Raw genomic sequence first — 72,089 nt, 5'->3', positions numbered from 1 at the left:
ATATATTTTTTATCAAAATGACAAAGCGAAGACCACTGCAGAAAATAAGGTACTTTATTGAACATGGCAATGTTGAAAGCTTAAAATGCTAAAAGCATGGATGGTCATCATTAAGACCTGGCCTCCCTAAGGGGTGCGGACTGGATGGTATTGGTTGGCAGTGGGTACACTGGCACTTGAATAATAAAGGCCTATATCATATTGGTATTGAATAACATATCTTACTTTACGGCTGATGTAGGAATAAATAAATGTAGGAATAAATAAATAAAACTGACACAGAATACGTCTCCCTGCACTGTCCCTGCACTCTCCCTGCAGTCTCCGTGCATTCTTCCTGCACACCCACTCTCCAATATTCTTCTATTAATAATTTTCAGCAACACTGATTCTAACACATGAATGCTTGCCACGTCTCTCTCTATGCTCAGCTCACAAAACAATGTCGGAGACCGCGCAGGATGAAGGTTTAATAGGGCTGTGACATCACAGGGTATGGCAGATCTGTGGATTGGCTGGCTGCACGGCATTATGGGTGATCTTGCATTACCGACCTTATCTCCTCTACACTTAGTTTCGCTTTGTAACATATGTAGCCGCCATTTATTGAAAACCTGATTCTTTATCGGGGAAGTTCCGATTCGATGCAAATTGAAATTTTCCTAAACTTCGGACCGAATTCCTCTTCGCATCGCTCAACTCTGGTCACCACCAGTGTTAAACACTCAGACAACCCCTGACTTTCTTTTTAGGCACCCTAAAATCTATTATTGTGAACACATCAGCTCCTTCACACACTCTTATAAGACTTCAGCCATGTTGATTTTTTAAGTGTGTAGATGACAGCTATGAAAGCTCCTCAAATAAGCAAAATTAAAAAGAAAAATGTTTTTTCTCCTAATCCTGTATAATTAGTTCCTACTGTAAGTGTTAAGATGACAGATTTACCCTGATTTAACATTACAACCATATGGGTGGCCTCGTCCATGACAGTAATGGCCAAGTCAAAACCATTTTAATCAAGAGCTCACATGCCAATGAATCAAACAACACCACACAAGTAATCGCTAAGTGATTAAAAAACATTGCACAAGATGTATTGCCCAAATTACTCTTCTAAATAGAACAGTGATTTTGTTTCAACTAAAAACATGCCTTATCATTATCTTTTAATCTGTCTCAGCATTACTTTCTCAGCTTATCACAAATCATTTTAGAATTATAAAAAAGTAATTGCTGGAGATAAAGAAAAATGCAGATATGATGGTTTTTCTTCATCCTTTGTGCAATAAACAGAATTTCCGATATAATAGCGGGGGTAATGTGAAGGAGGAGCCATTTAAATAAAATAATGCATCTGTTTACACAACATGTTCCATCTAATCAGCGAGGATGGCATCATTCATTTCGGAAGTTTAGCTAGAGATGACTGATTAGAAAGCATGTGTCAAACAGAGGTGGAATGTTGGGGCTTGGAATAAAAATTCTCTAGTTTCGTAGTAGACTTATTTTTACTCCGGATTGCATGATTGTAGCACAGAATGCAGTATTTTAGGAGTAACGTCAAAATCACAGGTACGTTGTTGTGCAATTTTCCACTGTATTAGGTGCACATATGGTAAATGAATAGGCCATGAGCCAACAACATTAGTATCAGATCGGAGAGACTCTGACTCCCAGCACCCCCATCTATGTGATCACTTCCTAGGCCAGTGACATCACATTCGTCTGTCACGTGGTCTAGGCACAGATTAGACCCATTCAAGTTAATGGGGCAGAGCTACATTGCCAAACACTAGAGATGAGCAAAGTTCTTGAAAATTCGATTTAGCTGCTTTGCTGAATTTTACCAAAAATTTTGCTTTGTGACAAATTACATTTCTTTGTAAGTAGTCGGTGAAATGACAGGAAATAGCGATTACGCCATTCCTCGTCATTGTACCCCTCAGATGCCGCGTTCATTGCTGATCACGTCATCTGACATTAATATTAAGGTCTATATTTAAAATAAATAAATCAATAAAATCATACTTACCTCAGCCATTTGATCGCGAAGAGCCAGCTGCCGCCATCTTGGTTGAAGATCCAGTGCGAAATCTCACGCAGTGCATGATGACATCATCACGCCGGCCAATATGGTGACGTTATACATCACCGCACATGAGATTTCGTATGAGATCTTCAGATGAGGTGAGTATGATTTTTTTTAACCCATTTCAGGGAAAATTGATTTGTTACCACGAAGCACAAGGAAATTCGGCTTTGCGGCAAATCTAATTTTTCCCTGAAGTTTTGATCGAAGTCCACTTCTGACAGTTCTATTCGCTGAACACTACCAAGCCCAAATGCTATCCAATGGATGGCAGCAGTACTCAAACATCTGATTGACAGGGGTATCAGGTCCCGCTCCCCCGCCCATCTGAACTATCCTGAGGATACATCATCAGTATTAGACAGGCAATAATCTACTATACTGTAATCACAATTAGTAAACACTAATTTTGATTCTTTAGGTAAAATATTAGTGTTGATTGAGCACCAAAGTGCTCCTGTGCTCGGGTAGAACACTTCATGATGCTCGGGTGCTCTACCGTGCACCTGAGCACATTGGAAGTCAATGGGAGAACCCGAGCATTAAACCAGGCACCCCCTGCTCTTAAGAGGGTCGGGTGTCGGGACTCTAGTTCGGCTTAGGAGTCCCTGCTCTGACTCCATATATAGCTATGTCCATATATGAAGTCAGTGCTTGGGGACACCCAGTGTATTTAAATATAATTTAGCCTGTATTTCAGAAAAAGTTTCTGCTGGGATTCAAACTCACGACCTTCTGTATTAGAGGCAAGGCACTTAACCACTCTTCTTTGAAAATGGGTTTTCTAAACCAGACAACCATATATTACTTCTTTCATCTTACTTTTTTGCTATCTTCTCTGCAAGGTACGTGGGAAGGTTCACATCTGAGGAAGCCTACTCCGGTAGTCTGTTCCGGCATAGGAACAGACTACCCGAGTAGCTGTATCCAGCATAGCCGGATGCTGCCGCGCACTACTAGGTCCCTATTGACTATAATGGGATCCATCTGTGATCCGCTAGCTTTTTGGCATAAATGCCGCCTTTTGACCAGGCAAATTCCAAAACTAATTTTAGGATATTTCCTCTACTCCATAGTAGTAGGTGTTAGAAAAAAAAAACTCTGAGGAAGCCCTATTAGGGCTTCATACCAATTGTTTCCATAATATGGCTGTGTCCATGTTCACTCTATTTTAAAAACAATACCTATGAAAAAAGTGTTAGAAAAGCTTTTGCTGACTGTGAGGTGCTGTCTAGTCTTAAAGATACATTGCAGAGTAAAAAAAAAATCTGAAAAAAATACATGTTAGAGGAACTAGATTTCAGGTGAAAATGTCTCTGGGAAAGTCACACCGGACTGAAGAAAAAATGAAATCAGCTTTTAGGCATTCTGCCAATTTTTTTCCCCTTCTTCCGTGTTATTTATTAGTTCTTAAGGTATTTAAAACTAAAGCATTAAATGTGCAGAATGATTTGCAAATGAATGTAGCTGCAGTTGTGGAAATATAACTCACAGCTCAGTGTGGCTTATTCAGACAAATGGATGCTTTGTTTGGGCTGGTGAAGCAAAGTCCAGAGTTAATTTATTACAAACTGCGGGCATTTCATCCACGATGTCCAGGCAACAATGTGTTTTTTTATGTCCAGTAATTTATAAGAGGCTCTTCTTTACCATGTGACTGTAATGTAAACTTATTTACTGTGGGAATTTGTTTTTAATAAAACTCGGGCAATTTTTTTTCCCCCTTGCCTTTGTTAAATCTCATGCTCGGCAATTAATCAGTTTTAAAGGTCATGTGATGCTTAGTTTTTGAAAGCGCACATAATGCATTACTCTATTGAAAAGGTCAAATAAAACATCTTAGGGGGAGATTTATCAAAACTGGTGTAAAAGAAAACTGGTTTAGTTGCCCATAGCAACTAATGAGATTCCATCTTTAAATTTTTCAGAGCTCCTTTGGAAAATGAAAGATGGAATATCATTGGTTGTAATGGCAACTGAGCCAGTTCAGTTTCATCTTTTTTAATAAATCTCCCTCCTAGTTGGGAGCTACTTATCACAAATATTAGGGGTTATATTAACCTCCTTAGCGGTAATCCCGGGTGTGGCTTGGGGTTAACTTACACTGCTAGCAGTGGTAACCCCGAGTCACACTCTGGATTACCATGGGCTAATTTGAACGGCGCAGGGATGGATGCGGACAGCACACAGTGTGCTATCCGCATTTCCGGTGTGCGGTGCGAACTTCCGGCCACAGCTCCAGAAGATTGTACCACTATGGGCACAAAATTCCTGCCCCAAACATACCGCCTGGGAGGTTAATGGAGTTTTCCCAATAAAATGCATGACATTTTATATTCCCTATTCTTGTCTTACAGGTTTGCTTCATCATTTAGTCTGTCAAAAAATCAGGCAGACGCATGTTCAAGGCAATTTCTAGAGGTGGGTGCAGGACATACCTGTGGTGAGTTCTAGCCTTTTACTGGAAGCTGAGGAGCCCCAACTTGGAAAACAGTGGACTTTAAGGTGGTCCAATTTCTAGAGGTGGGTGCAGGACATACCTGTGGTGAGTTCTAGCCTTTTACTGGAAGCTGAGGAGCCCTAACTTGGAAAACAGTGGACTTTAAGGTGGTCCAATTTCAGCCATGTAGTCCTGTCCTTTGCTAATCTTTATTTTTGTTTAAGGCATGTTCGAGCCTATTAATATTTGTTCATTTATTTCTGGCTAGGGTTGAATGTTAATGTGCTTAATGCCATGTTTGAACTGTAGACGTTGCACACCATACATTATTAGCTGGATACAGCCTTTTGTTGAATGTTGATATCATTTGTTGAGCTCTTAGCCAGCCAGAAACCTACTCCGTAAACCCTGAAACCAATGGATATCTCTGGCCTAGTTATATTCCCTCGTCAAATCTCAATGCTTGTTGGAAAGTTGGATTTTGACTCATAGGGAGACACTTCCAATAGTTGGTACTGGGGAGATGGTTCTTTTTCTTGGGGGATACCTCTTTGCATATTGAGCAATGTCTGTTTTTCGCAGGTCGCCACAGGTCTTGCTGTAGATCGAAGGCAATTGTTACTGTTTTATTTTATGCAAAGAGTTATCTACCAATGAAAGAGAACCATCTCACTAGCGCCACGTTGTGGAAGTGGCTCACCAGCAAGATGGTTCTCTTTCTTTGGGAGATACCTCTTTGCATATTGTTTTCCCATGGAACCTTGCCAAAAAGTCTCCATACCATGGAGCACTTCTAGTAAGTCTCCAGACAGGGCTGGTCTTTTTAACGGAGAGCCAGTACCCTTCCTAAGCAAGTTTTGTTTTATACAATTGTTCAGATCTTTTGTGGTGCTGGATATGGTGTCTCTCCAGAAAACGGATGGTGTTTGCCTTGTATCAGAGCCAAGATGGCAACAAGGATATGAGTCTCAAGCACAATACCTAGTCAGGAAAATTGCATTTATTGACATCCAATAATTTTGCGAGAATGCATAGGCAAAGTTCATGGCGTATGCAATGTTTTATCATCTGAGCAGAGTTACTAGATAATTTAAGAGATTGAACTTACCACCTGTAAGAGAGGCCATATGCCTGTTGTTGAATATTGTCTCTGTTCATAACCGGGTTATTGGAAGGGTGACACTTTTGAAAAGACAGTGCTGTGGGCTCACAAATACAGGCAGGTAGCCAGGAGTCATGGTGAACATTATGTGGTTTAGTAGTTACTGAGAGAGAACTGCATAAGAAACCCAGGGTTAGAGGGCATCTTAGACCTAGGAGTAGCTGGAGCAAATTCCCTGGAACAGTCCTTTGTAAGGTTCTTGCTCCAGTGTTATGGTTATTTTGACCGAGAGATAGAACTGAAGTTGTTTAAGGGACAAAAACACAGGTAAATTCCCCTAGCAGCATTATTTGGTATAATAGTCAATCGGGTAAGTTGTGACCAAAAGTCATCTTAGACAGCTAAGTACCATAGTATTGATTGGTCAGATGATGTTGATGGCCAGTATGGCAGGGAATTCTCAGCTCCAACTGGTGCACTGATGTGCTAAAGGTGAGTGAGTGAGTGAGTGAGAGAGTTTTCCAGGTTTTCAAAATACTTTTGATTCATGTAGAAACTATTTATACCCGAATTGAATTTCTTGGCCGACTTGGCCAAAAACTAATTTTAGAAAACGTTGGTTTCTTCCCAAATCGAATCACACGATTGAGTCAAATGAATAGGATCTGAATTGTAGTAATAATATTTTTAGGATTTTATAATTTTGTACTGGTCCAATGAAGAGTAGCCAGGAAAGCTGTGAATTTCAAATTTCCAATGACCAAATTCCATGGAAAACAATCTACAGACTACATACACATCAGTGTCTATGGCAGCCTATATTGTGTTAATGAGACATATATCACATGCTATTGTTAAGCAATGGAGATGTTTCATTCCGACAGTTGTCCTGTTGTGTTATCAGCCTGCTTCCTTTCCTATGGAATACAGGAGCAAGTCTCTCATATATCATCAATGTCAATGGAAAGTTCTGTACTCACACACCCTCAGAACAAGGTAAGGGAAAGCTTTAAAACCAGTTTGATATATGTCTGATACAGATAGGGGTGGTATTTTCAAAGAGATAGTCTTTGTAGATGTTCACTGTGTATATATTTAGTAAAAAGGAAAAAAAACTATTAAATATTCCACTTACTTTTTTTTTTTTCTTTTTTTTTTACGTATTTATTTATATATATATATATATATATATATATATTTTTTATTTTTTATTTTTTTCCCCTGCAAGGTGAGGGGGGGGGGGGGGGGGGTGGGCTGGGGATGATCTTATTAGTCCGGTATTTCTGTATGCATTGTAATTGGCGAAGGATGCGAAGTTACTTTAGGAACGCTGGAGGATAGCGGGACTCGCCGGCACTGAACAATGGCCAAAGTTTTTTTTTTTGTTAAATCAGGGCACTGTGGGCGGAGACCAGGGGCTCGGGACCCTGGGCGGCCCGGGGGCGGGGTGCGACCCGAAATGCGGTTCTCTCTGTTGATATGCGGTTTGACTGTAGGCAGTGATATGATACATGTTGTATGGGTGTTATTAGGGGACAGGGCCGGTCCTTGGTGGTGTTTCTATCCACATTTCTTTTAAAATCCCGGTGATTGCCGAGTGATACTCGACCTGAGTCCCCTTGCAGCTGAGATACTGGTGTGATTGTATGCGAGGTATGGTTAAGCTGGGCATTAACTTTCAATCTTAACTATCTGGGGATGAGGCACCAAAATATGCATGTGGGTTTTTTTCTTTCTCCACTGCGGTAGAAGACTGCTGGACCCCCTAGGTTGCCTCAAGAAATGTTTTCGATCAAAGATCGTTGTAAGCCCGTTATGCATGGTTAATGTGAGTACCAGATGAATGGATCTAAGATTGTTAATCCTGTCCTTCTTCACCCATATTTGGGAGAGGACGCGTGGGGTGTGCGCTCGTTCCCCGGTGGCCGCCCGGGCCGCGGGCCCCTGATCTCTGCCCTTCATAGACACTAACATCCTAAGTTAGATGTTGTATGCGTTTGCCCGATTGGGCTGCCGATGTTGGGGGAGCCCCGCTCTCCTCTTAGCAAGTGAGATCTCCATTTGACCTGTATTATCCCCATAAGTATGGGTAATTGAAGAAATTATTATTAACTATGTTTATAAATCAGAAACTTACGGACTTCAGGATCTTATAATAGCATAAATGTTATATGGATATGTATTTTTGTATTACAAATAAAATGTTTAAATTGAAAAAAAAATATAAAAAAAATATTCCACTTACAAACAACACAAAATCAGAAGCAAAGAATAGGCCTGAACTGTTGGTCTTTGCTCCTTATAATTTATTTCACGTACTCTAACACAAAACTCTTTCTCCTTTAGTGCTTGTTGATTTTATAGTGGCATTTGAACATCAGTTCAAGGAATTCATCAAAGGCTATAAAACTGTTTTCATAAACAGTTATGTCTAAAAGGATCTTTAGTTTTTTAAGAGTCTCCAAGTGTTTTTTTTTTGTAATATGTAATGCCAAGATGCCATGTAATTATGATTCTGTAAAGCTACATAGAGAAGCATATAAACAATTATCTGCTTAAGTTAGCAAAGATTCTGTTCGTGATAGCCTTAGTTAAGATATCTATAATAATGGTACTCCGTTAGATAAAAGAAAGCTGTATATTTATGCTTGTATGTTTGTAATAATGTATTTTTATGGGAACAGTTAAAGTACATTACCCTTCAATTCACCCTTGTGTGGGTTTTTTACCTCATTTTATACCAGTTATTAATTACTTATGTGTTGCTGGACCCTTGATAAAACTGACCAATATGGCTGCCAAATGAAAGCTTTAAAGCGACATTGACCTCAGAATTAAGCTTTACATAAGGAGATGTGGAAAATTAAACATCATTTCATTAGGGCATTGGGTACCTAGAGAGCAATGTATGGCAGCCAATATGTAAGGACTGGAGCTAAATACATAAACAATACCCCCATACAGCTTTATCCTTGGGAACATCACAAGGAACTGCATGTTAGTAGTTTTTATAGTGCATACAAAGCATCTCTACTCTTCTTCAAAGTGTTCATGTTGTTTTAGGTGACTCTTTAGAATAAGCTTTCATTTGTGAATCTGAACTTCTCTGCATGTATGATGCCAAAGACCTCCTACTCAGTAAGCTCCAGTCTACTGGCATCTCCTGGTTTAATTCTTACCTCTCTGGATGCAAGTTTAGTGTATCATTTGCTAGTTCTACTTCTTCTCTTCCTCTTCTTGTTTGGGTTCCTCAAGGTCCAGTCCTAAAACCTGTATTAGATAGGCAGATGAGCGAGTGATTGTCGGGAGGGAAGCGTTCCCTCCCGGAAATTGCTTGCTAGCTAGCAGAGGAGACCATTGCTATTGCATGCAATGACTTCCTCCTTAGCATGGGGAGGAGCAATCGTTATGTCATCACTTGTTCCCATTCTGTATAGTGGTTTGCCGGCGGAGGATCGATATTAGACTGCATGATCTGCCGCCGGAAAGCGCTGACTTTTGGCGTTATTAATTAGCATTAGAATGGCCTTCCCATTCTGACACTTTCTTATATAGATGTCTGTAATGACTACCAATGGAAAGCCATTTTATTTTAGGTGTCATAGAGGTCCTAGTTTATGTCTTAACTCTTTGTAACATCTCTATGACTTATTCAGGATCGATGTACGTGATTCATGGTATGTTCCCATTTATCTAACATTTAGTTGATTGGTTTTACTTCCACAAGTAAAAAGATGACATGGTTAGGAAGAACATGTGGGATTATTCCAACCATGGACATTTAGGGCATGTCTTCAAGAAATAACATAAATGTCAGGTAGTGGCTGAGAAAGGTAGGCAGTCACTTTCCTTTGAAGTCTATAGGAATTATGAAAGACTGCTGAGCACAGTGGCTTTATTTTTAGTAGCGGTCACATAGTCTGTATTGGAGAGAATGGTGAGCATGCATGGTCTCTCTTTTATTTCACTACATATTTTAAATGTGTTTATTGACGTTTTTAAGGTACAGATACACACCCTAACATCCCCACCAAGAACCTCCGGAACAAACAGAAACATAAGGGGACATTTATCCAATTTGCTTTGCCAGATTTGTGGAGTGAAAATGTTGCAAGTGATGTCTCATGCAATATTTTGTGGCAAAAGTAACACATTTTTGTGGGCTCACCTTCTAACGCCACTCAGAAATAAAGTAAGAAGTTGGTCAGCTGGTTCAGTAGACTTTTGCAATTTTTCAAAATACCACAAAAAGTTGCAGCCAGTCTCAACGCCACACCAGGTAACCCCCAGGTGTGTTTTTACAGACATATATTTGGTGCAATTTAGCATAGTAAAACCAATCTTAAAACTAACTTTAATGCACCCACAATAATAAATTTCCCCCCATAAACTTTTGGTGAAATGTCTATAGGCATAATGGAGTATAAGAGTTTTACCCTCCCCTGGAGAGGGGGTAATTTATAAGTCTCCATGCAGATAGTTTAATTGTCCACTGTCTCCAGACTTCTTATTTCAAAATCAAAGAACATATACTGAAAAGGTATTTTTCGCCCTATAAAATGCACCTGCCCATAAGACGCAACTAGGAAAATAAGAATTTTTTTTTTTTTTAATTAGACCTCAGATCAGACCAGCAATCAGACTCCCAATGTTAATTAGACTTTAGGTCAGAGCCCTAATCAGATCCCCAATATTAATCAGAGTTCAGCTCAGAGCCCCACTCAGATCCTCAATGTTAATCAGACTTCAGCTCAGAGCCCCAATGTTAATAAGACCCCAAAAACAACTAAAATCAGACCACCAATAAGACCTCAGCTCAGACCCCAATATGAATGACCCCTAATCAGACCTCCGATCAGAACCCCAACTGTGAATGAACCCCCAGACTTCAGATTAGAGCCCCAATATGAATAAGAAACCATCTGTCCCATTCAGACCTCAAATCAGACCCCCAGATGTGAATGAGCCCCAGATCTTAGTATAGACCCCCTTGCTCAGAGCAAATAAAATAAAAAAAATACACTTATCTCTCCACTTACAGAGCACAGACATCCTCAGACTGTGACCGCAGTCACAACATAGCCGACAGCAGAGGACCAGGAAGCGGGTGAGTAAAGAGCTCTGTGATTACTGCATTCACTGCTTCCTTGTCCTCCAGTACTAAATAGTACTCATTAGTACTTACCTCAATAAAACGCACTGACATTTTCCCCACATTTTTTGTGTCTTATGGGGTGAAAAATACGGTATCTAAACTACACAATGAATAACATCACATCACACATAGTGTACTTTAGGAATGAATGGCTACAATAATTTTTAAGGCAAATTTAAATATCGACAGTTCATTGGAAGTGAACCCTAATGTGTCAATCCATTGTGCCCATAGCTTCTCAAATTTAGTACAAGCACCCCATTTCATATACACTCCTTTCTTCAAGATTAGTAGCCATTTTATTTTATTAATAATGTTTTGGGGTATAACCACAAAGGAGACATTTTGCAACAATTTTACCAGTGCATTGCAAACAGTGACATCCATTTTTTGTGACTTTCGCATTATTGTACTTTATCTGGTTTGCAGAGTGCTGTTGCATTGTCTTTTTTTCTCTATGTTTTTAGCCATGGCAGCGTGCACCTGCGCACTGGGATGTGCTGACTAACCCCCTTTTCTTTGAAGATTTACAATGCTGGAGATGTGGCACTCCAGCGAGTCGTGCACTCCTGATTAGCCTGTCTGCCCCATAGGCTGATTTTAATTAGTTTCAGTAAAAAGCTGTGGCCTGCTCTCACTACATTCATTGGAAGCTGTCTGGCACAAGGAAAGGTATGGAGGGGGCTAGGCATGCATGTTGGTACCAGCATCCCTTGTAAGTAATGGAGGCCATTATGGCACCAAAAACGGTAAAAGGCAGAGTGGACCCAGCATGCATGTGGATCCAACACTCCCTGAACTTTTCGGCGGCCATTATGGCGCATAACAGGTAGTATTTAGTTTTAGGATCTGTCTTACAGAGTTCGCCTTGACATTCAGCAGACGGGCTCAAATGGTTTTGTACAAAAGGTATTTGCCAAGCATCTTTTTTTATAAATAAGCGTAGCATTAGCACTATAATATTTTTTGGTGACTATGGCATTATTGTACTTTATCTGGTTTGCAGAGTGCTGTTGCATTGTTTTTTTTCTGTATGTTTTTAGCCATGGCAGCGTGCACCTGCGCATTGGGATGTGCTGACTAACCCCCTTTTCTTTGCAGATGACTAATACATTTCTATTAGCGGTTCTCTGGCACTGCGTTCCCAAATCATGTGACCAGTCCTGTCCACCAGCTGCCTCCATTCATTTACCCTGTGGGCAGACTGTGCATGTGCTAATTCCCCATCCCCTCCACAGTGTAAGCAGCCAACCCCCTCAACTGAATATACTGGGTTTATGATGTTTGTCCACCCTTTCCAAAATCTTTCTAAAATTGGATAGTATGAAATAATACACTCCTGAAAAAAATGCACCAATAAGGAATTGTTGGAATCAAATGAAACGTCCTATGTGTGAATATAATGATGATATAGCTAAGTGATTACAATATTAGAGTGAAAAGAGATGTTTAGTTAGGAAAACTGTGCAACTTAAAGGAGGCTCTAGGACCCTGTTGGGCTGCTGCTAGCCTGGAAGCCTGGATACAGAATGATCTATGGCATCTAGCCTGGATACCAGATGAGATATGGTCTCTAGCCTGGATACAAGATGAGATACGACCTCTAGCCTGGATACAAGATAAGATAAAGCTTCTACCCTGGATATAAGCTGAAATACTGGCTCTAGTCTGGATACAAGATTAGATACAGTTGGGCATGGAGGCATATAGGTTCTGTATGGTATCCTGCAGTGCATTTGCCCATAGATGTTATAGCTGGGCCTGTAGGTCCTGAACAATCGTAGGTTGTTGAAGCTGGTGTCCCAGCTGGTCCAATAAATTCTCGATTGGTGATAAATATGGTGACCAGGCAACCAAGGAAGTGTAATCTGGTGGAGACATTCCTGTTAAACCCTGCTATGTGCAGGTGAGCATTATCATGTTGAACAATGCCAGTTGGAAGCCCTGGCATGAGAGACAACACGTGGCCGCAGAATGTCCTGCACATATCACTGAGCTGTTAGTGTCCCTCGAATCACTACTAGGAGTGACCATTTGTCATATAAGTTGGCTCCCCAGATCATCACACCAGCATTTGGGGCAGTGTGTCATTCCACAGCAAAGGCAGGATTGAAGCTCTCACCATGAGGCCTCCATACTTGAACCCGACCACTACCAGATCCCAAACACCTGGATTTGTCGCTAAAGATTCTACTGTTCCAGTCCATAGCAGTGTCTCATTCACAACACCACTGCAAGCAATGGTAATCGTGGCAGTCTGTCAATGGCAGGAGGACATGTAATGGTTGCCAAAACACCAAATTTCCTTTGGCTAATCACTTGCAAATGTTCTGGGAAGAGACTGGGGTAAGTAATGAAGGTGCCACCTGTGTCTGGATGGTGAACAACAACTGGGAGCTGCTTGTTCTTGTAGGCAAATCAAATGATCCTTTCTACCGGTGGTCTGTCTGAACCATTCAGAGCCTGTTTACCGTTTGTGCATGCCTTCATGTAACCACGGCTCACAACAACTCCTAACAGCTATGTCAGAACAGCCTGGATGGTGGGCAAGTCGGCAAAATGACCATCCTGCTTCTCTCAGTCCAATGATGCACCTCCTCTCAAAGTCTGTCAGCTAAGTGCATAGTATGTCAAGTAGTCAACGATTGCTCACCAAGAGATACACTACCCAAAAGTAGCCTCTGAAACTATTTTTATAGGGCAGCAAAGTAAGCACTTTTATGCCTTCTTCTGGCAAGATGTGCAGTGTCTAATCAGATCACAACTGTAATAATTTACATAACTCCCTGAGACATAACTTCATGCTGAGTTTTGCAGCAATCCAACACTTTTATCTATAGATTACATGTCTGCCATTAATGCTTTTGGTCAAAATACCCTATAAACAAGTACAAGTTAGGACCAGGTTTTATTATAAAATATATATATTTTAAAAAGTTGTTGAGAATGTTGGCAAAATTAAAACTTGCAAAATTATAAACTTTAAAGATTAAATTAAAACTTAAGCTGTGACTTAGAAACAGTAGATGTTTCAGAAAGAAATACATACATGACTCTCTAGATTTAACCATAGTCTGTCCTATCTAACCATTCCATCTCACTTTACTGCAGACTTTTATAAGTAAGAAAGTTCTGTTGTCCAGTATGAATATGAGTTCATATTTTCCATGGAGAATTATAACTGATTTAAAGCCTAAAGTACCCCATCTCTTCTAAAGACACAGAATATTTTGAATTAACCTCAGAAGCACATCTCAGGAAAATAATGTCGCTGGCAATTCTTCTGGCAGTGCATTCATAAGAATTCTGAAAACATTTTAATTAGTCCCTACCTCACTATTGAAAGCTACAAAATAATATGTGGGAATTTCACAAACCATTTTTGCTGAGAAAAAAATCCCTTTAATTGAAAAAAGTGGGAACAAAAGTTCAAAAATAAATATGGACAGGCATTGCTTTGAATTTTTTTTATTGCACAGCGGGGGGCATATATAAGTACTTAATTAACAAGCTGCAGCCCCTGCTTGCCCTCTTAAAAAACACACACACATTTAAAGTTTGTCCAATTAAATGTCAGTAGCTTGTTGATAAAGACGAGAATGTGATTGTTAGCGTACAGTTTACATAAAAAGAGTTCCATTAAAGAGGGCCACCAGTTTTTATTTTTAAACTGAATGTGCAGATTTCCCTTAAAAGATTAGATTTAGTTGAATTTCAGATTTCAGTAAAATGAACATTTTCCCTTTTACAATCAGTGTTATTTTATAATATTCACAAAAAAAAGTTGTTTCATTTATGAAGGTGATATTTAAATAATATTCTAACATTTTTAAATGTTATTTTAGCTTATTATTTATTAATTTGACTAGTGATGAGAGAAGTTGAAAAAAATCAATTTTTTTTTAAATTTTCAAAAAGATCCTGTATTCATAGGTTTATGATGGTGTCCTTTGGCTTTCTTTGGACATGCCTCCTTAGGGGTCTTTTTTTCAATAAGACATACAAACAGATAATGTTAAGCAGCAGGATCCTAAAACATGTTTCTGTGCACAAATCTAAGGCAATAGGAAGCTTCAGGACAGGCAATCAATTTTATATAAATAAACATTATTATTATATGTTTTTTTCAATAGAAACTATAAATTTGAATAAACACTACTTTATATGATAACGCTTGAATCTACCCATCAAAATGATAAAAATCTTGGCGGTACCCAATAGACTCCATTATAAGTAAATGAGGTCTGTGGGGTACTTTAGTTGTCCACCATATCATATGTCTGGACAGGGACGCATTGAGAACTCAAAGTGGCCCTGGAAAAAAAAACTAAAAGTGGCCTCATGTTGTAAGATTGTCCAAATTCACAGAAGGTGGGGGAACATAAGTAGGCTAGACCAAGAATACCTTAATGCACCACAAAATGCCACCCTAATAGAACTAAATACCACAGTGCAGCACAAAATACTGCTGCCCTCACTGCAGTATTCGACTGTATCACTGTTCTGAGGATGGAGATATGGTTATAGATATGAATTCAGAAGGGGACCTATGGCTGCCGGTCAGGTGCGTAAGTACTTGATGTACCTAGCCAGCAGCCGTGAGGAAAGAAGACCCCTGGGCATTGGTCCACCATAACATTTTGCTGTGGGGTCCATGAAGACCAGTACCCCTGGTGTGGATAGAACCTCATTATTTTGGTTTTCCAGTACTTATGACACAATAGAAAAATTGTAAAACTTGACAAAAGTGTGAACAAAGCTTAAAAGAGTTATCCAACCCCTATAATGACCCCCTAATGCCAGGGCCCCTCATATAGGTTATACTTACCCCGCTCCCTGGCACCCACATCGCCCCTGATGTCCGCGCTGCTGCCACTGTATCACCCTGCCACATGGATTAAAATATCCGGCGATGGGGGGGAACAGCCAACAGCATTGCGGGTGATGCTATTGGAAGCCCACCCATCGTTTATGTTTTTGATCACCGCGATGGGAAGATGCAGCGGCGGCTTTGTGGGCTTCAGGAGAAATGCAGGTGCTGTGGATCTGGGTAAGTATAACCTGTATGAGGTGCCCGGGCATTAGGGGGGTCATTATAAGGCTTGGATAACCCCTTTAAGGCTGAGTTCTCAACTGCATTAGGAATTCTTGCTTTTTGTTCTCAAAGGAGCAGGGAAATTAAATTCAAGCTGTGACAGATCTTTCACTAGATGGACACCAAAGACACCCTACAAACGCCATTAAAAGTCAATAGGTTCTGTAAGGTGCCATTGGTGTCTGACTCTTTTATAGGAAAAAAAAGTGTTGTATACTGAACTATTCTTACCATGAAATATGATGTAGCCTCTGTTGAAATGTGAGAGTTTGAGCAGAACCTTATAGACCATTTGGACAGGTTGGCTAGATTTGCACCAGATTTAGTACAGTGGCTCAAGCTGGAGGATTGATCTGGTGTCTGATTAGACACTTTGGTCTAACATTATATCAGCTATTGGTTGGCTTAGTTTGAGTTAGAATGTTATGCCAGAATTGTGGCACAATTTTGGTGCAAAATGTTGCATGTCAGGCCATGCCCTTTTCCCCCCTTAGCATCACCTTTTTCTTGCCCCTTTTCGAGCAAGATGTAAAAAACGTAGGAAACCAAACTTTTCACCAAATTGCGCAAAATTGAACTTTATAGACAGATTCTTGGCACAGACACATTAGTAAATAAGTACAAGTATGTATTTTGATGGTTCAGTCAACTTGCGATGGTATCCATTTGGGTACATCATTGTATGCATTCTTTTATGTGATAAAAAAAATTCTACATGATTTTTTTTTCTTAGACTCTAACACAGATGTGAACAAATCTGTAAAAAATTACATTTCACTGTCTTATTGATAACTAATCTATTTTTTTATAATTTAAGAGAAAAAAATCAACAAACAATATAATTATTATTATATTTATATATATAAAAATATTCTCATATCCAATACTGCACATTGTTCTATGAAATCTTTCTGGCTCTTTATGTAAGAGAGAAGGGAAAAATGCACTTCAGAAATTCATTTGTATATGCCACCCTCCTACTGAGGAATTTTCAATTACATATATCTAATTATGGCTGTCAGTTGATGAATTGGGGGGAAAAGAAGACATTTTTGTCCCTTTTTTCTTCCCAATTCTCCTGCTTTTTTTTGTCTGTTCGATGATTACAGCACACTTACACAACTAATTGCCTTTCTGCTTATTAGTAATATAATTATGCAGGCCGGTCTTCTTGTGTGAACAGCCATCTGTAGGAAGTGGGAAAAATAGTAGCAAAACAAAGAAATCCATAATTTAATTATTGTTATTTTGATGTAGGAAGTTGTGATGAAGATATGAATTCAGAGATTTACATTCGGTGTAAATGTAGTATGAAAAATCATTATATTCAAAATCATAAGTTACTATACTGTATGGTAGAGTGATACATCTGCTATTACGTGTGGCAATATGTAAATGGTAAAAAAAAAGAAAATGTGATTCTCTGGTAGTTCAGTAATATGATGCTGTATTAGTGCACAAAACGAATACTGTCTGTAAGAAATGGTTTATTAGAGGAAGAAGAGAGGTTCTGTAAACCTCCATCATATTTCTTGTGTGCCTATCTTTTTGTATTATCCCTAAAACTTTGTAAAATGCATTGGTAAAAAAAAATCCTCTTCACCAATTATAAAATGCCTTTGGCATTTGTCTTTGAAATGCTATGGTCACCATCTAAAACCACAGCCAGCAAACTCAAAAATACTGTCTTCTTAACCACTTTGGTTGGTAGGAAACTATGGCTACCAGAAAGTTCTTCACCAGAGCCTGCCACAAGGCTGAATGGACTTGACTGTTAGGGACCCAGGTAATGTCTGGGAGTAAGGTAGCAGAAAACAGGTGCAAGCTTTGCTAACAGACCCATCAGAATGATCAGGGAGGATAAAAAAGAGAGGTCGGCAAGCAAGCTCAAAACCAAGAGAGCTAATAGAGACAAAGAGAAGCAGAATGCAATATAGATATTAATAACTAATTAGCAACATAGAGCCACAACAACAGTGAGAGCGTTAGAGGTACAGGGAGTGCAGAATTATTAGGCAAATTAGTATTTTGACCACATCATCCTCTTTATGCATGTTGTCTTACTCCAAGCTGTATAGGCTCGAAAGCCTACTACCAATTAAGCATATTAGGTGATGTGCATCTCTGTAATGAGAAGAGGTGTGGTCTAATGACATCAACACCCTATATCAGGTGTGCATAATTATTAGGCAACTTCCTTTCCTTTGTCAAAATGGGTCAAAAGAAGGACTTGACAGGCTCAGAAAAGTCAAAAATAGTGAGATATCTTGCAGAGGGATGCAGCACTCTTAAAATTGCAAAGCTTCTGAAGCGTGATCATTGAACAATCAAGCGTTTCATTCAAAATAGTCAACAGGGTCGCAAGAAGCGTGTGGAAAAACCAAGGCGCAAAATAACTGCCCATGAACTGAGAAAAGTCAAGCGTGCAGCTGCCAAGATGCCACTTGCCACCAGTTTGGCCATATTTCAGAGCTGCAACATCACTGGAGTGCCCAAAAGCACAAGGTGTGCAATACTCAGAGACATGGCCAAGGTAAGAAAGGCTGAAAGACGACCACCACTGAACAAGACACACAAGCTGAAACGTCAAGACTGGGCCAAGAAATATCTCAAGACTGATTTTTCTAAGGTTTTATGGACTGATGAAATGAGAGTGAGTCTTGATGGGCCAGATGGATGGGCCCGTGGCTGGATTGGTAAAGGGCAGAGAGCTCCAGTCCGACTCAGACGCCAGCAAGGTGGAGGTGGAGTACTGGTTTGGGCTGGTATCATCAAAGATGAGCTTGTGGGGCCTTTTCGGGTTGAGGATGGAGTCAGGCTCAACTCCCAGTCCTACTGCCAGTTTCTGGAAGACACCTTCTTCAAGCAGTGGTACAGGAAGAAGTCTGCATCCTTCAAGAAAAACATGATTTTCATGCAGGACAATGCTCCATCACACACGTCCAAGTACTCCACAGCGTGGCTGGCAAGAAAGGGTATAAAAGAAGAAAATCTAATGACATGGCCTCCTTGTTCACCTGATCTGAACCCCATTGAGAACCTGTGGTCCATCATCAAATGTGAGATTTACAAGGAGGGAAAACAGTACACCTCTCTGAACAGTGTCTGGGAGGCTGTGGTTGCTGCTGCACGCAATGTTAATGGTGAACAGATCAAAACACTGACAGAATCCATGGATGGCAGGCTTTTGAGTGTCCTTGCAAAGAAAGGTGGCTATATTGGTAACTGATTTGTTTTTGTTTTGTTTTTGAATGTCAGAAATGTATATTTGTGAATGTTGAGATGTTATATTGGTTTCACTGGTAAAAATAAATAATTGAAATGGGTATATATTTGTTTTTTGTTAAGTTGCCTAATAATTATGCACAGTAATAGTCACCTGCACACACAGATATCCCCCTAAAATAGCTAAAACTAAAAACAAACTAAAAACTACTTCCAAAAATATTCAGCTTTGATATTAATGAGTTTTTTGGGTTCATTGAGAACATGGTTGTTGTTCAATAATAAAATTAATCCTCAAAAATACAACTTGCCTAATAATTCTGCACTCCCTGTATATATCCAATGCTGTTGGACACGTTGCTGAATCCATCGATGCATGTTGTGGCAAAAACACAGTAGCAGGTCTTGAAGTAAGGTCGGGGGATGTATAAAAAGGATCCTGAAACCAGTGCTTTCCAAAACATGATGAACTTTATTTTAAAAGAGAATGATAAACACATATAATGTGTTTCAGGGATTGCCCGTGTCTTCAGATGCAGGACAGGAATGATGGTAGAAAAGTTATTTATAAATAGAGATGAACGAATCGAAGCTGACAAAGTGGAATTAGATCCGAATTTCAGGAAAACTTTGATTCACAACTAATGCGAATTTCCTCCTTGTAATAAATTTTACTAAAATGTTTGAGGACTGAGGACATGGGGCAAGGAACTCTGGCAAGGTGGAATCACCCAAATTGACATGGCTGCCTGCAGCCAGTCGGCAACCAGCCAGCCCTGTGATGTCACAGCCCTATAAATACAGCAGACATTTTAGATTCTGCCATTTTCCAGAAACCAGAGTGCAGGGACAGATGTGTGAAGGCGGTAGTGACAGCTATTGGAAAAACCTCTATGTTTAAAAAAACAAAACAGAAAAAGTATTTAGAAGTGCAGGGAAAGGATAGGGAGGAATAATTTCAGAGCATCTTAGTGCAGGGAGAGACGTCAGAAGGCACTAGAGACATTAATAGGAAAGTGATTTACAAGTGCAGGGAAAGATTATTTGGGGATCCAAATTGTCATTAGACAGCTCTGTCATTCCAGCTTTTTGTTATTGGGCTGCAAGTCTTATGTTGAAAAGCCTTTAGAGGCTTATATGTTAGTATCTTATTCAGTACTGCAATTCAAATATATATACGCATTTCACTTCTGCAGTTATTTCTGTTGAAAGCGTATAGGGGCCTTTTACAGTACAACAAGAAAAATATATACGCACTGCACTGTTGCAGTTTTTTCTGGTTAAAGTATATAGGGGCGTAGTACAGTAAAAAAAGGAAAAAATATACGCACGGCACTGTTGGAGTTATTTCTGGTAAAAGCGTGCAGGGGCGTATTTCAGTAAAATAATAAATATATACACACTGCACTGTTGCAATTATTTCTGGTGAAAGCGTATAGGGGTGTATTACAGTAAAAAAATAAAAATATATTTTCAGTGCATTTCTGCAGTTAATTCTGTTGAAAGCGTATAGTGGTCTATTTCAGTCCAACAGGAAAAATATATGCTCATTTCACTTCTGCAGTTATTGTTGTTGAAAGCGTATAGGGGCGTGTTACAGTAAAAAAAAAATATATACAGTACAGACCAAAAGTTTGGACACACCTTCTCATTCAAAGAGTTTTCTTTATTTTCATGACTATGAAAATTGTAGATTCACACTGAAGGCATCAAAACTATGAATTAACACATGTGGAATTATATACATAACAAACAAGTGTGAAACAACTAAAAATATGTCATGTTCTAGGTTCTTCAAAGTAGCCGTCTTTTGCTTTGATTACTGCTTTCCACACTCTTGGCATTCTCTTGATGAGCTTCCAGAGGTAGTCCCCTGAAATGGTTTTCACTTCACAGGTGTGCCCTGTCAGGTTTAATAAGTGGGATTTCTTGCCTTATAGATGGGGTTGGGACCATCAGTGGCGTTGAGGAGCAGTCAGGTGAATACACAGCTGATAGTCCTACTGAATAGACTGTTAGAATTTGTATTATGGCAAGAAAAAAGCAGCTAAGTAAAGAAAAACGAGTGGCAATCATTACTTTAAGAAATGAAGGTCAGTCAGTCAGCCGAAAAATTGGGAAAACTTTGAAAGTAAGGGCTATTTGACCATGAAGAAGAGTGATGGAGTGCTGCGCCAGATGACCTGGCCTCCACAGTCACTGGACCTGAACCCAATCGAGATGGTTTGGGGTGAGCTGGACCGCAGAGTGAAGGCATAAGGGCCGACAAGTGCTAAGCATCTCTGGAAACTCCTTCAAGACTGTTGGAAGACCATTTCAGGTGACTACCTCTTGAAGCTCATCAAGAGAATGCAAAGAGCGTGCAAAGCAGTAATCAAAGCAAAAGGTGGCTACTTTGAAGAACCTAGAATATGACATATTATCAGTTGTGTCACACTTGTTTGTTATGTATATAATTCCACATGTGTTAATTCATAGTTTTGATGCCTTCATAGTCACGAAAATAAAGAAAACTCTTTGAATGAGAAGGTGTGTCCAAACTTTTGGTCTGTACTGTATATATACGCACTGCACTGTTGCAATTATTTCTGGTGAAAGCATATAGAGGTGTATTACAGTAAAAACATAAATATATATTCTCAGGAAAACAGGAAAAATATATGCTCAGTTCACTTCTGCAGTTATTTTTGTTGAAAGCGTATGGGGCGTATTACAGTAAAAAAAAAATATATGCGCATTTCACTGGTGCACTTATTTGTAGCAAAAGCGTTTAGTGGCCTATTTCAGTACAAAAAGAAAAATATATTCTCAGTTCACGTCGTGTGTTGAAAACATGGCTGGGAGTCAGCAGGTTGGCAGCAGCGGGAGGCCGGGAGCCAAACATGCCTGGGGTAGAGCACCTGATTTGCAGCAGCCTACCTGCCCGGGAAGTAGTGGTGCAGGGGTTCATGAAAGTAGCGGCTGTAGCAGTCAGTGCCGTGGTTATATATGTTATTTTGTATTTCAGTACAAACAGAAAAATACATTCTCAGTTCACTTCGGCGGCGGTTAGATGTGTTGAAAGCGTTTAGTGGCCTATTTTAGTACAAACAGAAAAATACATTCTCAGTTCACGTCGGCGGCGGTTATATGTGTTAAAAGTGTTTAGTGGCCTATTTTAGTGCAAACAGAATAATACATTCTCAGTTCACGTCGGCGGTGGTTAGATGTGTTGAAAGCGTTTAGTTTCCTATTTCAGCACAAACAGAAAAATACATTCTCAGTTCACGTTGGCGGTTATATGCATTGAAAGCATGACAGGGATTCAGCAGGATGGCAGCATTGGGAGGTCGGGAGCCAAACATGCCCGGGGTAGAGCACCTGATTCGCAGCAGCCTACCTGGTGCAGGGGTTCATGGAAGTAGCGGCTGTAGCAGTCAGTCAGCGTCGCAGTTATATGTGTTAGGCCTCATGCACACGACCGTTGTGTGCATCCGCATCCGTTCCGTCATTTTTCACAGTTTAGCGGAGGTCCCATTCATTTCTATGGAGCTGTGGAAAAAAAATGATAGTCCTCAGTTTTTTCTCCGCGCCGTGATTCCAGTCCATCAAAAAAATATAACCTGTCCTATTCTTGTCAGTGGAAAACGGAGGATGGACCCGTTCAAGTCAATGGGTCCGTCCAAAAAAAAAGGATGCACATCTGGTATGTCATCCGCGACCGCGTTCGTGTCCATTTTTTTTCTACAAGACTTTGGTGCAATAAAATTGCACTTTTCATTAACCTTCCTTTTTTTCCCCTGTCAGACAAAAAAAAAAGGAAGACACAAGGAAACACAACTGAAGCAAAATCGGACACGGACCACTGAAGCCAAATCACTGTCAGTGAAAAAACACTGTCGTGTGCATGAGGCCTTATTTTGTATTTCAGTACAAACAGAAAAATACATTCTCAGTTCACGTCGGCGGCAGTTAGATGTGTTGAAAGAGTTTAATGGCCTATTTCAGTACAAACAGAAAAATACATTCTCAGTTCATGTCGGCGGTGGTTAGATGTGTTGAAAGCGTTTAGTGGCCAATTTCAGAACAAATGATTAGCATGTACAGGTTATACAACATTAAGATAAAATATAAGCCCAAATATAGTATGGGACACTACCAAAGACCCTAACCAAATCTTACTCAGTATACAATAAATATACCTACACAGGACAGACTGAGAATAAACAGGCTGCAAATAAAAAAATATATACTTTATTAAATACACAAGTAACATAAATAAAAAGGACATCATACACCAAATGTAAAGTGCGGACTACCCCTGAGGAGATTATGTTAATATACATGTGTTAATATACATGTATGAGGAAGATAACAGAGATCATATAAATGCAATATCCCCCAAAAAAAGGGAACCGTAATTAGTAAAGTAATATCCAAAAACATGCATTCATATATGGAAGAGCATAAATGCATGGGCCCCAATAAGGAAATAATATTAAAGTGCATGTGCAAATATACACCCAAAACGTTACCTCATAAAAAATAACATGAAAGTATCACAGACCCATAATGGGGAAATATATATGTGAAGGAAACAACAGGAATACTATAAAGACATAATCCCAAAAAAGGGCCCTAGTTAAAAAAGTAACTAGCCAGATCATATGAATTCATCTATTGAAGTGCATGATTATAAAGGACTTCTCATGCTGTTCCCACCCTCCCCACTTCATGACTGGTCCACTATTTTGGCTTGGCTGACATCATCATTTATTTGACACTTCTTCTGATCTGTCAGAATGAAGGAAAAATGAGATGCACATCGAATCCTGTCTGTGCAGCAGCTTTAAGGCCCGTATGGTCCCATCAGAATTAGCCTTGCAAAAGTATTCACACCCCTTGACTTTTTTTGTGTTTTGGTGCCTCACAACCTGGAATTAACATAGATTATTTGAGGATTTGCATAATTTAATTTACAGAACATGCCCACAACTTTGAAGATATATATATTTTTTATTGTGAAGCAAACAACAAATAGGACAAACTAACAGAAAAATTTAATGTGCATAACTATTCACCCCCCTAAAGTCAATACTTTGTAGAGCCACCTTTTACAGCAATCATGCAATCATAGCTCGGTTTCCCCTTAAACCACTCAAGTGTTGCTTTAGCAGTGTGTTTGGTTTCATTGTCTGGCTGGAAGGTGAACCTCCGTCCTAGACTCAAATCACGCACAGAGTGGTACAGGTTTTGCTCAAGAATATCCCTGTATTTAGCACCATCCATCTTTGCCTCAACTCTGACCAGTTTCCCAGTTACGGCTGCTGAAAAACATCCCCACAGCATGATGCTGCCACTACCATGTTCTTTCCATTTGGTTATGATAGATTTGATGGTGCTCCTGGGGATCATCAAAGATTTGGATATTTTTTATAACCTAACCCTGACTTGTACTTCTCAACAACATTGTCCCTTACTTGTTTGGAGAGTTCCTTGGTCTTCATGGAAGTGTTTGGTTAGTGATGTCTTTTGCTTAGGTGTTGCAGGTGTGTATATATAATGACAGATCATGTGACACTTAGATTGCACACAGGTGGACATCATTTCACAAATTATGGGACTTCTGAAGGTAATTGGTTGCACCAGAGCTTTTTATGGGCTTCCTAACAAAGGGGTTGAATACATACGCACATGACAACCTTCTGTTTTCTATTTCTGAAAAATAGTTTTATTTATATATTTTTCTCATTTCACTTCACCAACTTAGACTATTATGTTCTGATCCATCACATAAAATTCAGATTAACAAAACATTTAACTTAAGGCTGTAGTGTAGCAAAACACAAAAAAAGTCAAGGGGGTTAATACTTTTGCAAGGCACTGTATATATTCCATTCACGTTTCATCTCTGTTTTAGATCCACTCCATTTTTTTTGCCTTCAGCAATACTGATGGATTATTGAGCAAATGCTGACCGAGTGAAGGCGGATGTTCCACGGACAGGATCAGTTTTTGTGGGTAATTGTTCTGATGGATTAGAGGAAGGGAAAATTAATCAGTGATGTCAACACAAACTTACTGCTGACACCCTCTCCACTCTGTTGGGGGGGCTCTACTTGTATAAGCGTGTAACAGAACAGGTTCTGTAGACATCTATGTGGAATCAGCTGATGAGGGTGTAAAAGGACTGCACTTCTTCTTGGCTCTAACATCGACCTGTAAGGCTAAGTTCATACTTGAGTTATTTGGTCAGTTGTGGCCCCGTGACTGCCCTAATAAGTGAAGTGTGCAGTGATTCTAAGAGCGACACCTGTCATCTGCATGTCATACAGACTCACTGTATTATTTCACTACCAAAGTAGACTCCCTATGCGTGTTACTGCAAGGCACGGTGTTCTACACCAGCAGCCAGGAAATAGACTTTTTTTAACGTATTTCGCTGCGTTAAAACCGAACCAGTGAACCGAATTTTTGAAAAATTCGCTCATCTCTACTTATTAACTTAAAAACATATATACAAAAATAGAGAATGTCATTTGGTGCCCAAATGCCCACTAGAGGCTGGAGAAAAAACATTTTAACCGTTTTTTTTTAATTAAGCAAAATTCTAAATCTCTTTCCAGAATTAAAGGATTAATGTAAGCAATTGTGTAAAAGACAAGTGTGTTGTTATAATCGCTGTAAACACAAGTTGGTAATAGTAGACGCTGCTTATCAGTAGCACTTGTGATATACAGGAGTGGGGGAAGGAGAAAGCTCTGTTCTGGGAGTCCACTGCTGATGAGAGCCACAGCATCCAGGTAACTATAACTAGCGGGGTTTTCCTGGAAGTCAGGGACCAGAATGGCCACCTCAGGCATCCTGCATTGCTGTGGGAGGGGAAGAGACTGTAAATATGCACCAGGAGTGGACTGGAACCTGATCACACTCTGAACCTTGTGGTTGAGGAAACACAGGACACTGAAGGCATCCCTGCGCTGCGAGCTGATGGGGAAACAAGGGCATCTGCATGTCATCAATTGTTTGCCGCCTCTATAGTGTCAGGATGGGTTGTTTAAAAAATAGTCCCTAGAGTTTGGAGTCAAAATGGTTTAAGTGGATCATGTATAAATGATGCAAGGGCGTAGCAGTAGGGAAAGCAGGGGAAGGGGCTGCTGTGTGACCCGAACTTAGAGGTGCCCATCCAGGAGGAGGACTAAAAATGTTTATTGTCAGGACCCCCTCAACAGTATTATAAAATGACATTATATATAGAGACACTGTAGGAAACGGATGGAGCAGCTACCAGGCCTAGTCTGAGAAATAGATTTTGGGTAGGATAGGTCAGAAGCCGGTATCAGATAGTTTTGTGGTACAGAGGATCAGACAGGCTCAGGGTCAGACAGGTCCAGTAGTCGATGCAGGCGGCAGGAAAACAGAGTGGTCAAATAGGCTGGGTCAAACACGGGAGATCAGAACAGAACACCTTTGCTATTACTGTTAGTAATTCAGCGCTCAGGCAACTTCTTGGAAGAGGAAGGTGCTATTTAACCTTGTAACCCCACCCAGGGGCCGTGCTGGGAGACAGGAAGCATGCCCTATGCCGCATAAATGACAGGAAGCAGCGCGCAAGCGCCCCTATAGGACACCTGCATGGGATGGAGCATGGAGGCAGTGTGATCGGAGGATGCATCTGGCAGGCACTTGCTTCCAAAATCTGGGGGAAACAGCAGTGGGCAGTGAGGCAGGAGATGCTGGAGAAATGACAGGTGAGACTGCGGGAGGTACGACAGAAGGCCCGGGCCTAACATTATGTAGGGATGTTTGAAATGAGTGGTCAGTAATTATAGATGAAAACGTGATACAGGATTGGGATGGTATATTGGGCAGTATTAGAAGGACTATATACAGGGAGGTATTGGATAATATGGTACAACATGAACTGAGGATGTGAGGATGAAACAATGATGGATACCTTAGAAAGTAAGGTGTGTTCGGGAAGGGGGGTCGACAGGGCTGGATGGATGGTTTGAAAACTTATGGACAACACATGAATAGGGTTGTCTGCAGGTCGTGATCCTCTGCGTTTGAAGTAGCAGTTATTATGCACATTCGAACGAAGTTAGCTGAGGCATTCATGCAAAGACAGTGGTTTGGCCAATATATTGAAAGCTGCATGGGCATTCCAGTAAGACTACTTTCAAAATAGCGGCACGGACCTCCGCAGGCTGTTCCGTCGGGTGAACAGCCTGTCGGACCCGTCCTGCCGCTAGTGACCGTGCGCCTCTGGACTGCCGCTCCGTCCCCATAATTACTATAATGGGGGCGGGGCGGAGTTCCGGCGAGGCACGGCAGCGCGCGGTGAGAGGCTGCCGGAATAAATGACGGACATGTCGTAGTTTTATTCCGGCAGCCTCTCGCCGTGCGCTGCTGTGCTTAGCCGGAACTCCGCCCCGCCCCCATTATAGTCAACGGGGATGGAGCAGCGGTCCGTAAGCACACGGTCACTAGCAGCAGGACGGATCCGACAGGCTGTTCAACCGACGGAACAGCTGCCGGAGGTTCGTGCCGCTAGTGTGAAAGTTGCCTAAGCATATTATGTATGAGGAGAAACAGTTTATGAATATAGAAATTAAGAATTCCTCTGAAGTCACTCGCCTCTTTTCTACTAGTTTGAGATGCAAGAACAGAATTTACATTGATTTGTGTAGCATTTATAGCTGCCTGTTTTTTTTCTTTCCTTCGGGTTTCAGAGTTTGATTGGTGCTATGATGTTTTTTAGGGTATGAGCTCATCTGTAGGCAATTTTTTTTGTTTGTTTTTTGGGGAGGACCTTATGAAGAATTGGATCATTGAGTACAATAGGCCAATGTTTGTTCAGAGTTTCTTGGATGCTTTTGTATAATGGATTGTATGTGGTGATAAAGCAGTACTGAAAAGAAAAGGTACTCTCAAAAAACGAATTTTCAATTTTGCCTTTGACAGATGCATGCCAGTTCCAAGTTTTTGATCCTTGTATCATCTGTACCTTGCTCATGTCTTAAGCCTAAAGACATAAGCAAGCATTTAGCATTATTATGCCTTCTCCTGCACAGCGCTGAATCTCAGCACATCTGCCCTCTAAGTACGCAATGGGTTAAAGCAATTACTGCAAAAATGTACAGACTAGTTTTATGATCTGCATGACTAATTAAAAGAAAACACGGAATTAGGGATTGCTCTGACAGAGCAATATTAGTCGTATAAGGAGGAGATATTATTCATGATACACAGTTATTGAATTTCCTCTATGAATGTTGACAGGATACAATGACACACATAAGGGAATTATCCGAAATTAAGAAATATCGCTTTCATTTTTCTTTATTTGGTTTTTGCATAATGCATTTTTTCCTACCTCTGTCATTCCAGCCTCCTGCGGTGTTCAGTTTCTGCGGAGCACAAAAGAAGATCAAATACTTAAAAATATACATTGCACCTTTTTTCGCTGGACTTACACCGTCCAGCTGTAGAGTGAACAGAGACGAGCGAAGGATCTCTTTTTGGCCTCCCTTCACTGTAAACAATGTCCACATTTGGTCTCTTTGTGTGATGACAGTTCTAAAACCATGAAAAATGTTGCATTTGGGCCAAAGAAATGTTAAACTTCAGTGAAATTCTATTCAGGAGATTTTGAATGGGGCTCAGAAGACTGAGATGAATCTATTTCTTCTTTTGAGCCCCTGTAGAAAACTCCTGGAGCATTTTTTTTTCCACTGGCTAAACGTACAAGCACATTGTTGTCTTTCGATTCATTGTGCTAGATAATACAATTAAAGTCTGTTTCAAACTGCAGAGTTTTTTTTTTATTCTCATAAATATGTTCAGAAAGTGTGAACAAGAGCAGAGCGACTGCACTTTAATACTGTGAACACTATAATTGGGTTAGGTTTCTAGGGGAGATTTTTTTTTAACCATAGACCCAAATGCACTGGACTGAAGATAAATGAACTCAGTGCCCTCTAAAAAAACTAAACATGAGTAACCAGTACCTTATAGGACATCTGTCAGGAGATTTGTACCTTACTGGCTGACCTGTTGCATGTGTGCTTGGCAGCTGAAGGCATCTGTGTTGGTCCCATGTTCATATGTTCTTGTATTGCTGAGAAAAATGAGGTTTTAATATATGCAAATGAGCCTCTAGGAGCAACGGGGGCGTTGTCATTCCTTGAAAGAGAAGGAGGTGGATCCAGTAAGTAAAAATTTGTCAATAAAAAAGATATGATTTTACTCACTTGATCCACCTGCTTCTCTTTCAAGTTCCTCCAGAGTGTGGACACACCTTAGAATCTGAGCTTTGAGTCCACAAGCAATTCCCTCGGGAGCTGAACATCCACCACATGTGCGTTGTCATTACACCTAGAGGCTCTGCAGCTGACAGACACTCTTTCCACTTTGATTGACAGGTGCAGCCAGTGAAAATGCCTTCACGCCTGGTCCTGTCAAGGTGCAGATGATGTGGCAGTTGCAGAAAGAGTAGATCCTCTAGGTGTAATGGTAACGCCCCCGTTGCTCCTAGAGGCTCATTTGCATATTTTAAAACTAAAATTTTCCCTGCGATACAGGCACATATGAACATGGGACCAACACAGATGCCTTCAGCAGCCAAGTGCACATGTAACAGGTCAGCCAGTTTCATAGGTACAAATCTGCTGACAGATCCTTTCACCACAAAAATCAGTGCAATCTTTAGGTAGCATGTTATAGAGCAGGAAAAGCTGAGCAGATTAATATATTGTTTTATGACAATAGTCTACATAAAGAAAAATGAAATATCAGCATATTATAAATGCACAGAGCTCACGAAAATGAACCCCACTCAACTCCATGCGTCCTACCTCCTGTAAGGGTGTTGTCTAAGTGAACCCCTCATTATTCACATTACCCCTGATGGTGGGGATAGGCTTTCCTAACAGGAACACCATGTCGCTACTTCTTGAGAAGGATTGACACACGAGGCAGCTGGTCCAGGCGGACCAGGAGGTACCAGAGCACGGTACCAGAGGTACAGATGTAGTCAGCAGGCCGAGTCATAACCAGAAACAACTGTGCAGGACCGAAGGATGAGGCAGAGACAAAGTCAAACAAGCAATATGTCAGGGCAAGCAGTACAGGTACAGGTCAGGCAGTCCGGTCGGCAACAGGAGAGTCAAGGCAAGCAGGCAGGGATCAAACAGGTAGCGGAGTCCAGAAACACAAGCATTGGTCAGGTATACAGGAACACAAGCAGATAAATCAGCAACGATTGCAGGACACAAGGACCTTGACACTCAGGCATCTGAGAAGTGGGCAAAGTGCAAATGGATAGGCAAAATACCCAACCACCCCTCAGATACATGAGTAAACACACCAGGGCAAAAAAATTGCAGCAAAAGTATAACATACTGACCAAAAGTATAACATACTAACAAACTTTTTATATATCATTGGACTAGGAGTATATTGGTCTTTTGTATTGTTGTACACTCCAGGATTGGCCTCTGATACCTTATTATCTGACTTTCCACTCTGGGGGGCTTCTTTCCATACCTCAGCACGGTCCGCATTGTCTTTGTATTATGGTTATCATCTTATGTTTTGCTTTGTATTTGTCCATTTTGGATGAGTCAATAAAGAATTTTTTCATATATTAACATGTGTGTTTTTTTTTTTATCGGATTGTTCATACATGATCGCGGTATCTGAGTGTAAAATTTACAATAATTCAAACTTACAAAATCAAACGTACCTCCTCCATTTGCTCGCGACTTGCTTGAAGATTTCGGCCGAAATCCTGTGCGGCCCGAGATTACGTCATCACGCTGGCTGGCGTGGTGACGTATGACGTCATCACGCCGGGGTGATGATGCAATCTTGCGCCGCACAGGATTTCGGCCAAGATCTTCAAGCAAGATGGAGGCTGGCGGCCCGTCGCGAGCAAATGGAGGAGGTAAGTTTTAATTTTTTTGTTTTTTATACTATTTCAGGTTAAATTGTTTCGCTGACACGAAGCACGAGGAAATTCGGCTTCTAGGCAAATCGAATTTATCCTGAAATTCTGAATGAATTCTACTTCGTGGGATTCAATTCGCTCATCTCTAATTATGACTGCAAAACCTGTTCTCCCAGATTTCTTTTGAATTCAACTTAGATCACAAAGACAGTTGCTATAGGGATGCATAGGTAAAAGGTTGAAAGTCTCCTCTGCCACATAAAAAGACACTAACATTATAAATGGTAAGTAGAAGGAGGGGCCTGTGCTTACATTAGTGGGCAAGAGGTAAAAGCACTTTCTTTCTGTTTCCTTAAAGGGGGTTTCTAAAAAAACAATATTGATGACCTATCTGTTGGCCAGTGTATCACTTTTCCAGGGGAAGCAGGAGCATTGTGAAAATTCAAATTAATTCAAAAATCGATTGCCTTGGATGCCCAACCAATAGAGACAGACAAGGCCAGCTGATGATATTTTGCTACCTCATAGCGCCACCAAGAGGCACTACTTTGCAGCTTGTAGGTACTGTAGATTGTGTAATAAACAAAGAGCTCAGTCACCTCCATGGGGAAACATTGGCACAAAACATATGCCAACACAGAAAAGCATTGCAAACCAATACCAAAGGTTCACCTCCGTGGAAATTAAGTACCAAAAGGAGCAACACTACAGAAAATCGGGAACAGACTGGTCTGTAATATACCTCAGAATTGTGCCTATTGCTGCTTTATGTACTGCAACTCCTATCATCTATTCAGCAAAAACAGACCTGGTCATTAACTCCGCCATCATCCGCCGGCCCCTGCCTATGCCTGACCCACTACTTTGCACCCATCTACTTAACATAAAGGGCACCATAGCCACAATTAGTTAGGAGTCCAATTACCCCGTTATGGCTCAAGAGGAAGAAGGGTTGAGGACAGTCACCACCACTCCTATCAAGGCCACAGCTACCACTCACCTTCCTCCTGGCTCTCCCCTGCACTGCATATAGGTGAAAGCAAGGGCTGCAATGGTCCATTGAAGAGCCATCATAGCACAACCCACCCTGTTGCCTCCAGAACAGGACGGTTCCTTGATGCACAGCTCTTGTTTCCACAAACCCGGGGCACCAGTGATACCTGTAGAAAAGCAAGACCATCAAACCAGCCACAAGCACAAACAGCTGAATGATTGGTGCCCCAAGAAAGCAACAGAGCAGCTGGAAGGAATCCATCAGTGGAGGCAGAAGTACCATTATTATTAAAAGGCTTTTATATTCAAATGGATGGAATGAAGACACCACAAGGTCAACCAGTATATGTTGATTTAACATCGCAAAAGACAGCACATGGCACAGATATGTGTTGCAGTTTTCTTTAGGAATATGTGCTGCTGGTTAAAATGATCATTTTTTACTATGCCTCAGCAAAAATTACTGTGTTCCCTGTGTGTCACGCTAATAACTCCTACTTTACTTCACTCACTTGACTTAATGAGTGCTCTAAAACTACAGTGAACTAACGCTTGGCATGAGTGGGCTTGAGTGGGTTCCCTATTATTTTAAGGAAGGAAGTTCAAAGAGGTTAAAGAAAACTGTGATTCAGTTCAAGAATAATTTAGCAGATTGACAATGGATACCGGGCTGTCTTCAGATGGTATTTATGCAATACACAAATGCATCTTTGTCTGGCTGTAAGTAATAGATTAAGCTGATGCCAAACACTCCGTAAACCATGTGTACATGCACTGGATATTCTCACCTGTGATAACCTAAAAACCTCCCTTGGCATAGCAATGGGTACAATCTACAAAAAAATCTTCAAAACTAAATAAATGTATAAAAATTTCTGGGACAATTTTCATACATTTGTGCCTATTATAGATGAGTGAATCAATTCTTTAATTTGGCCCAAATTGTTCAAAAAATTCTGATTCGTCAGATTCGATTGGGAGAATTTTGGAGATGGAGGGTGAGAGAGAGAAAGAAAGAGAGAGAGAAGATGGAGAAGACAGAGAGAGACATTTTCAGACATTTAAAGTACTTTTGAATCAGGTAGAATCAATTCGTACTCAAATCAAATTTATTGGCCAATTTAGGCAAATCAGACCCGAAATTAATTTTGGGAAATTTGCTTATCTTTAGTCTCTAAGTATATGCTCTGTAACATGCTCTGAAGTTGATGATTGATGTTATTTTGTTCCAGCACTGCCACCATCTAGACCAGTAAAGGGTAACTGGTGAGTCAGGGATGTCATGTGACCCTTAGGCTCTGGTTCTAGGGATAGTTTTGAGGTAGCAAACTGTCCAATGTTTCACTACCTTCCCCTTTCCTAAGTGGTTCCTGATTATGGGAGAGGCAGGCGCAAACTGATAATGGTGCTGAACATTTTTCTTATTAACTGTTAGTCTCAGTAACCAAGCAAAGTGTTCATTTACTGATTATACAAATGTGTACAAACCAGGAGAAGAGCACAGGTGAGGTGGAAGCTGAAGGAGATTAGTTTCCAATGGAATACCTTAAGCTTCCGGTTACAGCATGGTATCATGTAACTATGGTATTATGTATTATGTAACTGGTTTCACTACTGAAAACCATTGCAAACCTTACCATTGATCCATTCACTGCTGTAGACCACCAGGAAATTGCGAGGATCTTACAGTGCAATACTGCCACAAACGCTCGTTCATCGGGTTATCGAAAGGCTTAAAAAATCTCATTTGTCGGTGGCAGATCGTGCTGTGTAATCAGCACTCTGCTGCCAGCAAACAGCGATTTAGTATGGGAATGAGTGATAGCATTAGCAATCGCTGCTCCCCATACTGAGGAGGAAATCGTTGCATGTGGTCTCCTCCGCTAGCGAGCAGGCGATTGCCGGGAAGGAACGCTTCCTTTCTGACAATCTCCTGCAGAATCTGCAGGTGTAATAGGACTTCAATGCTGATAATCTCTGTCATGCCACTGAACCAACAAGAATGCCTCCCTAATCTCTTTTCCAACATTAACAACCCTAATATTTTGGGTATTCTATATATTTTTTTTTTATATTTCTGGCCTATGCTAAAGATAGGCCACCAATATCAGATTGGTGGGAGTCCAGGCCCCCGCTTCCTGGCCCATCAGCTTTTACCTTGTAGTTCCCGCAGAGGAAATCAGTGTTGGAACTATACAAATCTGATCATTGTGTAGTGGATTGAGCTGGTTACTGCTGTGCTGCTCCCATCCACTGGCACTAGCACTTAGAAACATAGAATGTGTCGGCAGATAAGAACCATTTGGCCCATCTAGTCTGTCCAATATACTAAGTACTATGGATAGCCCCTGGCCCTATCTTATATGAAAGATGGCCTTATGCCTATCCCATGCCTGCTTAAACTCCTTCACTGTATTTGCAGCTACCACTTCTGCAGGAAGGCTATTCCATGCATCCACTACTCTCTCAGTAAAGTAATACTTCCTGATATCACTTTTAAACCTTTGCCCCTCTAATTTAAACCTATGTCCTCTTGTAGCAGTTTTTCTTCTTTTAAATATTCTCTTCTCTTTTACCTTGTTGATTCCCTTTATGTATTTAAAAGTTTCTATCATATCCCCTCTGTCTTGTCTTTCTTCCAAGCTATACATGTTAAGGTCCTTTAATCTTTCTTGGTAAGTTTTATCCTGCAATCCATGTACCAGTTTAGTAGCTCTTCTCTGAACTCTCTCCAAAGTATCAATATCCTTCTGGAGATATGGTCTCCAGTACTGAGCACAATACTCCAAATGAGGTCTCACTAGTGCTCTGTAGAGCGGCATAAGCACTTCACTCTTTCTACTGGTAATGCCTCTCCCTATACACCCAAGCATTCTGCTAGCATTTCCTGCTGCTCTATGACATTGTCTGCCTACCTTTAAGTCTTCACAGTTGTCGCTGGGGTGACTGTTCTTCTCACTTGTGGTCCTGTGGCAGTCACTAATATGTGAGGTTCTATGGCATTTACTGCTATAGAGGTCAGTCAGTTGTTGCTGTTGTGAGGGTCCTGCTGCTTTTCTGTAACATGCCGCTCTTCAGCTTTCTATTTTATTGGGGGTTACTGCAGTGGTTGCTAGTACAGGGTCCCGAGGCTTTAATTTTTTTCTTGGCTCCTGACAACTGTTGTTGTTATGGAGGGTCCTGCAGCTTTTTTGTTGTTATTGGGATTTAAATTTTGCTTTTGTTGGGTACAATGTGACTGTTTGTTATGTTGATCCTGTAACTGTCGCTATTATGGCAGCACTGTACCTGTTGGAGTACCTCTGTACAGGACAACATTTTCTAGCGAGATAATGCCTTACATTGGAAAAGCAAAATGCATATTCTTATGCCAGTATTGTCATTTGAACGGCTTCTTTCTGTATATGTCCAAATCCATTTTGTTATAATTTTGTTCATTTTATTGCTTTTTTCCATATTTTTTATTTATTTTAATTTTCTTTAAATTCTTTTAAATATCTAAGACTAGAATAAAAGTAAAACCTGACACCAGCCGCCAACCCAGATACAGTATTTGTATGACTGCACACATTACAATGATATTAGCGCATGACCATGTTTCACGCTCACGTTCTGTTCCAGCTCTGCTGACTCTTTAATTCTTCACAAACTGAATATCCAGTCAATAGGCAGCTGAGTATATTAGATGCAGATCACTAGGCTTTACTTTTGCTGTAATCAAACAAATGCTGAGTTTAAAAAGTGTATGTTCAAAAAGTTAATGGCATCATCAGAAAATTAAACATTATTCAATAGAGGAATTATCTGGCAGAATTGTTTCCAGAGAAGAGAATGTGCTTCGCGTTTATTGTATTATAAAAACCAGAATATAAAGTTTATGCCTGTAATACACTTAGACGGGGCAGTCATGCGTGCAGTTATGACTGTACACCCTGTCCGTGCACTGTGATTGAGATGAATGTGTGAAATATTAAGGCTGATCACGCAATTAGAAATTGCTGGTTACTGAGGAATAGAAGCTAATGTCGAAAAAGTGATTTCAGTCCCTCCTGTAATAAAGACGTAGCATTTCGATAGCATTAAACCAGAAGGCATCCTTGGTTCATTTTAAAATTTCAACATGAAATTCGCTCATCCCTAATGGCCACATATGCTCAGTTTCATCCTTCAACTGCCTCCTAAGCTGTAATGTGGATAGAGCTGCAGCAAAAAGGATATGCCCCTTGAGTTGTCAGCTCGATTTAAACCTAGCACAGCAATCTCTGGATCCATGTGAGGTACAGGTCTGGTTTTAGCTTTGTTAGAGATTTTCATGAACTATATGATGTCTGTTTTTCATGTATTACATTAATCATGTGATGTGGGCAGCACGGTGGCTCGGTGGTTAGCACTGGTGCCTTGCAGCACTGGGGTCCTAGGTTCAAATCCAACCAAGGGCATCATCTGCATGGAGTTTGTATGTTCTCCCCGTGTTTGCTTGAGTTTCTTCTGATTTCCTCCCACACTCCAAAGACATATTGATAGGGACCTGAGATATTGGGGACAGTTGGATGCTAATGTCTAAAAAGCACTGTAGTAGCACTATATAAAATAAACTAACCCCTTTAAAGCAAACTCACTAGAATAGGCATAAATGGATTTAACAAGATTATGTTTTCGGCAAAGTAGTAACTGGTTCATCGTGAACCCTTATTGCTTTTATTAGGTATTATAATAAAGGGGTTGTCACATTACAACAGTGTCTGGTCTATCGGGTCTGTCTGTTGGGGTCCCAGCTGACCACTAGAACGGAGGTCTGTGATTCCCCGTTTGAATGGAGCAGTGCACATACATTCACGCTGCTGCTCTATTCAACTCTATGTGCCTGCCAGAGATAGCAGAGTACAAGTAGAGATAACTTGTTGTAATTTGACAACCTTTTTAAGGTGTTTTGAGATAAAAAAATAAAAAATTATAATAAGTATAAACAGAGAATTATTATTTTTTTAATGTCCAGCCACTCCAGCATGAGCACTTTGGTCCTAATCAGGGGCAGACTGGGAACTTAAATTGGCCCTGGAAAAAATACTTAAAGTGGCCCTGTTTTGTAGTCGGGTCCAAATTGATGGAAGGCAGGGCTAGTAATACCATATTGTGGCACATTATACCACATCAACAGAGCCAAATACCACAGTTCATCACAAAATACTGCCAGCAGCACAAAATACATCCCCCAAAAACTTCTGCTGGCCCACTGTGAGGAGGGCCCAGGCGTCCACCTGGGCATCAGCCCACCAGGAAATTTCCCAGAAAGGTCTATTGCCAATCCGCCGTTGGGCCTAGTCTATCCGGTCTCTGCTGTGGCTGCAGTGGTCATATGCTATTTATCATTCATGAGTTTGCTAAAGCCAATCACTGGCCCCAGTATTCATGTGCCTTACATGCACACGTGGCTGCTGAGGTTAATAAAAAAAAATATTTCTCTTTTTAAGCTCCCCTCCCCATCACAAGTTGTTTGGCGCATCTTTAAATATGTCTAGAGATGCCACTCCAGTTTTAATGCAGCCTTCCCCGCTACTGGAGTGAAAATGGCAACATTTATGCAATATTTTTGCAATGTTTTCATTTCCTAAATCTGGCTTACACATTATTAACATACTGTAGCCAACTTCACCCACTTTTCAAAACTGGTGTGAAAGCACAAAAAGTCAGACATTTTTGTGCAAGTAAACCCCATAAAGTCGCAAAAGCACTCTTTTGAAAACACGGTCAAGCCAGAATTCTAGAGTGCAGGACTTGATCAATCCTCCCTATAATTTAATACTTTAATTATTCTTTTAAATATGAATGATACAGTTTTTTATTCGTAATATGGTAATTCAAGCAAACCCGAAAGTATTCTTTATTATGTCAGTTAAAAATAGGTTCATGATATATTTGTAAAGCCTTGTCTGGACTCTTAGAAGTTATTAGTAAAGGCAGTTTGTCACTTATACTTGTCAATTTCGATTAGTAATAGATCTTTTTTTCAAAATTTGATCTCTTAAAATTAATAATGATTGACAGATCTCATTCCCCGAGCTCAATAACGGAAGTGAAACCTTTTAGTGTCACATGTCACTTTAATTTCTTCAATTATCAGGGGAGAGGATAATGGTACTATTTCATGTAAGTGTGAGATCTAATAATGACATAAGTATGAATTAATTTGTTGCAACAGAAGTTACCAGTAATTACCAGAAATTGTCTTATTCCTACTGGGAAATATTCTTTATTAAGTAACACCATAGCAGAGTGCAGCAAATATCTTAGGAGATATGACATTAATACCAAAAATATTGTAATGCTTTCTGTCCCAGCCAGAGAATAAACCGTATCAGACTGCACACTTCTGCTGTGCACATTTTTCTCCTGCAAACAGGGACATAATGATCACGGTTGCAGAGGGGCCCCCTCCCCCCAGATCCAGCGGGGAGAGGGGGCCCACTGAGCTCACATGTAACTGGGCCCAGTATTGTCATTGTACTCACAGTGCTCAACTCACCTGCATCATATGCGGTCCAGCATCAGGCCGCGATGCAGCCCTACTAGAATTAGTCACAAATTAAATGCGTGGGCGGAGCCTGACTAACATCAGTTAGGCTCCACCCACCTGCTTAATTTGTGACTAATTCTAGTAAAGCATGGCGGGGCCTGATATTGTAGCGCATATGATGCAGGTGAGTTGAGCGCTCTGACGGGGCCTGGCATAAAGCACAGGGATGGTGTCGGGCTCCGTTACATGTGTGAAGACTAGGGGCAGTGGGGGACATTTCTAGGGGCACTGGGAAACATTACCAAGGACAGTGGGGGACATTACTGGGGGCAGTGGGGGACATTACTGGGGGCAGTGGGGGACATTACTGGGGGCAGTGGGGGACATTTCTAGGGGCACTGGGAAACATTACCAAGGACAGTGGGGGACATTACTGGGGGCAGTGAGGGACATTACTGGGGGCAGTGGGGTACACTACTTTGAGCAGTGGGGAACATTACTGGGGTCAATGAGAGACATTACCGGGGGAAATGGGGGACATTACTAGGGGCAGTGGGGGACATTACTAGGGACAGGATAAGGACATTACTAGGGGCAGTGTGGAATATTACCGGGGCAGTGAAAGGGCACTATAGGGATATTACTGTAGGCGCTATAGGTACATTAGTTAGTGGGGGGGTATTATTACCATAGACCAGAGGCGTAACGATCGTGGTAACAGAGGGTGAGACCGGGCACGGCGTGGGGGGAAGGAGGCTATCTAAACTTTGCCCTGGGGCCCATAGAACTCTACGCCACTGCCTGCAACTTAAGTTTGGATCTTGGTATTCTGTTGACCTTGTACTCTAGTGTGAGATGTTCTCAGTAGTTATCTAGCTGAATACAGTTGATGACAGAGGAAGGAAAAGTAAGAGTAGCAAGCCAGTCATGAAAGGCAGTCTGCTTGCAGTTTTAACTATGCAAAACTTTTGGCAGTGCTAGATAAGTGCCAAAGAATTGATGCTTCATAAAAAAATGTTCACAATGCAACATCCCGATGCTCTGATAGCAGTAGCATCCTGTCATTGTACCTCTCAGATGCCGCTTTCATAGCTGATCGCGGCATCTGACAGTAATAATAGAGTATAAAATAAAATAAATAATAAAATCTTACCATTTGATCACGAACAGCTGGGCACGGCCATCTTGAAGATCTAGCACGAAATCCCGCACTGCCTGTGATGACGTCATCAAGTCAGCCGGCACAGTGATTTCATACTTCACCCTGCATGGGATTTCGTGCGAGATCTTCAATCAAGATGGCAGTGGCCGACTATTTGTGCTCAGACGGATGAGGTGTGATTATTTTTATGTTTTTACGACCATTCAGGGAAAATCGATTCGCTATTAGTGTTGAGTGAGCATGCTCGGCCGAACACCAGTTCGGCCGAATACCCTGTTTGCCCGAGCGTAATGCTCGTGTCTCCTCCCCGCACGTTTGTTGGCAGGTACGTACTGCCACTCACTGTTATGCCGTAGCCATGTTGGTTACTGGCATTACAGTGATTGGCTGGCCGGTATGCGTCATCATCACCCGATGACACGTGGTTCAGTTCATCTGTATAACATTTGCGCATCCTAAAAATATCTGTGACATCCAGTGTACTTTTTCCGTAGACGCTGCGGACAGCGACATTCTCTGCGCTATATCTCCTGTTTAACATGTGTGCATACTACAAATATCTGTAACATCCAGTGTTCTTTTTCCGTAGACGCTTCGCACAGTGACATTATCTGCGCTACATCTTCTGTATAACGTTTCCGCATCCTAAATATCTGTGACATTGACTGTAATTTTTTCTTACCGCTGTTGACAGCAGCGCCTTACCTGTGGTACCTCTCCTGTATAACGTTTCCGCATCCCAAATATCTGTGACATTGAGTGTAATTTATTTGCGCATACATAAAACTACGCTACTGTACATGTGACATACTTTCAAGCATATATACCATTTAATATGATGAAGGTGAGCAGTAAGGAACGAAGAAGTGGCCATGCTGCTGATGGAGCACACAGAGGACGTGACCCTAGGCGCAGTGAAATTGTGCCTGCTGCAGAGCACAAGAAACACACTCATCCACTATACCTAGCTTCATGTCCCAGTTTGCAGGGCGGTGCAGGACACCAATCTCGAAGTCAGACCTATGCGACCAGGTGGTCAGTTGGATTGCAGCAGATAATGCTTCCAGTCGGTTAAGTACCACCCTTTCTTCCACAAAGTCCAGTCTCAGTAGCCAAGAGTCTGGTCAACAGAATCATCGCCCTGATCCTCCTTCCTCCCACCATGGAGAGTCTTTGCAAACAAGTAATCCCACTCTTAGATATTCAGAGGAGCTCTTTTCAGCGCTTTTCCATAATTTGGGCCTCTTGCCAAGCACGCTTGAAGAGGGACATGAGGAATTGTCATTTGCAACTTGTGCCGTACCAAAATGAGCAGGGGCGTGAACACTAGCAACCTCACCAACACCAGCATGATCCGCCACATGGCATCAAAGCACCCTAATAGGTGGGCCGAACGGCTGGGTCCACAATCTGTGTCTGCGGGTCACACCAATGCCTCCTATTCCCCTGTGTTACGTGCTGGCCAATCCCCTGTCCAAGACGCAGACCCGGATGCCTCCCGTCCTGCATCTCGACTTTCGTGGGCACCATCAGCTAGCACATCCACTTCTGTGTCCCAGCGCAGTGTACAGATGTCCATACCCCAGGCCTTTGAACACAAGCGCAAATACCCAGCCACCCACCCACAGGCCATAGCACTAAATGCGCACCTTTCCAAATTGCTGGCCCTGGAAATGTTGCCATTTAGGCTTGTGGACACTGAGGCTTTCCGCAGCCTGATGGCGGCAGCGATCCCTTGTTACTCAGTCCCCAGCCGCCACTAATTTTCCCAGTGTGCCATCCACGCCTTACACCAGCATGTGTCCTGTAACATCACCCGTGCCCTGACCAACGCAGTTATTGGAAAGGTCCACTTAACGACTGACACATGGACAAGTGCTTGTGGCCAGGGACGCTACATTTTCCTGACGGCACATTGGGTGAATGTTGTGGAGGCCGTGAGCGAGTCGGAGCCTGGGATGGCACAGGTGCTACCGACGCCAAGGATTGCAGGCCCTACTTCCATCAGGATTTCTGCCACCACCTACATTAGTGGCTGCAACCCCCCCTTCTCCTCCTCCGACTCTAAATTCTCATCTTGCAGCACCAGTCAGCCATCAGTCAGTAGCTGGAAGCAGTGTAGCACTGCAGTGGGGAAGAGGCAACAAGCCGTGCAGAAACGTATATGCTTAGGTGACAAACAGCACACCGCCGTGTGTGTGCCCATTTCCGCAAGTCATCTACAGCTGCCGCCGGTCTGGCAGTGCTGCTGCAGCACTTGCAATTGCCAGATCACCGACTGTTGAGCGATGTGAGCATGTGATGGAACTCCACGTTCCACATGTTGGCCAGGCTTTGTGAGCAGCAGAGGGCAGTAGTGGAATACAAGCTGCAACATGGTCGTCGCCTTTCCAGTCAACTTCAGTTCTTCACAAGCGACAAGTGGGCATGGATGTCTGACCTTTGTGAGGTCTTACGCAACTTTGAGGAATCAACACAGATGGTGAGCGGCGATGGCGCTATTATCAGAGTAACCATCCCACTCCTGTGTCTACTGAAACGCTCACTGCTCAATATGAAGGTGAACGCTTTGCATGTGGAAGAGGTGGAAATAGGGGAAGACAGTACACAAGGTGATAGCCAGACCACCCTCAGTTTGTCTTCTCAGCGCAAATTGGATGATGAGGAGGAGGAGGAAGAGCAGGAGACGATTGCCTCCACTACAGAGGGTAGTACCCATAGAAGGTTTATTCCATCTGTTCAGCGTTGATTTGCCGAAGAGGGGGATGAGGAGATTGAGAGTCATCCTCCTGATGAGGACAGCAAAGTCTTGTCTGTTAGGACTCTGGCACACATGGCTGACTTTATGTTATTATGAATCAATAGTAGGATGAGAAATAGAACACGGCGGCACTACTTAACATACGCAAATAGCCTCAGTAGACGGTGTGACATTGACCAAACAACCTCATGTATATAAAAGCAAACTCTTCGGTGGTGCACAGCAATGTGAACACACAGGTCCAATGGATACAATGGTAAGAGAAAGAAGATGCAGCACTCACCAAGCTGCGACAACAATTTCAGGCTTTATTCCTTCATGTAAGGACAACAGACAGGCAGGGGAGTGGAGCAAGCCATTCACTGAGGATCGGCGGTGATGGCCATTTTGTGCTGGACTAGCGATTCGTCGGACCGCTCTGACGTCTCTACAAATAGGCGTCACCTCAAACCATCCCCATAGTGACGGCAGGACGCTCCTTATACAAACAGAAACAAAGTAAGACCACATCGTTGAGAAGGACACAAATGTAACAGAGAATAATGATACATGCAGGCATTGATTTAGCCATTACTAATATAATAAATAACAAAAAAGACAGACGAGCACAAACATGCAGTGGGAATAGAGGGACAAAATAGGCTAGCATGACTTTATGCTATGCTGCCTTTCCCGTGACCCTCGCATTATACGCATTTTGGCCAACACCGATTGCTGGTTGTTCACCCTTATCGACCCCCGCTACAAAAAGAGCTTCTCATCTCTCTTTCCTGTGATGGAGAGGACTGGCAAAATGGTGCAATACCAGAAGGTCCTTGTGGAAAAATTGCTCCAAAAATATCCATCTGACAACGCTGGCGGCAGAGTACGTAGTTCCTTGGGCAACTGAGGAGGGGAGACGAGGGGAACACACATCAGTTCCAACAGAGGCAGGGCAACACTTTCCAAAGCCTGGGACAGTTTCAGGACCCTCATCCTGATGCGCTGCCTACTATAACAAGTAGGGAAAAATTTGGGAAGATGGTGAAGGAGTACGTAACAGACCGTGTCTGCATCCTCAATAATTCCTCGGTGATTTACAACTATTTGGTGTCCAAGCTGGATGCGTGGCATAAACTGGCGCTCTACGCCTTGGAGGTGCTGGCCTGCCCTGCTGCCAGCGTTTTGAGAGAGCGGGTATTTAGTGCTGCTGTTTGCATAATAACTGATAAGTGCATCCGCCTGTCAACTGATAATGCTGACAGGTTGACTCTTATAAAAATGAACAAGGCCTGGATTGCCCCTGACTTCTCTACTCCACCAGAGGAAAGCGGCTGATCATAAAGGGACATTAAATGTGCCTTTTATGGTGTATTGAATATACTGTATTCCCATGCACCCCTTCCTCCACAAAAAAGGGTATATGGTTCAATCTTCCTTTTCTCGTCGTCCTCCTCCATCATATCAACATTAGTGTTAACCGTGAATATTCGAATAGAAAATTTTTATTTCGAATATCGGCAATTTTTTTTTTATTGCGAATATCTTTTATATAGTGCTATGTACTCGTTAAATCGAATATTCAGCATTTTTTTCCCATCTGAACATGATTCCTTTCTGCTTCTTGCTTGTGGGTAGGGTTGAGCGAACACCTGGATGTTCGGGTTCGAGAAGTTCGGCCGAACTTCCCGGAAATGTTTGGGTTCGGGATCCGAACCCGATCCGAACTTCGTCCCGAACCCGAACCCCATTGAAGTCAATGGGGACCCGAACTTTTCGGCACTAAACGGCTGTAAAACAGCCCAGGAAAGGGCTAGAGGGCTGCAAAAGGCAGCAACATGTAGGTAAATCCCCTGCAAACAAATGTGGATAGGGAAATGAATTAAAATTAAAATTAAATAAATAAAAATTAACCAAAATCAATTGGAGAGAGGTCCCATAGCAGAGAATCTGGCTTCCCGTCACACACCACTGGAACAGTCCATTCTCAGATATTTAGGCCCCGGCACCCAGGCAGAGGAGAGAGGTCCCGTAACAGACAATCTGGCTTCATGTCAGCAGAGAATCAGTCTTCATGTCATAGCAGAGAATCAGGCTTCACGTCACCCACCACTGCAACAGTCCATTTTCATAAATTTAGGCCCAGCACCCAGGCAGAGGAGAGAGGTCCCGTAACAGACAATCTGGCTTCATGTCAGCAGAGAATTAGTCTGCATGTCATAGCAGAGAATGAGGCTTCACATCAGCCACCACTGCAACAGTCCATTGGCATATATTTAGGCCCAGCACACAGGCAGAGGAGAGAGGTCCCGTAACAGAGGATCTGGCTTCACGTCAGCAGAGAATTAGTCTGCATGTCATAGCAGAGAATGAGGCTTCACGTCAGCCACCACTGCAACAGTCCATTGGCATATATTTAGGCCCAGCACACAGGCAGAGGAGAGAGGTCCCGTAACAGACAATCTGGCTTCACGTCAGCAGAGAATTAGTCTGCATGTCATAGCAGAGAATGAGGCTTCACGTCAGCCACCACTGCAACAGTCCATTGGCATATATTTAGGCCCAGCACACAGGCAGAGGAGAGAGGTCCCGTAACAGAGGATCTGGCTTCATGTCAGCAGAGAATCAGTCTTCATGTCATAGCAGAGAATCAGGCTTCACGTCACCCACCACTGCAACAGTCCATTTTCATAAATTTAGGCCCAGCACCCAGGCAGAGGAGAGAGGTCCCGTAACAGACAATCTGGCTTCATGTCAGCAGAGAATTAGTCTGCATGTCATAGCAGAGAATGAGGCTTCACATCAGCCACCGCTGCAACAGTCCATTGGCATATATTTAGGCCCCAGCACACAGGCAGAGGAGAGAGGTCCCGTAACAGAGGATCTGGCTTCATGTCAGCAGAGAATCAGTCTTCATATCATAGCAGAGAATCAGGCTTCATGTCACCCACCACTGCAACAGTCCATTTTCATAAATTTAGGCCCAGCACCCAGGCAGAGGAGAGAGGTCCCGTAACAGACAATCTGGCTTCATGTCAGCAGAGAATTAGTCTGCATGTCATAGCAGAGAATGAGGCTTCACGTCAGCCACCACTGCAACAGTCCATTGGCATATATTTAGGCCCAGCACACAGGCAGAGGAGAGAGGTCCCGTAACAGAGGATCTGGCTTCATGTCAGCAGAGAATCAGTCTGCATGTCATAGCAGAAAATCAGGCTTCACGTCAGCCACCACTGCAACAGTCCATTTTCATAAATTTAGGCCCAGCACCCAGGCAGAGGAGAGAGGTCCCGTAACAGACAATCTGGCTTCATGTCAGCAGAGAATCAGTCTTCATGTCATAGCAGAGAATCAGGCTTCACGTCACCCACCACTGCAACAGTCCATTTTCATAAATTTAGGCCCAGCACCCAGGCAGAGGAGAGAGGTCCCGTAACAGACAATCTGGCTTCACGTCAGCAGAGAATTAGTCTGCATGTCATAGCAGAGAATGAGGCTTCACATCATCCACCACTGCAACAGTCCATTGGCATATATTTAGGCCCAGCACACAGGCAGAGGAGAGAGGTCCCGTAACAGAGGATCTGGCTTCACGTCAGCAGAGAATTAGTCTGCATGTCATAGCAGAGAATGAGGCTTCACGTCAGCCACCACTGCAACAGTCCATTGGCATATATTTAGGCCCAGCACACAGGCAGAGGAGAGAGGTCCCGTAACAGACAATCTGGCTTCACGTCAGCAGAGAATTAGTCTGCATGTCATAGCAGAGAATGAGGCTTCACGTCAGCCACCACTGCAACAGTCCATTGGCATATATTTAGGCCCAGCACACAGGCAGAGGAGAGAGGTCCCGTAACAGAGGATCTGGCTTCATGTCAGCAGAGAATCAGTCTGCATGTCATAGCAGAAAATCAGGCTTCACGTCAGCCACCACTGCAACAGTCCATTTTCATAAATTTAGGCCCAGCACCCAGGCAGAGGAGAGAGGTCCCGTAACAGACAATCTGGCTTTATGTCAGCAGAGAATTAGTCTGCATGTCATAGCAGAGAATGAGGCTTCACGTCAGCCACCACTGCAACAGTCCATTGGCATATATTTAGGCCCAGCACACAGGCAGAGGAGAGAGGTCCCGTAACAGACAATCTGGCTTCTTGTCAGCAGAGAATTAGTCTGCATGTCATAGCAGAGAATGAGGCTTCACGTCAGCCACCACTGCAACAGTCCATTGGCATATATTTAGACCCAGCACACAGGCAGAGGAGAGAGGTCCCGTAACAGACAATCTGGCTTCATGTCAGCAGAGAATTAGTCTGCATGTCATAGCAGAGAATGAGGCTTCACGTCAGCCACCACTGCAACAGTCCATTGGCATATATTTAGGCCCAGCACACAGGCAGAGGAGAGAGGTCCCGTAACAGAGGATCTGGCTTCATGTCAGCAGAGAATCAGTCTGCATGTCATAGCAGAGAATCAGGCTTCACGTCACCCACCACTGCAACAGTCCATTTTCATAAATTTAGGCCCAGCACCCAGGCAGAGGAGAGAGGTCCCGTAACAGACAATCTGGCTTCATGTCAGCAGAGAATTAGTCTGCATGTCATAGCAGAGAATGAGGCTTCACATCAGCCACCACTGCAACAGTCCATTGGCATATATTTAGGCCCAGCACACAGGCAGAGGAGAGAGGTCCCGTAACAGAGGATCTGGCTTCATGTCAGCAGAGAATCAGTCTGCATGTCATAGCAGAAAATCAGGCTTCACGTCACCCAGCACTGTAAGAGTCCATTTTCATAAATTTAGGCCCAGCACACAGGCAGAGGAGAGAGGTCCCGTAACAGACAATCTGGCTTCACGTCAGCAGAGAATTAGTCTGCATGTCATAGCAGAGAATGAGGCTTCACGTCAGCCACCACTGCAACAGTCCATTGGCATATATTTAGGCCCAGCACACAGGCAGAGGAGAGAGGTCCCGTAACAGAGGATCTGGCTTCATGTCAGCAGAGAATCAGTCTGCATGTCATAGCAGAAAATCAGGCTTCACGTCAGCCACCACTGCAACAGTCCATTGTCAGATATTTAGGCCCAGCACACAGGCAGAGGAGAGAGGTCCCGTAACAGAGAATCTGTCTTCATGTCAGCAGAGAATTAGTCTGCATGTCATAGCAGAGAATCAGGCTTCACGTCACCCAACATTGGAACAGTCCATTGGCATATATTTAGGCCCCGGCACCCAGACAGAGGAGAGGTTCATTCAACTTTGGGTAGCCTCGCAATATAATGGTAAAATGAAAATAAAAATAGGATTGAATGAGGAAGTGCCCTGGAGTACAATAATATATGGTTAAGGGGAGGTAGTTAATGTCTAATCTGGACAAGGGACGGACAGGTCCTGTGGGATCCATGCCTGGTTCATTTTTATGAACGTCAGCTTGTCCACATTGGCTGTAGACAGGCGGCTGCGTTTGTCTGTAATGACGCCCCCTGCCGTGCTGAATACACGTTCAGATAAAACGCTGGCCGCCGGGCAGGCCAGCACCTCCAAGGCATAAAAGGCTAGCTCTGGCCACGTGGACAATTTAGAGACCCAGAAGTTGAATGGGGCCGAACCATCAGTCAGTACGTGGAGGGGTGTGCACACGTACTGTTCCACCATGTTAGTGAAATGTTGCCTCCTGCTAACACGTTGCGTATCAGGTGGTGGTGCAGTTAGCTGTGGCGTGTTGACAAAATTTTTCCACATCTCTGCCATGCTAACCCTGCCCTCAGAGGAGCTGGCCGTGACACAGCTGCCTTGGCGACCTCTTGCTCCTCCTCTGCCTTGGCCTTGGGCTTCCACTTGTTCCCCTGTGACATTTGGGAATGCTCTCAGTAGCGCGTCTACCAACGTGCACTTGTACTCGCGCATCTTCCTATCACTCTCCAGTGCAGGAAGTAAGGTGGGCACATTGTCTTTGTAGCGTGGATCCAGCAGGGTGGCAACCCAGTAGTCCGCACAGGTTAATATGTGGGCAACTCTGCTGTCGTTGCGCAGGCACTGCAGCATGTAGTCGCTCATGTGTGCCAGGCTGCCCAGGGGTAAGGACAAGCTGTCCTCTGTGGGAGGCGTATCGTCATTGTCCTGCCTTTCCCCCCAGCCACGCACCAGTGATGGACCCGAGCTGCGTTGGGTGCCACCCCGCTGTGACCATGCTTCATCCTCATCCTCCTCCACCTCCTCCTCATCCTCGTCCTCCAGTAGTGGGCCCTGGCTGGCCACATTTGTACCTGGCCTCTGCTGTTGCAAAAAACCTCCCTCTGAGTCACTTCGAAGAGACTGGCCTGAAAGTGCTAAAAATGACCCCTCTTCCTCCTCCTCCTCCTCCTGGGCCACCTCCTCTTGCATCATCGCCCTAAGTGTTTTCTCAAGGAGACATAGAAGTGGTATTGTAACGCTGATAACGGCGTCATCGCCACTGGCCATGTTGGTGGAGTACTCGAAACAGCGCAACAGGGCACACAGGTCTCGCATGGAGGCCCAGTCATTGGTGGTGAAGTGGTGCTGTTCTGTAGTGCGACTGACCCGTGCGTGCTGCAGCTGAAACTCCACTATGGCCTGCTGTTGCTCGCACAGTCTGTCCAGCATGTGCAAGGTGGAGTTCCACCTGGTGGGCACGTCGCATATGAGGCGGTGAGCGGGAAGGCTGAAGTTACGCTGTAGCGCAGACAGGCGAGCAGCAGCAGGATGTGAACGCCGGAAGCGCGAACAGACGGCCCGCACTTTATGCAGCAGCTCTGACATGTCGGGGTAGTTGTGAATGAACTTCTGCACCACCAAATTCAGCACATGCGCCAAGCAAGGGATGTGCGTCAAATTGGCTAGTCCCAGAGCTGCAACGAGATTTCGCCCATTATCACACACCACCAGGCCGGGCTTGAGGCTCACCGGCAGCAACCACTCGTCGGTCTGTTGTTCTATACCCCGCCACAACTCCTGTGCGGTGTGGGGCCTGTCCCCCAAACATATGAGTTTCAGAATGGCCTGCTGACGTTTACCCCGGGCTGTGCTGAAGTTGGTGGTGAAGGTGTGTGGCTGACTGGATGAGCAGGTGGAAGAAGAGGAGGAGGAAGCCGAGAAGGAGGAGGTGGCAACAGGAGGCAAAGAATGTTGCCCTGCGATCCTTGGCGGCGGAAGGACGTGCGCTAAACAGCTCTCCGCCTGGGGCCCAGCTGCCACTACATTTACCCAGTGTGCAGTTAGGGAGATATAGCGTCCCTGGCCGTGCTTACTGGTCCACGTATCTGTGGTTAGGTGGACCTTGCTACAGATGGCGTTGCGCAGTGCACACTTGATTTTATCGGATACTTGGTTGTGCAGGGAAGGCACGGCTCTCTTGGAGAAGTAGTGGCGGCTGGGAACAACATACTGTGGGACAGCAAGCGACATGAGCTGTTTGAAGCTGTCTGTGTCCACCAGCCTAAATGACAGCATTTCATAGGCCAGTAGTTTAGAAATGCTGGCATTCAGGGCCAGGGATCGAGGGTGGCTAGGTGGGAATTTACGCTTTCTCTCAAATGTTTGTGAGATGGAGAGCTGAACGCTGCCGTGTGACATGGTTGAGACGCTTGGTGACGGAGGTGGTGGTGGTGTTGGTGGTACATCCCCTGTTTGCTGGGCGGCAGGTGCCAATGTTCCTCCAGAGGCGGAGGAAGAGGCCGAGGCGGCAGCAGCAGAAGAGGCCGAGGCGGCAGCAGCAGAAGAGGTAGCAGGGGGAGCCTGAGTGACTTCCTTGGTTTTAAGGTGTTTACTCCACTGCAGTTCATGCTTTGCATGCAGGTGCCTGGTCATGCAGGTTGTGCTCAGGTTCAGAACGTTAATGCCTCGCTTCAGGCTCTGATGGCACAGCGTGCAAACCACTCGGGTCTTGTCGTCAGCACATTGTTTGAAGAAGTGCCATGCCAGGGAACTCCTTGAAGCTGCCTTTGGGGTGCTCGGTCCCAGATGGCGGCGGTCAGTAGCAGGCGGAGTCTCTTGGCGGCGGGTGTTCTGCTTTTGCCCACTGCTCCCTCTTTTGCTACGCTGTTGGCTCGGTCTCACCACTGCCTCTTCCTCCGAACTGTGAAAGTCAGTGGCACGACCTTCATTCCATGTGGGGTCTAGGACCTCATCGTCCCCTGCATCGTCTTCCACCCAGTCTTGATCCCTGACCTCCTGTTCAGTCTGCACACTGCAGAAAGACGCAGCAGTTGGCACCTGTGTTTCGTCATCATCAGAGACATGCTGAGGTGGTATTCCCATGTCCTCATCATCAGGAAACATAAGTGGTTGTGCGTCAGTGCATTCTATGTCTTTCACCGCTGGGGAAGGGCTAGGTGGATGCCCTTGGGAAACCCTGCCAGCAGAGTCTTCAAACAGCATAAGAGACTGCTGCATAACTTGAGGGTGAGACAGTTTCCCTGGTATGCATGGGGGTGATGTGACAGACTGATGGGGTTGGTTTTCAGGCGCCATCTGTGCGCTTTCTGCAGAAGACTGGGTGGGAGATAATGTGAACGTGCTGGATCCACTGTCGGCCACCCAATTGACTAATGCCTGTACCTGCTCAGGCCTTACCATCCTTAGAACGGCATTGGGCCCCACCATATATCGCTGTAAATTCTGGCGGCTACTGGGACCTGAGGTAGTTGGTACACTAGGACGTGTGGATGTGGCAGAACGGCCACGTCCTCTCCCAGCACCAGAGGGTCCACTAACACCACCACGACCATGTCCACGTCCGCGTCCCTTACTAGATGTTTTCCTCATTGTTATGGTTCACCACAACAACAAAAATATTATTTGGCCCAATGTATTGTATTCAAATTCAGCGGGATATAAATTTGAGGCCTAGTATTTAGGCGCTGGGTGACCGGTATGGATTTAGTGACAGAATTAGACTTGGAAATGCACAGTAGCGTGTGTGTGAAGTTATTCTGAATGACCCTATGTGCACCTTGAATATTATATACCCTTTTAGGGATAGATTTCAAATAGCTCTGATATAGCAGAAACCACTAAATTATGAAATTGCTAAATTGGGAATTGTATTTCAACCCAGAACAAAAAATGTGCTTTGGCGGACACTAAATAACTTGCCCATCCACAACAGGACAGCGGTAACGACAGATGTAGCGGGATATAAATTTGAGGCCTAGTATTTAGGCGCTGGGTGACCGGTATGGATTTAGTGACAGAATTAGACTTGGAAATGCACAGTAGCGTGTGTGTGAAGTTATTCTGAATGACCCTATGTGCACCTTGAATATTATATACCCTTTTAGGGATAGATTTCAAATAGCTCTGATATAGCAGAAACCACTAAATTATGAAATTGCTAAATTGGGAATTGTATTTCAACCCAGAACAAAAAATGTGCTTTGGCGGACACTAAATAACTTGCCCATCCACAACAGTATAGCGGTAACGACAGATTTAGCGGGATATAAATTTGAGGCCTAGTATTTAGGCGCTGGGTGACCGGTATGGATTTAGTGACAGAATTAGACTGGGATATGGCCAAAAAATAACCACACTATTGCTGGTTAAATGCACTTGGTGTGACAGCTTGACCAACCACACTACTGAGGGTTAAATGCACTTGGTGACGGGCGCAGCTTGCCCCTGATGTAGTATATGGCCAAAAAATGAACAGACTATTGCTGGTTAAATGCACTTGGTGTGACAGCTTCACCCTGATGTAGGCTTTAGCCAAAAAACAACCACACCATTGAGGGTTAAATGCACTTGGTGACAGGCGCAGCTTGCCCCTGATGTAGTATATGGCCCAAAAATGAACAGACTATTGCTGGTTAAATGCACTTGGTGTGACAGCTTGACCAACCACACTACTGAGGGTTAAATGCACTTGGTGACGGGCGCAGCTTGCCCCTGATGTAGTATATGGCCAAAAAATGAACAGACAATTGCTGGTTAAATGCACTTGGTGTGACAGCTTGACCAACCACACTACTGAGGGTTAAATGCACTTGGTGACGGGCGCAGCTTGCCCCTGATGTAGTATATGGCCAAAAAATGAACAGACTATTGCTGGTTAAATGCACTTGGTGTGACAGCTTCACCCTGATGTAGGCTTTAGCCAAAAAACAACCACACCATTGAGGGTTAAATGCACTTGGTGACAGGCGCAGCTTGCCCCTGATGTAGTATATGGCCAAAAAATAAACAGACTATTGCTGGTTAAATGCACTTGGTGTGACAGCTTCACCCTGATGTAGGCTTTAGCCAAAAAACAACCACACCATTGAGGGTTAAATGCACTTGGTGACGGGCGCAGCTTGCCCCTGATGTAGTATATGGCCAAAAAATAAACAGACTATTGCTGGGTAAATGCACTTGGTGTGACAGCTTTACCCTGATGTAGGCTTTAGCCAAAAAACAATCACACCATTGAGGGTTAAATGCACTTGGTCGCAGCTTGGATGCACTTGGTCGCAGCACCGCACAAGACACAAAATGGCCGCCGATCACCCCAGAAAAAAGTGACTGACAAACGGTCTGGGCAGCCTAAAAACAGTGAGCATTTGAATTTCAGCAGCTCAATGATGCACAGCTGCAGATCGATCGATTAATCAAGTCCTTTGGAGGAGTTAACCTCTCCCTACGCTAATCAGAGCAGAGTGACGGGCGGCGCTATGTGACTCCAGCTTAAATAGAGGCTGGGTCACATGGTGCTCTGGCCAATCACAGCCATGCCAATAGTAGGCATGGCTGTGATGGCCTCTTGGGGCAAGTAGTATGACGCTTGTTGATTGGCTGCTTTGCAGCCTTTCAAAAAGCGCCAAGAAAGCGTCACAAAAGCGCCAAGAAAGCGCCGAACACCGAACCCGAACCCGGACTTTTACGAAAATGTCCGGGTTCGGGTCCGTGTCACGGACACCCCAAAATTCGGTACGAACCCGAACTATACAGTTCGAGTTCGCTCATCCCTACTTGTGGGCCAATGAGAAGAAAGCAATGTCAAGTTCACAACAATACTTAGGACACCAATCAGTAATCTGTAGTCAGACCTGCTAAAATGTGAAGTTAAATATTCTAATCACTGCCGATTAGCGCAATCGCGAATATATTGGAGCACTTTACTCTATCTGCATATAAAGCTATTGTTCTGCCGTGCCAACCATTTTCTCCAGTCTCAGAATAAACTCATGAAACTTCTAGCAGCTTGAAAAATGGAGCCAAAGTGACCCACACCTATATTTTGCGTTACAAATTCGCATTACGCGATTTTTACTTTGCCATTTTTTTGCATTCAATAAAATAATCTTTAATTCTCGAATTCGAGAATATATAACTAATATTCTACAAAATATTAGTGAATTATCGCAAATTTAAATATGGTTCCTGCCGCTCATTACTAATCAATATGCTTATTAGGCTGCCCTCGCTCCTAATGTTTTAGAGGGTCAGCTCAGTAGCAGGCCCTCAACCATAATTTTTGGGATGGTCAGATCAGCATCAGGCACTCACCCATACTTTTTCCAGGGTCAGATCAGCAGCAGGCCCTCGTTCCTAATGTTTTAGATGGTCAGCTTAGCAGCAGGCTCTCGCCCCTAATGTTTTAGAGGGTCACCAGCAGGCCCTTGCTCCTAATGTTTTTGAGGGTCACCAGCAGGCCATCAATTATAATTATTTAAGGGTGTATATGATGCCCTCTTTTATGTCTAATAAAGGGTGAAATGGAGTGCTGGTTCCTTGTAATTTTTGGCAGCCCTTTCCCTTAGTGCATAGGCTTTATGAGTGTAGGAGTCCCACTACCTAAACAATTGTACCACAATGTGAATAAGGCCCTCCTTTATGTGATATACAGGTTGTATCGGAATTGCTTCTTCCTTGTAATTTTTGGCAGCACTTGCACTTTATATACAAGTAAATATACAGGAAAGAATGTTTCCTAACAATTTTTCCGTAAATGAAAATGTGGCGTACTACTTGGACAACATTGTTCCTATTAGTGACCTGGGAATCCAAGATGCATCCAGACATCCTCCCCATGCTGTTCCTGAACCATTTCAGTGGTGTTTCCATCAATTTCTGACCTTTTCATGTTAACCAGACTCCTTCCCCTCTTCAGAGCAGGGGGTGCCTGGTTTAATGCTCGGGTTCTCCCATTGACTTCCATTGTGCTCTGGTGCTCGGTAGAGCACCCAAGCATCCCGAGGTGTTCTACTTAAACACCCAAGCACTTTGTTGCTCAATCAACACTATTCGCTACCATGAAGCACAAGGAAATTCGGATTCGCTGCAAATAAAATTTTCCCTGAATGGCGGTGTACAAACACAATTTAATATGAACAATTATCTGAATTCTTTTTAGCACACAATGGCTTAAAACCATTACATGAAAACAAAATCACCTGAGGAAGACCCCAGTATAAGACAGTGACGTATCATGCCATTTTGTAAATCAATAAAATCTGCTTGTTTTATAAGAAGACATTGCAAACGTAGATCTACTGTTGCAGTACATTGGAAATGATTAGTTCTGATTCCTTTCAGTTCCAGAGCCACAAATCTTATAATTTTGTCTTTACATAGCCATATTAAGGCCTATCTTGTAATTAGAGATGAGTTCACTAAAATTCGATTTGGCTGCTTCGCTGAATTTTACTAAAAAAATGTCATTGTGATGATTTACTTAACTCTTAAAGGGACACTGACAGACCCTATAAACATATTTAGTTATTCCTATGCAGTCATAGATCTATTAAAGTGTATTCCAATGATATAAGAGTACCCCCTGTCCGCATTGTAAACCATGTAAAAACAACTTTATATTCATCTGTCAATCACATTTCTTTATGCCCAAGGGGGAGTTTTTTCACATTTCTTTATGCCCAAGGGGCGTTTTTTCTCATACCTTTGTGCCCAGCCGCGCCCCAACTGTCGTTTCCTAGCACCGCCCAGCTCATTATTTTTCACTGTGCTGGGCGGGTCTTACATTCCCCGATCCTGTCACCCGATAGAAGAGTTTCTTGGCCTGGCGCAGGCGCATTAACCATCTAAATTTCTGATGACATCAGCGCTCTGAAGCGCTGGATACGAGTGCCTTGGAGGAGAGATCGGACGCAGGCGCATTCAATTACAGGCTTGGGAGGGTGCTGGCGCATGCGCAGATGGTCCGATTGAGGCTGATGCCCATAAGTATCTATCGGGCATGCGCGGGAACTGACAGGATCGGGGAATGTAAGAGCCGCCCAGCGCAGTGAATAATAATGAGCTGGGCGGTGCTAGGAAACGACAGTTGGGGCGCGGCTGGGCACAAAGGTATGAGAAAAAACGCCCCTAGGGCATAAAGAAATGTGATTGACAGATGAATATAAAGTTGTTTTTACATGGTTTACAATGCGGACAGGGGGTACTCTTATATTATTGGAATACACTTTAATAGATCTATGACTGCATAGGAATAACTAAATATGTTTATATGGCCTGTCAGTGTCCCTTTAAGGACACAGCCTTATTTCACCTTAAGGACCAGGCCATTGTTTGCAAATCTGACCAGTGTCACTTTAAATAGTGATAACTTTAAAACACTTTGACTTATCCAGGCCATTCTGAGATTGTACTTCATAACACTGGTAAAATGAAGTTAAAAAAATTCATTTTTATATATAAAAAAATACCAAATTTACCAAAAATTTGTTAAAATTTGCACATTTCCAAGTTTCAATTTCTCTACTCCTATAATACATAGTAATACCTACAAAAATAGTTATTACTTTACATTCCCCATATGTCTACTTCATGTTTGGATCAATTTGGGAATTATATTTTATTTTTGGGGGATGTTACATGGCTAGAAGCAAATCTTGAAATTTTTCAGAAATTTTCAAAAACCCACTTTTTAGGGACCAGTTCAGGTCTGAAGTCACTTTGTGAGGCTTACCTAATAGAAACCACCCAAAAATGACCCAATTCTAGAAATTACAACCCTCAAGGTATTCAAAACTGATTTTACAAACGTCGTTAACCCTTTAGGTGTTCCACAAAAGTTAATGGCAAAGGGTGATACATTTTCAGAATTTAGATTTTTGGGCAAATTTTCCATTGCAATCCATTTTTTCCAGTAACAAAGCAAGGGTTAATAGCCAAACAAAATGCTATATTTATTGCCCCGATTCTGTAGTTTGCAGAAACACCCCATATGTGGCCGTAAACTACTGTACGGGCACACAGAAGGGCGTAGAGGGAAAGGTGAGCCGTATGGTTTTTGGAAGGCAGATTTTGTTGGACTGGTTTATTTACACCATGTACCATTTGAAGCCCCCCTGATGCATCCCTAGAGTATAAACTCCATAAGTGACCCCATCTAAGAAACTACACCCCTCAAGGTATTCAAAACTGATTTTAAAAACTCTGTTAACCCTTTCCCTGGGTTCACACCTGAGCGTTTCTCAAACGCGTGTTTTACGCGCGTTTTTGTCGCGCGTTCTTATGCGCGTTTTTTGTAATAGTAAACGCGCGTTTGACGCGCGTTTGTGTCATTGACTGCAGTGTCCTATGGCCACAAACGCGTGTCAAAACGCCCCAAAGAAGCTCAAGTACTTGTTTGAGCGTCGGGCGTTTTACAGCGCGTTCGTACGCGCTGTAAAACGCCCAGGTGTGAACCATTCCCATAGGGAAGCATTGGATTTCATGTCTTGAGCGTTTTACAGCGCGTTTGAACGCGCTGTAAAACGCTCAGGTGTGAACCCAGGGTTTAGGTGTTGCACAAGAGTTATTGGCAAATGGAGATGAAATGGGAAAATTAAAAATTTTGGGCAAATTTTCCAATTAATCAATTTTTTCCAGTAATAAATCAAGGGTTAACAGCCAAACAAAAGGCTATATTTATTGCCCCAATTCTTTAGTTTGCAGAAACACCCCATATGTGGCTGTAAATTACTGTATGGGCACACAGTAGGGCGTAGAGGGAAAGGTGCGCCGTATGGTTTTTGAAAGGCAGATTTTGTTGGATCTGGTTTATTTACACCATGTCCCATTTGAAGCCCCCTGATGCACCCCTAGAGTAGAAACTCCAAAAAAGTGACCCCATTTTAGAAACTATGGGATAGGGTGGCAGTATTGATGGTACTAGTTTAGGGTACATATGATTTTTGGTTGCTGTATATTACACTTTTTGTGAGGCAAGGTAACAAATAATAGCTGTTTTGGCACTGTTTTTATTTTTTGTTATTTACAACATTCATCTGACAGGTTAGATCATGTGATATTTTTATAGAGCATGTTGTCACGGACGCGGCGATAACTAATATTATTTTTGCGGGATGAGTTGACTGTTTGATTCGCACTATTTTGGGGGTGCATATAACCTTGCTATTACACTTTTTGTGATGTAAGGTGACAAAAAATTGCTTTTTTACACCTTTTTTTTTAACGGTATTGACCTGAGGGGTTAGGTCATGTGATATTTTTATAGAGCAGGTTATTACGTATGCGGCGATACCTAATATGTATCCTTTTTTTATTTATGTAAGTTTTACACAATTATTTCATTTTTTTAACAAAAAAAATATCATGTTTTAGTGTCTCCATATTCTGAGAGCCATAGTTTTTCAGTTTTTGGGTGATTATCTTAGGTAGGGTCTCATTTTTTGCGGGATAAGGTGACGGTTTGATTGGAACTATTTTGGGGTGCATATGACTTTTTGATTGCTTGCTTTTACACTTTTTGTGATGTAAAGTGACAAAAAAATGTCTTTTTTGACACCGTTTTTTAATTAAATTTTTTTACGGTATTCACCTGAGGGGTTAGGTCATGTGATATTTTTATAGAGCAGGTTATTACGGACGTGGCGATACCTAAAATGTATACTTTCTTTTTATTTATGTAAGTTTTACACAATTATTTCATAAAAAATAAAATAAAAATCATGTTTTAGTGTCTCCATATTCTGAGAGACATAGTTTTTTCAGTTTTTGGGCGATTATCTTAGGTAGGGTCTCATTTTTTGGCAGGAAGAGTAGACAGTTTGATTGGCACTATTTTGGGGTGCATATGACTTTTTTATCGCTTTCTATTACACTTTTTGTGATGTAAGGTGACAAAAAATTGCTTTTTTTTACACGTTTTTTTTTAAACGGTATTGACCTGAGGGGTTAGGTCATGTGATATTTTTATAGGACAGGTTATTACGGACGCAGTGATACCTAATATGTATACTTTTTTATTTATTTATGTAAGTTTTACACAATTATTTCATTTTTGAAAAAAAAATCATGTTTTAGTGTTTCCATATTCTGAGAGCCATAGTTTTTTCAGTTTTTGGTTGATTATCTTAGGTAGGGTCAAATTTTTGGCAGGATGAGGTGACTGTTTGATTGGTACTATTTTGGCGTACATACAACTTTTTTGATCACTTTTATTACCTTTTATGGGAAGTAAGGTGGGCAAAATTTCTATTTCATCATAGTTTTTTATTTTATTTTTTATGGTGTTTACCGTGCGGGTAAAGTAACATGACCGTTTTATAGATCAGGTCGCTACGGACGCGGTGATATCAAATATGTGTAGGGAATTTTCTTTTTTCCTTTTTAATCAGAGATAAATGTGTTTTTAGATTTTTACATTTTTTTTCACTTATTTTTTAACATTTTTTTGACCCAGACCCACTTAGTTCTTGAAGATCCAGTGGTGATGTCTGTATAATACAGTATAGTACACCATATAGTGTACTGTACTGTATTTTCACTTTACAAAGTCTGATTAGACTTCTGCCTTTAGCAGAAGTTTAATCAGCACCATGGACAGCCTCTGATTAGTACCATGGACAGCAGGACGCCTGTGAAGATGTCCGGTTGCCATGGTAACCATCACTCGCTGCCACAGCAGAGCAGCGGGTGATGGGGAGGGAGGGGACCCCCTACCTCTCCCATCGGGGGCTGAAAAGGCACAGCAGCCCTCAATGGGAGAGGGAGGGAGCTCCCTCCCTCTTAACCTCTTCCATACAGGAGTCCCTACGGACCGCGGCATGGAAGGGATTAAACGCCTGACATCTGTGCCTGCACAGATGTCAGCAGAGTGTCAGCAATGTGCTGACACTCTGCAAACCGCTCGGCTATCCTGAGAGAGGGGGCGGGTGGATGAACACACTCTCCTCCCTGCCACACTCCCCGCACCCGTCTGTGACCGCGGGGATCAGAAACTTCCGAAACCGCTGCAAACCACAGGTCTGAATTGACCTGCGGTTTGCTGCGATCGCCTACATGGGGGGTTCACAGGACCCCCCTCACATTTAGCCAAGGTGCCTGCTCAATGATTTGAGAAGGCACCAGGTTCCGATCACCACCCACCGAGCGGCGGTGAACGGAAATACATAGGACGTACCGGTACGCCCTGTGTCCTTAACGATTGGGAAATCAGGGCGTACCGGTACGCCCTATGTCTGGAACAGGTTAATCATGAAGCACATTTGTTTATATCAGGTGCAATGACAGAGAACAGCGATTACGCCCCCTTCCCCCACCGTCATTGAACCCTTTAGATGCCACATTAATCACCGATCGCAGCATCTGAGATAAATATTCAGGTTTTTCTGGGAGTGACAATAAAAAAGAATTATACTTACCTTATCCATTTGAGCACAAAGAGGCCGCCGTGGCCATTTTGATTGAGGATCCAGCTTGAAATCTAGGACAACCCATTATGATGTCATCATGTCAGCCGGCGTAGTGACATCACTACGCACAAGATTTCCCACATGATCTCCAAGCTATATGGCCGCAGCGGCCTCTTCATACTCAAAAGGATGAGGTAAGTATGAAATTCGGCTTTGCAACAAATCTACTTTTTTCCTGAAATTCATATCAAAGTCCACTTTGTGAACTTCGATTCGCTTATTACTACTTGTAATGAAAAATGGGAAAAAAAATATTTGTGGAGGGAAATTGAAATAAAAACGCAATTCCACGTATTTTAATTCTTTTTTTTTATAGCATGCACTGTGCACTAAAATAAATGACAAAATTAATTTTCATTCATATTCGATCCATTTGGATGTCAAATTCAATTTGATCAAAATAGTTTTTTGATCAATTAACATAGAACAAATACCCCTAAAATTTGGATTTGTTTCAAGCCAAAGTTTTTGTAGAAATTCACTGCAAATTCAATTTGTTTAGAATCAATTTGCTCATCTCTTATGACATCCTATTCTATGGGTCAGTATGATCATGATAATACCAATATTATATAGCTTTTACTAGGTTTTACTACATTATAACAAATTGTATTTGCATTGCCATATTCTGACATTCATAACTTTTTTATATTTCCATCTACTGAGCTGTGTGAGGGCTCTTTTTTGTGAGGAAATCTTTAGTTTTTATTGATACTATTTTGGAATAAATATGATGTATTGATCACATTTTCGGCTAGTTTCACACTAGCGTTGTTTAAATCCGGTGTTGAATTCCGACACCGGAACTGCCCGCCGGATCCGGAAAAACGTGTGAAAACGGATTACATTTGGGATTTTGATTACAATGAAAAAATGCTTTAGAAAAAACGGATCCGCCATTTACGGACTTTTTTTTCACTTTTTTCGGGTTTAACATGCAAAAGCCGGATCCGGTTTGACTGAACACATGGCACCGGATCCGGCGTTAATGCAAGTCAATGGGAAAAAGACCGGATCTGGCGTTCAGTCAAAGTGTTCAGGATTTTTGGCCGGAGGTAAAAATACAACATGCTACGGTTTTCTGAAAAGCCTGATCAGTCAAAAAGACTGAGCTGAAGACATCCTGATGCATCCTGTACGGATTACTCTCCATTCAGAATGCATTAGGATAAAACTGATCAGTTCTTTTCCGGATTTGAGCCCCTTGGACGGAACTCAGCGCCGGAAAAGAAAAACGCTAGTGTGAAAGTACCCTTATATGTAAAATTGCAAAAGGGGGTGATTTGAATTTTTATTATTTTAATTTTTATCATATTTTGGAAAAATTGTAAACAGTTGTTTTTAGCCCCTTTAAGAGACTTGAACACACAAACTTCTGATCACTTATACCATAAACTGCAATAGTATACTATTGCAGTCTATGGTATTTTTACAAGTTTCCTATTAATCACTGCCAAACTTCCCTACAGAGGCCTGAGACTCTTCAAAAGCCCCCAGGCTATAGTCACTAATGAGAGCACTGCAATTTTGCTGAGGGCCCTATGTCTAGCCTCTCTGGTGCCATGGTCACTGCTGATTGTACATGCTGAGGGGTAAACTGATTGGGATTGGAGTCATCTCCAATCCCAGTCATTGAGTTCGAGTGTCAGGTGTATGTGGAGAGGTCAGCTTGTAAGCTCACTCCATACATCCATCCTTTACACAAAATTACATACACTTACATAATTTTGCATTAAGGGGTTTTTAATTAATTCTGCATGGGGGAAGGGATGCAACAACTTTTATCGGCACAAAACAATAGAAGCCATAAGGGTTAAACATTTTTAGTTCCTTAAACTATTACCTGCTTTCCAGTTCGTGATTTCTTTCTTTCTTTCTTTCTTTCTCTATTACCTTTCTCTAGTTTGTAATGTCTTACCTTCTTTCTTTCTTTCTTTCTTTCTTTCTTTCTTTCTTTCTTGAACTATTACCTGCTTTCCAGTTTGTGATTTCTTTTTTTTCTTCTTTCTTTCTTTCTTTCTTTCTCATACAGTAAAATCTGCTGTCACTTTAATTGCCAGTGTTTTTTAGTAGCTCATCTTTTTGAAAAGCAATATCACAGTAAAGCATTCCTCCCTTTTTTTCTCATGAAAACTTTAAAGAACAGGCACAAATGAAATTAACAAAACATTTTTCTATCACAGTTTTTATAATTGCATCTGATATGGGAGGAGAGACTAGAATGTACCACACAAGATGTGCCTAGTTTCCCAGGCTGGATGAAGTTCATCAGTCAATTGCGGCCATCTGGTTTCACCTAAAACCTTTTCATTCAAACCATTTTGAAAAATATCAACAGTTATGCAAGTAACACAAGTGTGTTAGCGCCCAGCCACAAAAGCCTGGTTCTTTGTCAACCTCAAATGAAAGATATGGTGGAACAAACTATTTTATTCAGCCTCATTAAGAATTGTAAATTAAAACGCAGATGTCAGGAGATACTTGTTTTTTAAACTTTTGTATACAAAAAGAAAGAGCTTTTTAATCATTGATTCACAATGTCTACCATTAACAATTACATAGTAAAATTTGAATTGCAAGACAATGTGGATGTTATTTTCAAAACATAAAGCACAACTCTTGAAAAAGATTAATTATTTCATACTGAAGGCTGAATCAGGACAGCTACGTGTACAATACATGCCCATCACAGACTATAGACATTATGTTCAGGATCTCTTTGTTCCAGGAATCAAATATGCATCAATCCTTAGTTTAGTACACATAAGCAGCACTATTTCCTTGCACATATGAAAAATAAATATTAAAAAGTCCTACCCTGGGCTATACCAATAAACTAGCATTTGAATAGAAGTAGTGCTGTTGATGCATGATTAGAGATGAGTGTATCTTAAGAATCAAAATTCACATTTGCTAGAATTTCTTGAGATTCAAGAGTTTTTGAAAGAGAGAGACTTTTCCAACACTTTTGAGTCGGGTAGAATTGATTTGTACCTGAATTGAATCGCATGGTTGATTCTGACAAATGGGACATGAAACAAATTTCAATAAATTCTCTAATCTCTGTTCATGATCCATCACTGGACCACTGCCACTATCTCTCTCTGACACCAGAAGTCAGTACCAAAGGTAACTATTAGAGATGAGCGAATCAATTCTAAACTAATCAGATGTGTTAAGAATTTCCCAAAAGCTTTGATTTCCAATGAATCCAAATTTGTGGGGATTTGCCCTGCAACGGTTCTTCCCTCGGGGCACACTCTAGCTCTAAGGTTCTCCTGGTGGTTGAGGTGCTGTTGATGTTGCTGTTTTATAGTGCGAGGTAGGGTCCCATTGTCATTACACCAGCATACTGCAGTGCAAATGTAGTGTGGTATAATGATAAGACCGATGTTGGTATAACAAATCCACAGTACATTACTGAAGTCGGTCAGCAGGTGATCCACACAAGCACTAATCACATGAAATGCAATCTTTATAGTTGATTTAAGTATTTCCCAGAGGTTATATATGGAGGCTAGCTTATTTATCTCTCAATCAAACTGTCAATGTCTCCTTTTCCCAGTCCAAAGGGATGCATTTTTTCTATCATCAAAAATATAAGTATATGATATCCACAGTATTCTTAGAGGAATACAATCTCTGAACAGGGGGACCTCCTGTCCTTTGGTTATGGTGGACAGCTTGTAGCTTAAAGGGAACCTGTCATGTGGATATTTGATTATAATCTAACTAATTATACACAATCATTAACTACTATAAAGTGCGTTAGATGTATTCACTTACTGGTGTGACAGATGGTTACCTCATAATATACACACTAAGATGCTGCATGCCACATGCTAATGAGCTGATTTGAGTCCAGCGTGATATCATTGAGTCCAGCGTTTATTTAATTAACAGCTATAGCCACTCCCCTGACCACCTGCTGCTGATTCATATGGAAAAAAACTGTCACTCAGCAGCAGGTAGGCGGAGAGAGTCAGGAGCTCATAAATGTTCATGACTCATCATTATCAGCTGGAGCTTTTCAATACAAGATGTTGGCAGATTGACTGTGTCAATTAAAGAAAGTGACCCAGCATTTTGCTAACAGAATCAGTCACTTATTTATTTTGCCCTTAGTTAGGACACCATAAAACTGGTGACAGGTTCCCTTTAAAGTGTTTCCACCACATGCAGAGGTGGCTGTAGCCTGTAACCTTTTTGGTTGGCAAAACCTTCTGTAGATCTTTTCCCTTTTGAGGGCTGGCACATAAGTTGCTTGTGGGCTGTAGGGGGATGGAATCTACCTACAGGAGATTTTCCTTGCTTCTGTGAGGTATTTACTCAGCAGGCAGCCATAGACCCTAGAAATGTCTTCTTAGAGACAAAGAGTGGAGCCAGCCCTGACTAGCCTCATGGGACCTCCCACTACCTATATAACCTTATGGGATTTGTAGTACATGCACATAATATATTACTTTTTTTTTATTTTACAATTTCAGTGCTTTGCAGTGTATTTCAGGACATATTAATGCTAATGTTGTATGAATTCAGTGAGGGCTAGCAACTGGTAAACCTGGTCAGGATAGAACCTGGATAAGGATAAGTTGTAACTGTAGACAACAGAAACAAACTTTTGACTTGACTTTTTTCGCATTTTGGTGCCTCACAACCTGGTATTAACATGGATTGCTTGAAGATTTGCATCATTTAATTTACAGAACATGCCCACAACTTTGAAGATATTTTTATTTATTTATTGTAAAGCAAACAACAAATAGGACAAAATAACTGAAAAAGTCAATGTGCATAACTATTCACCCCCCTAAAGTCAATACTTTGTAGAGCCACCTTTTGCGGCAATCACAGCTCCAAGTCGCTTTGGATAAGTCTCTATGATCTTGCCACATCTTACCACTCGGATTTTTGCCCATTCCTCATTGCAAAACTGTTCTAGCTCCTTCAAGTTGGATGGTTTGCGCTTGTGAACAGCAATCTTTAAGTCTGACCACAGGTTTTCTATTGGATTGAGATCTGGGCTTTGATTAGGCCATTCCAACACATTGGCATGTTTCCCCTTAAACCACTCAAGTGTTGATTTAGCAGTGTGTTTGGGGTCATTGTCCTGCTGGAAGGTGAACCTCCGTCCTAGCCTCAAATCATGCACAGAGTGGTACAGATTGTGCTCAAGAATATCCCTGTATTTAGCACCATCCATCTTTCCCTCAACTTTGACCAGTATCCCAGTCCCATCCCCACAGCATGATGCTGCCACCACCATGTTTCACTGTGGGGATGGTGTTCTTTGGGTGATGTGATGTGTTAGGTTTGCGCCAGACATAGCGTTTTCTTTAATGGCCGAAAAGTTCAATTTTAGTCTCATCAGACCAGACCACCTTCCTTCATACATTTTGGGAGTCTCCCACATGCCTTTTCGCAAACTCACAATGTGCCTTTTTGTTTTTAGCTGAAAGTAATGTCTTTCTTCTGGCCACTCTGCCATAAAGCCCAACTCTATGGAGCGTACGGCTTATTGTCATCCTATGTACAGATACTCCAGTCTCTGGAACTCTGCAGCTCCTCCAGGGTTACCTTAGGTCTCTCTGCTGCCTCTCTGATTAATGCCCTCCTTGCCCGGTCGATGAGTTTTTTTGAGCGGCTGTCTCTTGGCAGGTTTGCTGTTGTGCCATGTTCTTTCCATTTGGTTATGGTAGATTTGATGGTGCTGCTGGGGATCATCAAAGATTTGGATATTTTTTTTATAATCTTACCCTGACTTGTACTTCTCAACAACATTGTCCCTTACTTGTTTGGAGAGTTCATTGGTCTTCATGGCAGTGTTTGGTTAGTGATGCCTCTTGCTTCGTTGTTGCAGCCTCTGGGGCCTTTCAAAAAAGGTGTGTATATGTAATAGCAGGTCATGTGACACTTAGATTGCACACAGGTGGACATCATTTCACTAATTATGTGACTTCTGAAGGTAATTGGTTGCACCAGAGCTTTTTATCGGCTTCCTAACAAAGGGGGTGAATAGATACGCACATGCCAATTTTTTGTTTTCTATTTCTAAACAATAGTTTTATTTATATATGTTTCTCATTTTACTTCACCAACTTAGACTATTGTGTTCTGATCTATCACATAAAATTCAGATTAACAAAACATTAAACTTAAGGCTGTAATGTACAAAAATATGAAAAAAAATCAAGAAGGGGGGGTAAATACTTTTGCAAGGCACTGTAAAATGAGAGCATTGGCATTGTTTGGGTCCTTTGGCACACAATGGCGCAGAGAGCAGAAGCTTGCATATGTGCAACTCCCGTTACAGGGAAAAAGCAGTGTCTGAAAGTAGGATGTTGGATCTCTGTAAGTGAGCCGAACTATTATAGGTACTAGGCTGGTGCTGACGACAGACCAAAACCAATAAGGAAAGGGTAATTGTCTATCTTATCCCCACAGTCACTTCCTAGAGAGGTTTTGAAGTGACACGTGTTGGAGTATTATTACTTTTTTTTGTTTTGTGTTTGCTTATTAGCTAGAAAATGTTTATGGAGGGTACTCTTTTGGCACTGTTATTTAGGGGAGTGCTCTGCTGGTAGTATAAGTATGGACATGATGCTGGCACTATAGATGGGGAAACCTTGCAGGGCATTATTTAAGGACATATTAATAAGGCTCTGAGCTCTGTAGATTGCATCCATAAATAGGAGTCCCCTAAATGTCATAATGGCAGGCCAAGCAAGCAAAATATAAAAAAAATTCTAATTGTTCTCTATCACTTCCCCATGACTAATTGGAACAAGCTTATTTTAAGGTATGTTCACATGATATATATTTTATTTTTTTTGCAGATTTTGGTGCATTTTCCGTTGATGCAGACAGTCAGGGTACACTGCAAGCTGTGGAGAAAATCTGAGGTTAATTCTATTTATGATGTAGGTTATATGTCAAAAATATATATTAGTTTTCCACTAAGCGGGCATGTCCATAGTGTGATGAAGATGCAACATTCCATTTAATCACTAGAAATCTCAGATTCTGAAGATAAATGCTGCTTGTGGAACAATATTTCATCTAGGATATACTATATATGTGTCCATAAGTATACTTTTTACCATCTTAAACATATAATTGTACTTCTAACGCTCAATAAAGAAATTGCAGGTTTTATATTGAAGACTGGAGAAAAAACGTCACTGACAGAGTGTTACTTATTAACTTTATACGCTTGGGAGAATGGAATAAATGGCATTCCTGCTGAATGATGCTGGCTAAACTACTTGGAAGGAACATGGGAATGTTTTACACATAAAGGACAATCAGAAGGATACATTAAACTCACTTTTGTAAAGTAAAAGTTGTGAAATGGGATTCATAAATTTCCATAATATGTTCTAATGTTTATAATATGCAGTAATTTACTGGGTAATCTGAATTTCACCATTAAATGAGGAAATACATAGGTAATGTGTAGATTGAGCTCTTGTCATGAAAGGGTAGGGAATAGTACGGCCATATACACCAGCACCGCTGTCCCTACCTACTTGCATGGTCCATCTGCCCTAAATGGTGGTCAACAACTTGGCGACGGTCCATGGCTTGACTAAGTGCAGGGGCCTTAACATAAAGGGGTAAAAAAGAGTAGATAGACAGAAAGAGGTCAAAAGACATGCAAAACCAGGGCCAAATCAAAATAAAAAAGCTAAGTCAAATACACAACAGAGTGAAAGCAGGGGAGTACATCAGAGACAAAGTCAGCAGACAAAGTCACAAACTAGTAGACTCAAATTAAAAAAAGTGTCCAATAACAAGCAAGGTCAAATATCAGGAGGTCACGTTATTTTCCGTTATTGAATTCCGTCACAGGAGCTCAATACCGGAAAAGAACTGATCAGTTTTATCCTAATGCATTCTGAGTGGAGAGCAATACGTTCAGGATGCATCAGGATGCATCAGTTCAGTCCCTTTTACGTTTTTTAGACAGAGAAAATATCGCAGCATGCTGCAGTTTTATCTCCGGCCAAAAATACTGAACACTTGCCGGAATGCCGGATCCGGCTTTCATTTACATTGAAGTGTATTAGTGTAAAGTGCCGCATTAAGTGTTCCAGCAAAACGGATCTGGCTTTTTCGGTCTGCACATGGGCAGACGTTTAAAAATGTAAAAAAATTATAATACCGGATAAGTATGACAAATGCCATCAGTTTGCGCCCAGATTGCCGGATCCGGAAGGCAGTTCATCTGCTGCAAGTGTGAAAGTACCCTAAAATGAGAATACAGTGGCTAAAGGTCAGTGATCCAGAGTAATAAACACAAAACGAACTAGTGAGGCTGGAATACCAATCACCGGCAACTGTGGCCAACAGCTGCTTCTTCAAATAGCCCACTCTCAGGAAGCATGTGATGCCGGCATGAAATCTGATTGGTTCAGCATTCTTGCTTCCTGATAGGACAACCACCGAACTTTCAGCAGGGCTTATTGCCATAGAAATAGAGCAACTCCGGTGGTGCCGCCATATTGTGGCTGGACTTGCCATGGGAGAAGAGATGGGTAAGTATGTGACAGCTCTCAAAGGAGTGGTCTCAGTATAGAGGTCTGATTATTTCCTGCAATGAGTACTTGGAATACTTCATTCTTTAGTTAACGAGAGCATATCTTGTTTTTGTTAGTACATGTATGACATCATTCATCATTAATATTTGCGAACGTCTCCTATGGCTTGGGCTTACCAGAGACATTAGGGCACCTATAAGATATAGTAAAATAGAGGCATTACCGTGGCTTCTGGCACAACCTCAATGTTCCCCCCTGAGGCAAATCATTATGCTCTACTTGTGATGATAACAGAAATTCTGACTATTGGGGGTAACCTGCAACTTTACTATGACCATTAGAAATGAGCCAAACACTCAAAATTCAATTCAACTGAATTGGTTGACCGATTTGATACAGGTCCAAATTTATCCTAATTGACAGTGTTCCGAATGTTTATGCCACTCTTAGGTCTTCTAGGTCTTCTAAGTCTTAGGTCTTCTAGGACTCCATTGTTTCTCACTTGAGAAGTAAGTGTCTTTTTTTTACCAAATATTTTTTACTTTCTTTGCTGCCAAAATGAAGTTCCAGATGGGTGTTACCAGTTGGAGGTGTGTCCCTGCACATTCTGGCTCTGGAAGTACTGATTGGATATTGTCAGACTGTTCAGGGACACACCCCGAACTGGTAACATCCATCTGGACCTTCGTTGCAAACTGAAAGTAATTAATTCATAACTTCTAGAAGGAGTAATAAAGACTAGATGCTCCAGAAATATCAATACAAGGGGGATACAAGTAGTCACTAAAACAGATATGTCAGGAGAGGTGAAAGCTCCTCTTCAATCTTCAGCATGTGGATGGTTCCAAAGCGGGAGCTGTGGAAGTTTTCAGAGGATGGGACACAAGAAATTAAACAAGGACTGAACCCAATGCCTCTGCTGGTAGATGACTATTGGATGCTGTAGCGCACACAGGGTTGTTAGATGTGCACAGGAACACACAACAGTCCCATAGAAGATACACTGAATTTGTGTTAAGTCAGACCACTGGTTACCATATAAAGCTGGACATTGCTGCCAATGGAGATGAGCAAATGAATACATTGTATTATGGTAAAATGACAAAGCCTTTCCTTAAAATCACTTTTTCACAAACAACTAGCATTAGAAAATGAAAAGAATACTGAGGATATCTCCTAAATAATACCACTCCATTTGCATCCATAACAAAAAGCATCTTTAAAAAAAAAAAAATTAAAGATTGACCCTTTAACCTTTAAGGTCAGTCCTTTTTTCAAATCATCTAATTAACACTTTTCTACATCTTCAGGAAGTCCATTGAGAGAAATCCCATTAATCATGGGATAATAGGATCACTGTCAGGGAATTAAAGGGCATGTTCTAGAGTGTAGGGGGTATTTTAAAAGACTAATCATAAGCCTTTTACTGCTGTATAGTGGGCTAGCTGGATTTTGGGATATAATAGGTGTTGTTGTGTTTTTATTTTCATGTAATGTAACTGGAAGAGATGGAAAATTCTGAAGCAAGTCTTCATATAAGTTTTGAATTGAGGTTTAACTAATTGTGGTGCATTTTGACCTAGGGATATAGCAGGTGGCCTTGGGGCAAAAGCTCTACTGACATATGATTTTATATCGAATGACATGGTATCGCAAGAACATAATGTTCAAAATCCATGTACAATTAAGGAAAAGAAAAGGGCCTTTAATCACAATCTGATATTGGACAAAGAGCTAAATCATATGACATACTTGAATTAATGCATTTATTTTGGTAACACTCATCTCTCATGTGACCCAAGTGAAAACAATAATTATCCCTTTATACCTACAACTTCTCCACTGCTCATTTCCATTTGGTTGGCTAAACTCCCCAGTTATTTACCTGTCCCAGTGCAGATTCTTCCCATTAGGGGATGTGTCATCTAAACAGTTTAGGTTGCAGGTGGTGCCTGGTGCCAGGCCTTCTGTATGACCTATGGTGCTGGCTCACTACATATAAGGTAAGGGAAACAATAGGAAAAGACAGCTATTTCAGGTTTTCCATGGCAAGGTAATAACTTGATTAATTTCCTGGGTGTAACTATGGGTAACATGGCACAACTATGAAGTGCTCAGACCTTAGTCTGTTTAGAGTGCACACTTTGATGGTGCAACCACAACTGTTTGGATGGAACTATAGATTCATCCTCTATATACTATGATATACCTTTGTTCAACCTATGTAATGGACAATTGCCTTATACCCCGGTCAGTCCTGGCTGCTTCTCAAAATGTTGCACTCTCACACTGTATTAAACCAGTTGCTTGCAAAAAGTCTGGTGTTCACAATACTAAATGTTATTTTTTATTTTATCTGTCCAATTAAAAGTTAAAGTGGCACTGTACTTTGGACAAACCTTTGATATATTGTAGGGACATATTGAAAATTTAGATTGGTGGGGGTTTGAGCCATGATCTCTAGAGCAAACAGAGAGAAGTGCTTGCACATCACGGTCTCTCTCCTTTCTGCAAAATACGGACAGCCCATAGACCTTTTATTGAGTCCACCATGCTTCCTCAAGTGAGGAGAGAAGGCTACTTTACCCTTGCTCTAGAGATAGGTGGGGGTCTCAGCGCTCAGACCCCCTACTGATCTAGACTTCTGAGATTCCTCTACCACATCAAACGTTTGTTCAAAGTACAGTACAGTGCCACTTTAAGTTTTAGAGAATCCACTGCTTTCTCTGCTTAATGAATCTGACCTGTTGGTCCCTTCAGGTTCAAGGCGGTCATTTTTGATGGCTACATAGGGTTTTTGCCCTGTGCCAGAAAGACTAGGTGTGCTACAATTTCATATAGAACCATTGAAATAGATCGGTACCAGTACTTATGAATTCATGTTGCATAATTAACGCAAAGCCTGAAGGAATGGAATAAAACGTATATTGAATGTATTATGTAAGTAGAAATTTTGTGCTTTGAAAATGTGTTGCTAAATAAGGCCTCTCCAATGTCAGACGTTTCCAGCTGGTATACATAGTTATAACTAGAGATTATTAATGGAAATTAGTGATAAGGTTGGGTTTCCAAGTTCATGTTTTACGATCCAGTTTTTTAAGCGAAAACCAGGAGTGGATTAAAAAAAGAGATAAGGTAACATCCGTCTTTTATACTTACTGTACACCTGTTTGGCTTTAAAAAAAACACATAAAAAAACTGAGTGTGGAAACCTAGCCTAACAGGAAACTTGAGTTAGTAGGAACAGGTTAATAATGAATTTCTCAAGCTTTTCATTTTACAACAATGATTATTCTGTACTCTGTAGTAATGGAGATCATGAGGAGACATGAAACACAGAGAGGATGGACAGGACAGACTATGGTGATGTTGGGCAGTGGTAATGGAGACTTCATACAAGCGCCACTCCTCATTAGCCACACACTCTCTGTACTTTGTGTCTC

The sequence above is a fragment of the Bufo gargarizans genome, chromosome 10, assembly GCF_014858855.1.
Source record: "Bufo gargarizans isolate SCDJY-AF-19 chromosome 10, ASM1485885v1, whole genome shotgun sequence".
NCBI classification, from domain to species: Eukaryota; Metazoa; Chordata; class Amphibia; order Anura; family Bufonidae; genus Bufo; species Bufo gargarizans.
Note: the sequence above shows the minus strand (reverse complement) of the source record.